Source organism: Mytilus galloprovincialis, chromosome 8 (genome assembly GCF_965363235.1).
Source record: "Mytilus galloprovincialis chromosome 8, xbMytGall1.hap1.1, whole genome shotgun sequence".
Taxonomy (NCBI): Eukaryota; Metazoa; Mollusca; class Bivalvia; order Mytilida; family Mytilidae; genus Mytilus; species Mytilus galloprovincialis.
In genome coordinates this window covers 81544597-81598122 of record NC_134845.1, presented here as the reverse complement: position 1 = coordinate 81598122, position 53526 = coordinate 81544597, and the positions used below count along the sequence as shown (strand labels likewise).

The 53526-nt window shown below is 34.3% G+C and overlaps 1 protein-coding gene across 1 annotated transcript; it reads right to left on the bottom strand.

The window, feature by feature from the left end:
- Positions 1-4409: 4409 nt before the first annotated feature.
- Positions 4410-47956, bottom strand: LOC143042663 (uncharacterized). The gene is made up of 5 exons (XM_076215084.1): positions 47125-47956; positions 45053-45269; positions 35694-35798; positions 16839-16931; positions 4410-4810 (listed from the first exon to the last, which is right to left on the bottom strand). Exons 1-5 carry the CDS (start codon positions 47928-47930, stop codon positions 4529-4531), a joined length of 1503 nt encoding a protein of 500 aa, XP_076071199.1. The 5' UTR covers positions 47931-47956; the 3' UTR covers positions 4410-4528.
- Between the last annotated feature and the right edge of the window lie 5570 nt (positions 47957-53526).

Here is a 53526-nt window from a genome sequence, read left to right as displayed (position 1 = left end):
TCTTAACGATTTGAAAACAATTTGCTTCTGATTTGTAAATGATTTCAAAACAATTTCTTGGCAATTTGTTTATGATTTGCTTATGATTTGTAAGCAATTTGTTCATGATTTGTTATTGTGATTTGTTAGCTCATTTGCATGTGAAATTTTATCACTTTCAAATCACAAAGAAATCATAAGATTTGTTTATCATTTGTTACCCTGATTTGCTTATGATTTGTAAGCAATTTGTTCGTGATTTGTTATTGTGATTTGTTAGCTCATTTGCATGTGAAATTTTATCACTTTCAAATCACAAATAAATCATACGATTTGTTTATCATTTGTTACCATGATTTGTTCCTCAATTTTTTTTGTTTGGGATATACATTTAAGACATATCCGCTTATTAAAGAAAAAACTTGTTTTAAGATGTTAACCAAGTATTTTTTACGTAATTAAAATTTATTTGTCAGAAGAAATCAATATTTGGATTACTTTGGTTAGATATTTCAAAATATTGAACTCCATTATCCTCTATTGCACATTTTTGTGGCAAATTTTTCTATAAATCTATTTTGACCATTTTTCTATATTATTTATGAAAACAGTCTTATATCGCAAATTATTAAAGGTATTTGAAAAACCAAGACCAAAAAGTGTACATTCATTTTTCTTTTCTTTTTGCAAAAGCAGACTTTATATATATATGCAATCAACGACCAATCTTTATAGAAAACATCCAAGTTTTGTTCTTTTACGTTTTTAATTAGTCCATGGTATACAGAAAGGGAAGTTTGTATACTAGTAAACTGTACATTTTGTTGAAGATGTAGATTATGTTTACCTAGAAGACATTGAAATAGTTGCTATTGAAATATTTTTGTAAATTTTAAGTTTATAATGATGTTTAATTGCTTTTCATGTTTATGGCTTGTTGTCAGATATGTAGAATCTTCTAGTTTTTACCATGTGGTGCCAATTAATACAAATGTTCCCGATAACCCATAATTTTCTTTTCATAATTTTATGTATATCATTTAAAAAAGCTTTTTGGATAATTTAAAATCTTTATTTGAAAGAAAAAAGTTCTTGATAATAAACGTACAAAAAATCTAGAGAGAATCATTTCCCACTAAGTTTTTAATGGCTTATATCTCAAAAACAAGGACATTGACTTTGCATCTTTTTTTTCTGCTTTAGTTTGTATATGTGTACTATCAATTTATAAGTCTTTAGAAAATTGTTATTTGTAAACAGAGTATCGAACATCCATCAAGGTTGTGTTTTTATACTACATGTGATGTGTCTATGGGCTGTTTGAAACAATGTTTGGAAACAATAAATCTGTATAACCTAAGAAGTGTTGTAATAATATTTGTTAATCTTCATAAAAACCAGTAATTTATTATTTTTGGTAGCACAGACATACAATATAAAAAAAATGGGGTATGCTTGCCAATAAGACAACTGTCCACAAGAGAACAAATGACACAGAAATTAAAATCTATAGGTCACCGTACGGATTTCAACAATCAGCAAAGCCCATACCGTATAGTCAGCTTTAACAGCCCCCGAAATGACAAATGCAAAACAATTCAAACGAGAAAACTTACTGCCAAATTCATGTACAACAAGAGTGTGTCTCAAGAACACGGATGCCTCATCCGCACTTTCATTTTCTATGTTTAGTGGACCGTAAATATGTGATAAAATCTCTAATTTGGCATCAAAATTAGAAAGATCATATCATAGGGAATATTTTTACTAAGTTTCAAGTTGATTGAACTTTAACTTTATCAAAAACAACCTCGACCAAAAACTTTAACCTGAAGCTGTACAGATGGACAAACGGTCGAACGGACAGACGGACGGACGGGCAAATGAAACGAAGAACTAACAAACGAACGTACGAACGGACGCACATACAATAAAACATAATGCCTATTATAAATGAAGCATAAATTTGAACGAAACACAAATATGTAACACATCCACAAACGTTCTGCTATCATGGGTACCGAATAGTATGACGGTTATGAAGGGATTTTTCTTGAGCTTAAATGGACTTTTACCCGGCTTCATCCACTCTGTGTAGTATTTCTATTTGTATCCATCTGATGAATTATATTTATCGACTGATTTTTTTAGTTCGTTCTATTGTTGTACTGTTACACCACTTCAGTGGTTGTCGTTTGTTAACGTGTTACTTTGTTTTTCGTTTTTTGTTGTGCCCCATCTATAGGCATAATGTTTTCTGGTATGTAAGTCCGTCCGTCCGTTCGTCTATCTGTCTGTCCCGCTTCAGGTTTAGGTTTTTGGTCAAGGTAGGTCTTGATGAAATTGAAGTCCAATCAACTTGAAAATTTGTAAAAATATTCCCTATGCTATTTTCCTTTTAATTACAATGCCAATTAAAATAGAGTTTTGATCCCAATTGAAAAAAGAAAAAAAAAAAGTGGTGTGATTGCCAATGAAAACTATCCAAAAGAGGACATATGACACAGAAATTTACAACTGTATGTCACCGTAAGGCCTTCAACAATGAGCAAAATCCATACTGCTTAGTCAGCTATTCAAGGTCCGAAATGAAAAATGTAAAACAATTCAAACGAGAAAACTAACGGCCTTCTTCATTTACAAACTATATTGGGTCCATAGTACACGAATGCCCCACGCGCATTATCAATTTCTATGTTCAGTGGACCGTGAAATTGGGACCAAAACTCGAATTTGGCATTTTAATATTTAAAAAGAAAATATACATCATTGGGACTCTATTGGATAAATATCCAAATGGCAAACATACCACAAACGTATTTCACAAAACCAAAAAAATATCCAACCAAACTTTAACCAAATCTCAAGGGGGGAAATAAAGTCCAGCCTATCATGGTGATATAACCATAATAAAAAATTGAACAGACTATAGCACAAGACAGTACACCTGAAATGCCATGATTGATTTTTATGTTCAACTTGGAAGTCTTTCAGATAAAGGTGTTACTATAAATATCACACCACCGAAACATTATCAATGATTCACGAAAATATTGTCAAGGTCAAATGAACCCTACCAGACCAACATTAGTTTTCTCAATTGAATTCTTTCATATCTTTCATATCCTTTTTTTATAGTCAACTCTGTCTACCAGGAATATGGTATGAGTTTTTTTCTTATTGGGTTGCCTATAATTTTAATAACATACATATCCAATTCATATGAACTTTAGTGGACAGTTGTCTCATTGGATTATATCACATCTCCTTATTTTTATAATTGTACCCCTTATAAAAATTCTATACACCAAAACAGTTGACCTTTTGCTTATAGAAACAGACCTTACCACACAAACTTTACATTGACAAATGAACAATAAAAGTGAGGCCAAGGTCTGAAGATAACTGAAAGACAGATACGTACAACTTAAATTCGTTTCCTATACCAAATACAGTTTGCGTATTGCTCATAGTATCTAATAACTAGACTTTCATTTCCGTCCTTTTATAGACGACAATGCGGTATGGGTTTTGCTCATGGTTAAGGCCGTATGATGACCTATAGTTATTAATTTCTGTGTCATTTAGTTTCTTGTGGAGAAATATCTCATTGGCAATCATACCACATCTTCTATTTTATATTTACCAAATGCATGAAAATGAGGCCAAGGTCCCATGAAACTCGCAAGACAGATTTGTACAATTTACAATCATGTCAATATCGGAAATGTACTGAAGCCAGTTAGTGTCAGGGTGGAGTTTTATTTTAAAGTCGTTATAACAACTTAGCAAAGTTGTTATAACAACTTATCATATTTATCTTGTTATAACAACTTAGCTTAATTGTTTTAACAACTTAGCTAATTACTCCTTAAAATGACTGATTTAACATGTAAGTTTTGTAAATAATCAAAGACAATGAACAATGACTGAAGGTAAATGGCTAAACAATCTCAATGGAAATGAGATGTGCCAATGCTGATACAACTGCATATGAAATACTATTGACTTATCATCAGTAGTTCCCTTTTAAAAACCTAAACACAAACTAATGCATGTAAACTAAGCAAAATCTCAAACCAAGAAACCATGAATGAGGGGACAGGGTCAAATAATCTCCATGGTAATGAGATGTGCAAATGCTAATACAACTGCAATCCAAATGTCATTGACCTACCACTATTGGTACCTAATACATGAAAACTAAGCAAAAGTTTCAATAGATCATGACTGAGAGAGTTGGGCCAAATAATCTCCATGGTGATTATATGTGCCAATACTTCTACAACTTCATACCAAAATCTTTGACTTACCACTAGTGGTTCACCATTACTAGACCTAATCACAAACCAATACATTGTTGACGCCTCCGTCGCTGGAAACAGCATACCTATGTCTCGCTTTTTGACTTCATCAAGTGAGACAAAAAATATACAGAAGTTTTATTTTCCTTTGAAATTATAATTAAAAAAAAATACATATATAATCACAGCAATTGTATCTACTACTGAATTCATATGACAAATTCAGCCATTATATTATTGGTTATTTATTCTGGAACTGCATATCCTGGTGCAGCCAAAGCTCCGTCTTTAAAATATAAAACTGCTGGCCAGACGATAAGCCTGAATTTTGTTCCTTTCTTTCCTGAGAAGCGGAACATTTCCTTATTAAATTTTTCACCACGTTTTCCCCAGACAATTTCCATTGGTGGTTGTTGAATACACATATACCAAATTAGGTTAACGCAGTTATCAACATATTCTTTGATTTCTTTGCCTATAATTATGTCTCTCAGTACCTTTCCTTGCAACTCTTGTGTGAGAATATGCTAAAATAAACAAGATTAAAACATAGGTGTTAGATTCTTAAAAATATTAAATATTCACGTATATACTAAAAACAACCAACAAATTAGGATATTAAGATGGCCGCCCAGGTAGTCAACTGATTTTTGGGCTCTGCAGTTTTTTGGCAATTTTATGTGATTTTTGACAGACCACAGCATGATTTTCATATGAGGATGCTCAGTATGATTATCTCTACACAGTGATGTAACTTTTGTTTAGAAAATTTGGATTTTCAACCTTTGAAGTTTGAAGAAAGATTTTTTTCAAAAGTGTAGTTAGAACATTTCAGTAAAACTGTTCATAATTTCAGTCCTCTATTTACTTGTCTGGAGAATTTTTGGGATTAGATTTGTGAGTACTATTTTAATTTAACAATGCCAGGTGGAAACTTTAACAACAGTGATAAAAAAGGTGATAAAAAGAATGCACAAACTGTACAAATATTGCTTACAGCTAAAAAAGGTAGTGATAAAGGAAATCCAGCTAAAAGAACTCACACAGATGTTTCAATGGATAGTAGTGTAGATATGACAATTGAATTATCAAATCTCCACCATGATTTAGATAGTATAAAGGAAAGCCTGGAGGGTGTTGTTAAACGAACAGACCTTGACAAAGCACTGAACAACATTGTAAGAAAAGATGATTTGGAAACAATAGTGACCTCAATTGTCACTAAATTGGTTGATAGCATGAAAAAAGAAATAAAAGGTAACTTAAAAGATAAGACAAATAAGCAGACAAAAGCTGTTGAAGAACTGTCAAAAGAGAATGAAGGCTTAAGAGAGTTGATCGCTAGCCAAAGAAAAATGATCCATGAACTTCAGATAAATGTTAAAGATAAAGGTATTGTTTCCAAACAAGCATTACAAATGTCTAACTATAATCAGCAGTATAGTAGAAAGTTCAACATAAAAGTGATGAATTTTCCAGAAAACAATGATGAAAATTTAAGAGAGATCTTTAAAAGTAAAATTGTTAAAGACACTTTGAAGGTAAACATTCGACCTGATGAAATCCAAGCTATTCATAGGATACCAGGTAAACAAGGAGAACATAGACCAGTCATTGTAAAACTTCTCAACTCTGAAGTGAAATACCGCATTATGAGAGAAAAGAAAAACATGCCTAAACAATGCACTTTTAGACTGGTTGATGATGTTACAAAATCCAACATGGAACTGATTACTAGACTCCCTGATAGTGAACACATTGATAGTGCTTGGTACTTTAATTGTGCTGTATATGGGAAAACTGAAGCAGGTAGACGTTTGAAATTTGATATTTTTGATGACATTGCTAAGCGATTGAAATAGCTGTTAACTAGTTGAGAAACATATTTTTGCATGACAGATCTTTTCCACTGAAATTTAATTGTCTTAATTTATAATATCTTACTTACACACAAAATATACTAGTATTTATGAGAACTATCCACCAAAATTTTCATTATTTTAATAATTAATATTATCATTATTCATGATCTAATATCATTGGTTTTTTTAAGGGGGTTTGGGGGGGATTTTAAATTCCCCCCCCCCCCCCGACTTAAAATTTTCATTTTAATGTTTTTTCAATGTGAAACTATTACATGAATTACGAGTAGAAATTACCTATCTTTTGACAAACAGTCAATTTCTTGTTTCAACAGATTTACTTAGTCAAGCTTTTTGTTTATCTCTTGTACATTGTGTATAAAAGTTTTTCTGTTTTTTGTTTTGTTTTTTTGGGTTTTTTTTAAATCAATTAAAACAGAAGGTAATTTTTTTAGTGTAAATAACATGCATTTCAAATTTGTAGTATTTAATGCCATAAAAGCTGCAACACATCAAAGTGAACATCTATATATGGATGTGGGTTATCTTAACAGTAAGAATGTGAAAGAGAATGATTGTGTAAATGATTGTGCAAATGTAGTTTATTTAAGTTTATTTCATTGTATTACATTGTTTTGCTTGCTCTTGTGTATAGACAAAAATATTGTATCTCAAGTCAATATAACATAATGGATAACCATATACAAATTTTGTCAATGAATGTTAGGGGTCTTTTCTCTAGTGGTAAGAAAAGATCTGATGTCTTTAACTGGGCGAAATCAAAAAAATGTTCGATTGTGTGTTTTCAAGAGACACACAGTACAAGAGATATTGAAACTTTATGGGGGGATGAATGGGGTCATCAGTGTTACTTCAGTCATGGTGATAGTAGAAGTGCTGGAGTTTGTGTCATGTTCAGGGGTGGTTATGATTACGAAGTTCATGAGTCTCTTATAGACCAACATGGACGATACATCATATTAGACTTGACTCTATACGATCAAAGGTTAACTTTGGTATGTTTATATGGGTATAACACAGATAAACCAGATTTTTTCTGTGATATCCTACAGAAAACTATGATATTTTCGAATACAAGTTTCATCTTCTTAGGTGACTGGAATGTAGAGCATGATAAGAATGATGATACTTATAATGTAATACATGACAGAAACCCTAACTCCAGGAGAAAGATTGATGAAATTAAGGACACACTTTTACTGTTAGACCCTTGGAGGACTTGTTATCCTAGTGATGGAAAATTTACATGGCGTCAGAAATCTCCCATTAAACAGAGCCGTCTTGATTATTATCTTGTATCTGAGGACATTTATACATTGATGGAATCAACAAAAATTATTCCTGGATACAGGACAGATCACTCTGCCATTATATTTACTTTTACAGCATCCTTAGCTAAGCGGGGCAAAGGATACTGGAAATTTAATTCTCAGCTTTTAAGAGAATCTGCATATGGAGATTTAGTTATAAACTGCATCAGAGACACTGTTTCTGAGTATTTCTCTTGGAGTGATTTCGAAGATTTTCTTCATGTTCAGTTATCTTGCAGTGATCAGCTATTTTTAGAGGTTCTAAAAGTGAAGATTTGTAGTCTTACTATCACCTATTGTATTAAAAAATCAAGGGAAGAAGATGTTTTCAAGGGACTGGAGTTAGAAATCCAGTCTTTAGAAAACAGTGTAAATCTAAACCCTTGCGAAATTAATGTGACGTCACTTAATCAGAAAAAGTGTGAATTAGAGAAGCGACGACAGACATTAGTTGAGGGCCTCATTCTCCGTTCTCGTGTAAACTGGCATGAGAATGGAGAAAGATGCACTAACTATTTTTGTAAGTTAGAAAAGAAAGCCTTCTTAAATAAAACCATGACTGAACTCATTGATGACCAAGAAAATCAAATTTCTGACCAATCTAAAATATTGTTTGAACAGGAGCAGTTTTATAGGACACTTTATACGTCTAAGTCATTCAGTAGTGATGCCAATCAATTTTTTAATCATGACATAAAACTCAGTGCAGAACAAAAATTTCTTTGTGAGGGAAACTTATCTTTTAGGGAATGTGGGGAAGCTTTAAAACAGATGCAAAATGGCAAGTCTCCTGGATCTGATGGATTTACAGTGGATTTTTTCAAATTGTTTTGGAAAGATATTGGTCCATTTGTCTTTAGATCTCTGCAATTTTGATATGAGTTGGGCCATTTTTCAGATTTTCAATACCAAAGTATTATTACTTGCATTCCTAAGGAAGGGAAAGATAGGAGGTACATGGGTAACTGGCGACCGATCAGTTTGATGAACACAGATATGAAAATTGCATCTGCAATTCTTGCTGGTAGAGCTAAAAAGGTACTGTTCGCCATTATTAGTGACACACAAAAGGGCTTTATGAAAGGGAGATTCATAGGGGAGAACACTAGACTTCTATATGATTTAATGCACTATTTAGAAAAAAATGATATAGAAGGATTGCTATTACTAGTAGATTTTGAAAAAGCCTTTGATTCTATAGAATGGGATTTTTTAAAGCAGGCTTTGATTAGTTTTAATTTTGGTCCTTCATTTTGTAAATGGTTTGATGTGCTTTATGCAGATGCTAAGAGCTGTGTCATTAATAACGGTAATATGTCCCAATTTTTCAACCTTGAGAGAGACTGTCGCCAGGGGGACCCGTGGTCTCCCTATTTGTTTATTATTGGGGTGGAATTACTTGCCATACAGCTAAAAGGGAATCCAAAAATAAAAGGGGTGAATATAAATGGGAATCTGCCACTCATTAGTCAGTATGCAGATGATACGTTTCTTACACTGGATGGAAGCGAAGATTCATTAAAAGAGACCCTTTCTTGTTTTGAAAAATTTCACAAAGTCTCAGGATTAAAGATAAATACAACTAAAACAAAAGTTGTTTGGATTGGAAGTAAGAGATATTCTGACTTGGTTTTGTGTCCTGAAAAAAATCTAAGCTGGTCCTGTTCAAACTTTAAGGTTTTAGGATTAAATTTCTCTTTAGATCTAGAGTGTATGCCCAGTTTGAATTTCAGAGCAAAAAATCATTGATATTTCAAAATTGTTGAAAAGTTGGCAGCATAGGAAGCTAACACTACTTGGCAAGGTTACTGTTATTAAGACTCTTGCACTTCCGAAATTGATTCATTTGCTTACGTCATTACCCAATATATGTCAATCCATGTTGAATGAAATCAACAGATTATTCTTTAATTTTATATGGGATGGAAAAAAAGAAAATATCAAACGTGATACTCTGATTGCTGATAAAAAGGAGGGAGGTTTGAAAATGGTTCATTTACAATCTTTCAACTTTTATCTTAAAGTCGGTTGGGTGAGGCGATGTTTTGCAAATTTAAATGGGGACTGGCAAAATATTCTTAAGTTGATATTGAAAAAATTTGGAGGTGCAAGATCTTTTTCTTTACAAAACTTCAAACTTTTGGAGATTGGAAATCAACTCAGCAATCCTTTTTGGAAAGATGTCTTTCAAGCTTTACACTCATCTAAACCACATGTTAAAACTGATGTCAGGGAGTGCCTCTCGCTTGATATCTTGAATTTTGCGAAAACAGAAGATTTCCCATTATATAACAGATGGGGAGTTGCTGGTGTGCAAAACCTGTGTCACATTTTTGACAATCAAAGGAGAGCTTTTTTCACATTTGATCAGATTAAACAAAAAGTACAGACAAATAATTATATGCACTATTACAGTTTGATATCAAATATCCCTATGGAGGTAAAACAGTGTATTAGGGAAAACACTGAAATTGACTTAGAAAATTTTACTCCACAGGATATTTTTTTGGAGAAAATTACTAGCAGTAAAATGATCAAATTCATATATAATAATCTTATTGTAAAATGTGCACATCCTCCAGTTGTAAAATTTTCAAAATGGGAGGATGAGCTGCATTCTAACATTGAAGACTGGAAGACATACTTTTGTATACTTCAGAAAGGTTGTAGAGATACATATTTGTATAATTTCCAATATAAGTTTTTACATAGGACTATTCCTACAAATACATTTTTATATAAGATTAAAATCAAAGATACAAAGTTATGTTCTTTTTGTAGATGTGAAGATGAAACTATTGGACATTTATTCTATGATTATCAAGTGACATCAAATTTTTTATATTTGTTTTGTGCTTGTCTGAAAAATTTCTATGTTAACATTGAATTTAACAAAAAAAACTTTTTTCTTGGTTTTGTAGAAGAAAGCTTATTTTTAAATTTTTTTGTAATTTTTGCCAAAAAATACATCTATAAATGCAAGCTAGAAGAAAAGCTTCCAAATGCAATTGAATTAAAAAATAGACTGAAAAACTTTTATAACTTAGAGTTATATACAGCAAGAAAATACAACAATGTTTTTGAACTTGAAAAACTTTGGGCCCCTATGCTTATTATTTATCCTGAATGGTAATCTTAAACAACAAAATTTATATCAATATACATGTATATCTTTTTCACCTATTTATGGAACAGAGCAAACAACTTGTAATGTATGCATAGCACATGTACACCTTTTTTTTCTATTATATAATCTGTAGATATGTCTATATGGAGAGATTGTGAAAAAGAGAGAAAGAGTCTCAGAGAGAGAGAGAGAGAGAGAATAAAAAAGAGATTTTCAAAAAAAAATTATATTTTCGATTGTGTAAATCTTGATAAAACAATAGTCTTATATTGTTAAATATTTGAAACCCTGTACAACCTTAGTCAGTAGGTGCTGTAAGGGTGATGTTAAATCCTGACTATTGAAAAAATAAATAAAAAATAAAAAAAAATTACCCTGAAAAAAAAAATAAAAATAAAAATAAAAAAAATAGCTGATTTTCTTCACCATCCATCTAAGCATTTTAATTTTCCAAAAGGTGAAGTTAAGTGGATTCTTTAGACTTTTTCCATATTCCCAAAAGTTAATGTATCTATATCATCCAATAAATTAAATAAAAAATGTAAATATATATTATGTTTTAAATTAAAAAACATACTAAGATACGCATACATGTATTCATGACTCAAAAATCTGTCGATTCCTGTATTTGGCATTGCAAAAGGTCGTGGTGGTTTTTTTTTTACTGTTTATGACATCTTTACACTCATCCATTGGATGTTGTTTGTGTACTGATTTATAATTTAGTCTTAGATGCATGATTTTTGTAATAGTAGTTATTGGCTTTGAACTAGTTGTCAGTAAATAAATTTAATTTATATTTGTCATTAGTACGACAAATGGTCCAGAACCTTTCCATGCCCACTATAATGAACAGTTCTACTCGACTCATCCTGCTATACAATTTATTTATTTTTATCTTTTTGAAGAAATCTTTTACATATATAATTATAAGCCATCTGTAAATGATATATATAATTGTTGTTATTTTTTCATAGTTTTTGAGAACTTTAACTTGTCAATGATAAATCTATGAAAAGTCAAGAGAGAACATTTTCCCGCCAAATTTCAATAGCTAATATCTCGAAAACAAGCACCTATATTTTGTTTTTGCTTTTTTGGTTCCTTTATTAAACCCCTATCAATATACCAGTGTTATGAAAAGCTTGTTATTTTGAAATTGAGTACGGCAAACTTCCTTAAAACATATATCAATGTGCTATGAAACGATTTTTAAACGTTTATCATAAGCAAAATACGATTTTAACTCTTTAAGGTCAAACATGTCGGCCCAAAGCCCAGATAAAAGGAATGATTGTCATATAAACTAAGTATGAAATTGTTCAAATTATTATGGCATATTGTTATTCTAAATTATTTCCCAAAATTGATCGCCCTGAAGATCATAAAAAACATTTTCTTAAAATTAAGTATGTCAATAAAGGCTTTGATTTTGTAAATATTGCCGGTATATTTAACGACCATTCTGTTAAAGAACAAATTCCTGGATATTTTGACAATACTGAGCTACCTCTTATTTGTTATATTTACAAGAAATCTACCCGGAAAGGAGTAAGTTCGGTAAGTGCCATATTTGGCCCCAATTATAAAGTTCATGGTTACAAGACAATAATTGTTTTAAGTTGCCTTAAAGACATATGAGAAAGTTAAACAGAGCTGTTTTTGTCGAAGTTTAATTCTAACACGTTGATTTTTACATCCCAAAAAGGTCAAGATAAGGGATTTTGGTGAAATTTGACAAAATCAGCTGGATTTCAACCAAATAAAGGACCAGGAAACATAGAGCGCAGGCGTCGACAAGCTTGATATTCAAATAAGACATGTTAAAAGACTTCACAAATATTATTTTAAAAGATCTTTGTTGTCGAAATATGCGCTCTATATTTCCTGTCAAATAATCTGTGGAAATTTACCCATTTTCATTGATTTTTTCGTGAAAAATCAATATGAGTACAACTTGTGACGTCATAATGAAACGCAGAAACATAAAATTTTCAACAGAATGGCTTATATCCTATCTAGTCAATGTATTAGCTATAATTTATCGTGATATTGGTCAATAAATCCGAATTTGAAATTTATGCTAATAAAGGGGGCCATTGTAGGACCTTATCGAACATACTCCTTTGTGTTTAATTATAGTCAATTGTGTAAAGATGTTAATATCAGTGAAAATACACCTACTTCATGTTATTGCAGTAATTCCGAATATATTTATGGACCCATTTTCCATGTTATAACAGGAGATCTTAACATCGTTCAAGACCGAGAGTTAAAATCATTCCTCAGTAATGGACCTAAATATCGTCCCCCGTCAATTATAAATTGGAATGAGTGTCGTAATATCATCCACGAGTCACTCCATACTTACTGTATGAAATGGATAAAACGGGAAAAAGCTGACAAAAAATCTTTGGGACTCTTTTCTTAATTCAGTAATGAAGATAGTTGATATACGTATTCAACATTTTAAAGAACATTTTACTATTAACAATAACCACAATAAACCTATTTCTCGTATCAAACATAAACTAAAAGAACTAGCCAAGGAATTTGTTTTTGTCCCGGCCGATAAAGCTGCTAATAATATTATTATTGTTTGACGTAAATTTTACATTGAGGTTCTGAAAAAGGAAATCACCAATTCACCAACATTCCAACTGACTCCATTTTCAGAAAACGAAATCTGTAACAAACATAAACTTTTAGCCACCGCTTTACAAGCAGAGCCAAATACAATGAAAGTCCCAACTATGTATTGGCTTCCGAAGCTACACAAAACCCCTTACAAATATAGATTTATTTCGTCTTCAAGCCATTGTTCAACTACTAAATTGTCTATTCTTCTTACCAGCACACTTGGTACAATTAAAAACCTGATAATAAATTGTTCAAATAAGGCCTTCGAAAATAGTGGAATAAATTACTTTTGGAGTGTCAAGAACTCGTTGGAAGTACTTGATAAATTGCATGCTTATATTGGTGATTTTGAATCTGTTCAAAGTTTTGATTTTTCTACCTTGTATACCACATTGCCTCACATTCTCATTAAGAAAAAATTCACACACCTAATTAAATGGGCATTCAAAAAATCAGAATGTGAATATATATGTTCAAACACTTTTAGGTCATTTTTTAGTAGCAATAAACAAAAAAACTATGTTAATTGGACATGCTTTGATACTATATATGCCCTTGAATTTTTACTAGATAACATTTTTGTTCGCTTTGGGGATTCCGTATATCGTCAGATTATCGGAATTCCAATGGGGACTAACTGTGCACCACTTATTGCGGACCTATTTTGTATTGTTGTGAGTTACAATTTATGACAAAAATAAGCAAAGACCCATCGAAACAACATCTGATAAACAAATTTAATAATACTTTTAGATATTTGGATGATATTTTGGCTCTCAATAATGACAACTTCAGTATGTATATTAATGAAATTTATCCTGTTGAACTTACTTTAAATAAAGCTAATACTAACAATGACCACTGCCCTTTTCTCGATCTTGATATCTATATCACTAACGGAAAGCTGAATACAAAAATTTATGATAAAAGGGATGATTTTTCCTTTCCTAGCGTTAATTATCAGTTTTTAGATGGTGACGTTCCCTTGTCACCATCTTACGGTGTTTATATATCTCAACTTGTACGATTCGCTCGTGTATGTAACAATGTTTTAGATTTTAACGAGAGAAATTTATGTATTACTGAAAAATTATTACACCAGGGTTTTCGATATCACAAACTAGTCAAAACATTTACTAAATTTTATCATCGGTATAAAGACATCATTCGTAAATATAGCTCAACATGCAGACTTCTAATACGTTCAGGTATTTCACATCCAATTTTTTATGGAAATATTCTTTATAAAGCGCAAAGGTGTCAGTATTCACCTCAGAAACTTACAAAACCTTTGAATAGACTTATTAAGAAGGGATATAATTACGATACTGTTGTCAAGTCATTAAAGATTGCATATTTTGGCGTTAATATTGAGTCACCGATAAGGTCTTTGCATCGGAACTAAACACATTTATTCTAAAAACAGTTGTTGGCATGACACGGGTTATGTTCTTCTCATATATGTTATGATGGTATGATACTAAACCCCTAACGGGAAGGATTGTGCCTGATGTTCATATGATGAAATCACAATCTTTCAGTCAGTTTAATTGAAGTCTGGAGCTGGCATGTCAGTTAACTGCTAGTAGTCTGTTGTTATTTATGTATTATTGTCATTTTGTTTATTTTCTTTGGTTACATCTTCTGACATCAGACTCGGACTTCTCTTGAACTGAATTTTAATGTGCGTATTGTTATGCGTTTACTTTTCTACATTGGTTAGAGGTATAAGGGGGGGGTTGAGATCTCACAAACATGTTTAACCCCGCCGCATTTTTGCGCCTGTCCCAAGTCAGGAGCCTCTGGCCTTTGTTAGTCTTGTATTATTTTAATTTTAGTTTCTTTTGTACAATTTGGATATTAGTATGGCGTTCATTATCACTGGACTAGTATATATTTGTTAAGGGGCCAGCTGAAGGACGCCTCCGGGTGCGGGAATTTCCCGCTACATTGAAGACCTGTTGGTGACCTTCTGCTGTTGTTTTTTATTTGGTCGGGTTGTTGTCTCTTTGACACATTCCCCATTTCCATTCTCAATTTTATATAAACTATATATTACAAAAGCGCAAATGTCCTATGTAAAAAGGGCAAATATCCTTTTTTTTTTTAAAGCGCATATGTCCTATGACATGTATGATTTGAAGCGCAAGTGTTCAAAATAAAAAGCGCAAACGTCCCACGCCGCTGTACTTAGTGTTTTGTTGTTGTGGGGGATGTATAGGTACCCTGCCACGTCCTTTCTTTATTTTTACCCCCTTTTCTGGCTCTAATTTGTATCCATTTGATGGGTTATGACTTTCCAAATGATTTGTACAGTTATTCATATATTGTATTGTTAAGCCATTGTCCCGTATGAGGAGGATGGTTTGGCACCCACTAACAAGTTTAACCCAACAACATTATGTATGTGCCTGTCCCAAGTCGGGAGCCTGAAATTCAGTGGCTGTCGTTTAATGCTGTTAATCATATCGGGTATTTTTGTCATTTTTTTGGTACATAAATCTGGCCTTTAAAAGCGGACTATGCTGTGTGGGGTTTGCTTATTGTTAAAACCACTCAGACACTGACCTATAGTTGTTAATTATTATGTGCAATTGTGTGTCTTGTGGAGAGTGTCTCTCCACAGGGCGCAGCTTTATACAACCGCATAGGTCGTACCCTGAACAGTTGGGGCAAGTATGGACACAACATTCAAGCTTGGAACAGCTCTACATTTTAATTGTGATTAAATATTTGACACAGCATAGGTTTCTGACACAGAATAAATGTGGTTTAATGAACTTATTTTTTTTTTACCTATTATGGTCCAGTATCCATTATAAATTATGGACCAACTTGAAAAACTGGGCTCATACTCAAAAATCTAAATACATGTTTGGATTCAACATATCAATGAACACCAAGAATTCAATTTTTGTTAAAATCAAACTACTAATAAGTTTTATTTTGGACCCTTTGGTCCATAAGGTAGACCAATTCGAAAAAGGGCCCCAGAATTAAAGGATGAATAAAAATATGAATACACATTTAGATTCTGCATATCAAAGAACCTCCATAAGCAATTTATACAAAGTAATAGAAAAGTATTGTTTTGGCCCCTTTTAGGCCCCTAATTCCTAAACAGTTTTGGCCTTAACCCCCAATATCAATCTCAACCTCCCTTTTTTTACATGGAACCTTGTGGTACAATTTCAGAAAGATCCATACACTTACACTTAAGTTATTGTCTCAAACCTAGAAAAATACTTATGTTGACCCCTTTTGGGCCCCTTGTTCCTAAACTGTTGGGACCAAAACCCCAAAAATCAATTCCAACCGTTCTTTGGTGGCTATAAACCTTATGATAAAAATTTATTGATTTCTATTGACTTATTAGTATACTAAAGTTGTCATCCGGAAACCATCCGTCTTCGGACGACGCCGACGACGACGTGATACCAATATACGACTAAAAACATTTAAATTGTTGCGGTCGTATAAAAAATACAAGGCAAAAACAAGGCATTTACATAATATCACAGTTAAACTAGTTTATTATTTCATACTAAATAAAGGGTCCCAAATTCTAAACTTCCTTATGACTATATAGAATTACCTGTTTCAGGATAGGTATGGTTCCCGGGGCAACAGCTTTTCTGTAATCTTTGGCCATTTTTTCTGTTTTTGCTACAATATCATCATCACCTTTCTGCAATGTATAAAATCAGTGGTTGAATATTACATTACGTGCAACTATAATTCGGATGTTGTATTTCTTTCGTGCGTTTCATTTCAACCACAAAATTAATAAAAGAATAACTACAATATCCCAATCGTTGTATATAGTTATTCAAGGTACAAGGGCAATAACTCAACAACAATAAAAACATTTAAACAATTTATAGTTTTCATAGAGAAATGAAGGCTTCATTATATATTCTATAGCTCTTTTAAAAATTGTTTATCTGCATTGATTTTTAAAATGTTCCAAAACATTGCTAATATAAAGCTATGATATATAAGTTTCATAAAAAAAAACTTTAAAGAATAAATTATTGTTCAAAGACACACGAGAGTGCTAACAATGCAATTTTCTATCTTATTAATGTTTCAAAAGGGCATAACTCTTTTTTTAATTGACCGCTACTGCATATCGAACTCATCCAACGTTAAGACATTGTTAAAAATAAACATCACATAAGTTTCGTAAATATCTGGCAAGAACTGTGCATGTGAGAGCACTAACAAGACTAGACTGAGAGACAGAAAGACGTACTGACGAACTGACAAACGCCCAGTATTTCTATGTCCCCTCAATGCATTCCTGGGGGACTATATATGTAAAAGAAATAAATCTCATGATATCAAATAACTGAACTACTAAAATGACAAAATTGTTCTATTAGGATCAGGATGTGGTTTACTGAATAGAGAATCATAGGCTAAATATACAGAAAAATGGACCCAAAAAGTAAAGAATAGAGTTAAGTTTGGGCAAAATAATAAATACAGATAAATAATGCCAAAAAATACAACGTAAAAGGAAAAGAGAATAATAAGGGCGTTAAAATATAAAGAATAGAGAATAAAAGGGGCACTAACATATTAAAATGAGAGAATAATAAGGGCACTAAAATATAAAGAATAGAAAAGTATTTGCAAAAAATTAAGAATAATGGTCAAAAAATGTAAAGATACGAGAAAAATTTACAAAAGTATAACAGAAAAATTGCCTAAAAATTAAAGAATACAGAAATAAAGGACCCAATTAAAACCCTCTTCTTTGAGTGTTAAGGTTTGAGTGATGATATATGGTAACTCCAGTTTGGATTCCTGAAAATGAATGTCAAGCTTGCAGAGGTCAATCTGTAGCTAGAAAATATAAATTTATCAAATGCATTGTTGATTGCTCTCAATTAAACCTTCTACAAAATTGAGAATGGGAATGAGGAGAGTGTCAAAGAGACAACAATCCAACCGAATGGCAGAAAACAGCAGAAGGTTATCAATGGGTCTTCAACACAGCGAGAAAATCTCGCCACCGAAGCTGAGCTTCAGCTGGCATCTTAACAAAAATTGTACTAATTTATTGAAAATGGATATCGCACTAAACTCCAAAATATATAAATGAACTAAAATTATGGATGTACACCTCTGAGGAGCCAAAATTTCTAGAATTAAACTTTTTTTCTTAACCTGATTTTTGTGTTTATATGAAGTTAATTTGGTTTTTGATTTGATGTGCCAGTCACAAATATTTCACAAGGTGATTAACTCAAACGAGTTGATAGAAGGACTGCAGTGTATATTCTAGCTCTATGAACTTTTTTGGTTTTGTGGGATTGGCCCTTGCAAAAGCACACATGGACCCCTCCGAAAGAGTGGTTGTAGGAGTATTTTAACAAACAAAAGGCCTTTACGAAAACCTGACATGTATGAAACGCCTCATGTCGTTTAAGTTTGATACGAATCCCGTATAGAACCACAATTCCGCAGTATTTGCAAGTTTGGGAAAATATACAGTGATCACAGCACACGATTATTAGATGATTGAACAATGATTCGACCTTTAGTTCTATTCTAAAATAATTTATCATCTACATACAACGAATGTTACACTTTTTGAGCTCCTAATGACACAGATTTGATTGTATTCTTTATATCGTACCGATCAAAAACATCAATCACCATTCCAGCATCGAAAAAAAAGCATGTCAACAGAATTTTAGGATGCTTTGTAAAAGATTATCAAATGGGCTACAGTTCTTGACATCCTTGCTCTTAATAATTCCCATACAATCGCGTATCAAATCAGTGTGCGATTTGTCATAACTTGGGAGATTGAAAGAAAAGCAAATGTCCTCTTGAATGAGGTGAATTACATCAGATTTACAGCACTTCCGCATGGTACCATCATCATGGAACAGAGCTGAAGGGATGGGATCAATATGATTTGCCGATATCCTGAGTACAGTCATTTCGTCTTTAACATTAACAAGAGCTAAATCACGACAAAATATTATTTCTGGGCTATATGTGCCTTAACAAAGTCACCTGATTTCCACTTTAGTTTTGAGGTCTTGATCGTATCATCGAAGGTCTTGGATTCTGTCTATTTCAAAATTTGCTAAACTTGTCAGATATCTACGTACTTCAGTGTAAGATGCACAATTGTTTTTGTTTAAAGCAAGTATGCATTCTGAAATTGCCAGGATCTTTCGCAGGTTGTCGGCAGGAAGTTCAAAACCATTACTACAATCTTTCCATAAGCATAAAAATACGAGGAGTTCCATATCATGTTCATTGAACTATAATGCAAAGTTAAAAATCCTCAAAAAAAGTAATCTATTAAAAATACTGAGTTGGAGGGGCTTCAAAACTTTACAAAAGGAAGTTTGATAAAAAAATTATTCGGAAAATCATGAAATTCTCGATATAATAATGCTGTAACCACTTTGTTTAAATAATGCAGAGTGTGCTTTCGCTTTACTAAGTGAAAATGGACAAAATTTTAGAAATTTTTAAGGAACTCTATTTTTACAATATGTATAAACACTTAACTTTTGTTTAAAAAGCAAAATCATATGCCAAAAAGACCAAAAAAAGTAACAAATATCAAATTGTGTCTCATGTTAAAATTGAAAAAAAAACCAATTGTCTTTCTAAAAAACTGCACCGTAGAAAATGGCGTCTATTTAACGAGTTTAAGTTAACGAATAACACACGGCTATATTCATATGCAAACTATTGGATAATCATTATATTTTCCAATCATGAATGTCGTCGTATGCTCCCGTGGTCACGTTTTTCAAAATAATGTGGTAAAACTTCCTAGGGTACCCAAAGATACCTCATCATACAGGCCATCTTCAACACGAAAAATAAAATTTTTGCTATCTGTGTTATTTGTTCAAATGATACTGATCATTTAGCTTTAAAATTTAATTTATCATATAACTAAAAGCTGAAAAGATTTATATAATTTAAGTATAAGTATTTCATGATTTTAGTAAGACTATTTTTTAAGCTGAAATTTACCACATTTTACACGAAAGAAAATTTATTGCGTGGTACTTTCACGGGATTTTTACTCTGATTAAACCAATAAGACATGGTTCATACGTGTGCCAAATATCTTTCGTGTAATTTTAATCGGTGCGAAGAAAATACCAATTCAAAACACAGTTATTGATAATTCTGCCTTGATTCAAACACGCCCTTTCTCGTGCTGTTAATCTTTTTGCAGCTTACACTATCATGTCATTAACTAGGACAATTGTCACTAACTTCATTTCTCTTTTTTCTTGTTGTCTGGTCGATTTGTATTTTTTGAATAGTCCAACTTGTTTGAAGATTGTTGTTTTGTTTTAGGAAATATTTTTTTGTTGGTTATTAGAACTTAAATTAGTTTTTGAATTGATAGTTTTGTTATAATTGTTATATATATACAAAACAAATCCTTCGGTCACGTTTCAATCACTGAATATGGCAAACATTCACAGTCCTGTTAAACTATATCCATCAAGTCCTAAACGAAGTAGGAATGAATTACATGGGATAAGTGTGTTATATGTCCTAGCTTGTTATATATGAGCAAGTCCATGCGAAAAGGTACAAAAACGAAAAATTTACGAAATTCTAAAAAGTGTGCATAATTATTGGTAGTAGACTTGTGATTTATAAAACACATTTACTTTCCCTCATATCATCAAGCTGTGAGCTACACGCACCTGCGAGTGTTGAGACCCCCCCCCCCCTTTAGTTTTATCAAGATTTTTAGTGAATTATTTCATATATTTCAATCATTTTCAAAGTACAGTTTAAATGGCTTGATTTGCCAATTGATAATGTTAACCCCGGTAGCAGTGGGGATAAGGCTCTCGCTTACGATGCGGATATCAATACAATCAAACCGGGCAACGGTTCGAATCCCGTGCAACTAAGGTTGAATTATATAGTATTAAATAACTTAACTGAAATATTAAATAACTTAACTTAAATATTAAATAACTCAACTTAAATATTAAATCTTAAATATTAAATAACTTAACTTGACTTAACTTAACTTTCAATTTCTAAAACACAAGATGTTATAGTTTTTGTATTTTCCCTCATGCTTTAATGTTGTCTTACTTTCTTTAAACCTGTAGAACTGACGGAAATTATTGACTTTTGTCTCTGTAGTGTCATAAATTTTTAAGTTTCTGGTCGGTATAGCATTAGTCCGGGGAACAAATGATTTTACACTTGCTCAAATACCATAAATTCAGATATTTCTACGTCTTTTTCTGTTTTAGTTGACAAATTCGGGATAGAATTGACAATCTTATGAATGTTTACATTAATGTAATTTTTTTTCGGATAAAATCGTTTTTCAAAAATACTATAACAAACTTTGATAACGTGTCCTGTAAAGTTTACCAAAAGGACTTTTTGTACCTTTTCGCATGGACTGGCTCATTTAAGTTTTTCTACTGAATTGCTTATTAATAAGCGAGGAATTAGCACAATAAAGCGTTATCCAGGCTATGGGAGTACGGAAAGATCATGTATATTTTAGTATATTGCATGATACTTCAGACCTAGACCATCTTCGTACTGATGATTACTAAGTATTGTACCACTATGTTTTCTATAAATCTTACACTAGCAGACACACCTGCAGTTATTTTAAAGCTAAATCAAATTCTTGTTCGTCTGTAAAAGTGTTTCAGGTCATATATAGAAGGTCGTCAAATTCCTGACTTGAAAAAGTTTCTTTGATTCAGTGAGAACCAGCAGGCCTTAATCAGATTTCTTGGGGAATCGATTGTTCAGCATCATGGTAGACCAACAGTTACTATTGTACACGAATAAGTCATTTATCTAGCTAGCACTTCCAAGTACCCTAAATATGCTCAGAAGGAGTATTGAAGTTTTAAGAATTATTTTGGACGCTCGATGAAGTAGATACTCGCATGATTTTAGATGCTATTCATGTAGACAAAGGGTTCGATGTGAAAGGAATAAAGTCACAAAATGTTCTGATCTTATATGTTCATTACTTCTCCTCCATGCAGCATACGCATGAGATTTGGTTTCAAACAGGCATTATAACTTGCACACAAGATGTGCGCCGCTATTTACCTGTCCACGAAATATGTAAAAGTAACTGGTTTGCCATCTGTAACATTCTACCAGCCGCTCATGCTGTAAAATGGTGCGATACAACGTCATCCCTGTTCAGGATCGGTAAGCGCACTGTTTTTAGTCTTTAAGGGCAACCCACATGATTTCACCGATTTGTCAAACCTTTCTTAAATGTGACATCGATGAATCTAAAGATGCAGCTCGAGATCTTGTTGTTAGATTGAAAGATCTCAATTGTTGCAGTTAGAAACATTGATGACGACGAAGACGACGATGTATAAGATTTCATTTTCTGTTTGTACCTTTAATATTAATCAACGTTAGCAATCGAATGAAAATTAAGCAGTCCATATTTTCTAAACAATAAATAAAACATCTACTCAATTTTGAAATCGTGGTAATATAAAAAAGAAGATGTGGTATGCTTGCCAATGAGACAACTATCCACAAAAGACCAAAATGACACAGACATTAACAACTATAGGTCACGTACGGCCTTCAACAATGAGCAAAGCCCATACCGCATAGTCAGCTATAAAAGGCCCCGATAAGACAATGTAAAACAATTCAAACGAAAAAACTAACGGCCTTATTTAAGTAAAAAAATTAACGAAAAACAAACATGTAACACATAAACAAAAGACAACCACTGAATTTACAGGCTCCTGACTTGGGACAGGTACATACATAAATAATGTGGCGGGGTTAAACATGTTAGCGGGATCCCAACCCTTCCCATAACCTGGGACAGTGGTATAACAGTACAACATAAGAACGAACTATAAAAATCAGTTGAAAAAGGCTTAACTCATCAGATGGAAATATATTAATAATCTATCTATTGGTGAAAACCCGGTCATTTGGTCTGTGACTTTGACGTGGTTTGTTGGCTTAAACTACAGGAGACCATAGAACATAGTAGGCAATACTAGCTTCGATCATAATTTTCAATTTGCATTTGTTCTTTTTTTTCGTGTTTTTGCCATACTATTGTAGCTTTTCTTCAATATATAAGTTTTTAATGTCCCTTTGGTTTCTCACGCCTTTTGTTTGCAATTGTTTGTAAAATACCTCGGTGCTGTACATAACCCTCTCCCTTATTATATTTTGGGAATACTTGTAATCATTATAGCCAATTGTTGCTCATTTAGTCATCTGTATTAGTAGGTTGGGGTGTTTTACCCGTTTCTAATAGACGTTTTGTTTTCATAACTTTTATCCCCCTTTTTCTCCGTTTGCAGTATTTTTTACTTCTGTAAAGCAACAATATACACAGAGCTTTATATTCAAACAAGTTCGACGTTAACGTTACACAAATTTCAAAACAAATCATTTATATATACTCTTTCACATCCAATAACAGAAATTTGATATTTACCTACAAATTGACGAACACCTTACTATCAAAAGACGTGAAAAACACATGTTGTTTTCGACAAATTATTTTATTTAAGATCTAAAACATCTTTAAATCTTACTTGAAATGAATTGAATACAAAAATTTCAAATTTAGAAATTGAAATACATGTTTTTTGTAGGTCAAGGTCATTGTTATTTAACAGCTGCTTGAAAATTTCAATTGTGCACCCTATAAGCAAAAAAGTCAATCCAGAGTCTTTTTTGGCGATACAAATATAACGCCACAGCTGTCTTATGTGGAACTCTGATATTACGTTATGTTCTTCTATTATTAATTACTTGATGAAAGTTAGTTTTTACATTATATGGTTTTGACATACGTAATGATGTTTTGATATAACTCAATATGAAGTAGTCACTACTTAATGATATTCCGATATGAAATGATATGGTTTCGTATTGACTTGATACAGTTTTGTCATTGCTTAATATGGTTTTGGCATTACTCGATGTGGTTTCACCATTATGTAAATTCAGTGGCGGATCCAGAGGGGGCGTAGAGGGCGTACACCCCCCCCCCCTTTGCTCGGACTTTTTTTTTTTTTTTTTGGTAAAATGATTAAACAGACTAGACTTCATGAACTTTGCCATTTCCCGTGTTTTTAATTTTAATGCGACAATTCTTTACTTATTAAGATATTTTTCGCTGGTATTTACTCGTCATGTCAAAGTCATGTGATTCGCTATGGTGGAGTTGACGAGTGCGTCGAAAATTCAAATTACAGCAACACATTGCTTAGGCTGAGACTGACAATCAAGACACCTTCAAATTGACACAGGATTAGGCATGTTTAACCCCAAACACCCCAGCCTATTCTAAAATAACCTACAGTTAAATTCCAACAGAATCATTAAGCATTAAATGAACATGATGAATAAAAAGCGGGCGTATTTTTTTGTGGGGCCGGAGGTTTGCATGTCTGACCTGAATGCCTGTTTCGCCGAACTGATATATTGATTTGTTTTCTCAAGACCAGACTGCAACCTGCCTGCTGAGTGTGGACTTTATGTCTCCATTTGTCGACCGTCGTTCATAAATTCGTTGTCATTTGAGACTCATTCGTAGCCTTTTGTTGATTGGGAACCCCTCACTTCCCTTCATTTTGTTTGGTGAAATATATCAACCAAACAGTTGAATAAAATTGCGTGTTCGTTTGTTTTAACTCGTGTCGGTCGTATTGTAAATTTCATCGAATAGTCCGGCGTATATCTTGTTTACAACAAGAAATCTAACGAGGTTATGCTCACTTAACATACAACAAACGAGAATTTTCCAGGTCTATGTTTTACTGACAAGTCTCACATCAAATATATCAGTACATGCATAGCTTTGAATCCATACTATCATTTTATGATACACAGTTAATAGGGAGAATAAAGCATCAAAAATGTCCTACCCTTACACTTTACAGCAACTATAAAATATACATGCCCCACGTCAGAAACCGTTTAAAAAAGTGCATTTTATACTTAATTTATGTTTTTAGGCTAAAAAAAGGTCCCAAAATTTTTCCACCTTTCTACGCTCGGCAATATTTTTAAAACTTCGCCAACTTTCCAAAATCCTGGATCCGCCCCTGTTAATGTGGTTGTATCATTAGGCAATGTGGTTTTAACATTACTTGATGTGTATGTGACTTAGGTAAAACCACGTGACCATTTTGAAAAAAAAGTTCTATTTTTAGACCGATTTCCATAGGTCGTTTGTGTAATGCGCTTTGGATGAGTACCGCTATCCATTAAGTTAAAGTTCAAATTAAAGTTTAAGTTGTTGTTCAGAGTTATTTGGTATGAAAAAGAGGAACGACAGACAAATAAGAAAAAAACTACTAAAAAATGAGAACATTATCCACCATAGTTTAAATGCAGTGGATGCAAGCAATCATGGGCAACCGAACAGCCTTCAGCACACAGTATTGTCGGCCACAAAAGACCACCATGTGAAAATGTGAAGCAATTCAAACGAGAAAACTAACGATCTAATTTATAGCTAACTATTCTACGAAAATCAAATAGGACACACATGAAACAACGACAATCATTGAACTGCAGGCTCCTGACAAGGGGCAGGCATATAAAGAAAGTGCACGTGGCGGAGTTTAACATGTATGTAAGCGCTAAACCCTAACCAACACTCATCACACTCATCCTCTTCGTGCCTGTCAGCACATAAGGCCTCAACCAGCACTCGCCACATTTGCCTGTCTTTTGCCTTCTTCTCGATCTCCTTCCAGGTTTTCCCAAGGTCTTTCATCTCTGATTCTATCATTCTGCGCCAGGTCTCTTTTGGCCTCCCTCTTTTTCGTCTACCATCAGGTGTCCATCTTAAAGCAATCTTGGTGATATCCTCATTTCCTTTCCTCAATACGTGGCCAATCCAACGCCATCTCTTCCTTTTAATATCTGTCTCAATACAACACTGATTGGTTTTGTGGTACAGGTCTTTGTTGGAAATAGTATTGGGCCAGAATATCTTACAGATCTTCCTCAAGCAGGTGTTATGGAATGAGGAAAGCTTTTTCATGTCTGATTGGATAATTCTTCAGCATTCTGCCCCATATAGAAGGACTGACTTCACATTGCTGGTGTATATTCTGATCTTTGTTTTCAGACTGATTGACCTTCTTTCCATATAGACTGTAGTTGGCAGAATGCATATCTGGCTTTGCTTATTCTGGCTCTTTCATCTTTTGCTGTTCCATTGGTGTTACTTAGCATGCTTCCAAGATATGTAAAGTCCTCAACCTCTTCTATGATGTTATGTCCCAAGTACACTGGTTGAATTGTGTTACTGCTGATGTTCATGAGCTTGGTCTTCTTCTCATTAATAGTCAGGCCTATACTTTGTGCTGTTTCATTCAGTCTGGTGGTTTTGTTCTGCAGGTTGTTTCTGTTGCTGGAAAGTAGACAGATATCATCTGCAAAATCTAAATCCTCAAGAAAAGAATTCATGGTCCATCTGATGCCTGTGATTTCATTACCCAATGTTGTTCTCATACACCAATCTATTGCTGTAATGAATAAGATAGGAGAAATAACACACCCTTGTCGTACTCCAGATGTTACTTGGAACCATTCTGACTGTTGACCGTTATGTAATACACAGCATTCATAGTTGTTGTAGAAAGCTTGTATTAAGGTGATTATTTTAAAATGTACACCATATGCCCTATTGATGGCCCATAAGCAACTTCTTTTAATACTGCCAAAGGCTCTACGAAAGTCAATGAAATTTAGGACTAGTTTGTTTTGCCACTCTATACTTTGCTCTAGTATATTTCTGAGTGTAAAAATATGGTCGATACACCCTCTACCTGATCTAAACCCTGCCTGCTCTTACCTCAGAATTTCATCTATAGCATCATCTATTCTGTTTAAAAGTACTCTCAGTAGTATCTTGCTTGGTACTGACAGCAAAGTTATACCACGCCAGTTGTTGCAGTCACTTTGGTCTCCTTTCTTGAATAGTTTGATTATAAGACCCTTTGCCCAATCATTTGGAATAGTGTCATGCCTCCAGATATGTTTTAACAGTTCATGAAACATGGTTGTGCTTGTTTCTATGTCTGCTTTAAGCATTTCACCTGTTATTGCATCTAAGCCAGGTGACTTTCCGTTCTTGAGTCTAAGTATTACCTTCCTGATCTCATCCCTTGATACTTCCCCAATATCGATGTCTAGTTCCATTCCAAACTGATCTATAACTGGAACATCTGCTTGGTGTTCTGCATTCAATGTTTCTTTAAAGTGTTCAGTCCACCTCTCCAGTTGTTGACTTTCTGAGGCTAGTATTTTACCATCCTTGGACTTACATGGAACACTGGAACTCGTGTGCTCACCACTTAGTTCTTTAGTGATTTTATATACAGTGCTAAGTTCTCCTTTAGAAGCTGCTGTCTCTGCTTCCTTAGCAAGTGTCTCTAGGTATATTCCCTTATCTGCTTTTGCTTTACGTTTTACGTTCTTTGTCTTTGACTGAATATTCTTTCCTTAGGGTAGTTTGGATTCGTTCTGATTTTGTGCTGTTCAATTTTGTCTTTATGTCTTTTCTCTGCTGAATGCTAGTCCATGTGTCATCACTTATCCATTTCTTCCTTTCACTTTGTCGGAGCCCTAGAGTGGTTCTTGATGTTTCTTTAAACACAGTTTCAATCCTACTCCATCCCTGTTCTAAGCTTTCTACAGTACTTGGCTTGTTGTCTTGTAGGTTTTCTAACACTTGAAACCTGTTTCTTAGCTCGATCTTAAATTTCTTGAGAATTTCAGGTTGTTTTAATTTGACTGTATCGAATATTTCCCTCTTGTTGGTTCTATTCTTTACTGCTTTTCTTAGCTTCAGTCTAATTTTACCACAAATCAAGTGATGGTCACTACCACAGTCTGCTCCTCTCATAGCTCTCAAGTCACAAAGTGAGTTTTTCCATCTTCCGTTTATCATCAAATGATCTATCTGGTTTTTGTCAAGACCATTTGGGGAGTTCCATGTGATTTTATGGATGTTTTTGTGTGGAAAAAGTGTACCTCCAATAACAAGGTCGTTATCTCCACAAAAATCTACAAGTAGTTCTCCATTTTCGTTTATAGTGCCAAGTCCATGTTTGCCCATAACTATCTAAGTTATCATTTCCTACTTTAGCATTCATATCACCTAAGACTATAAGGATGTCATGTCGTGGTGTTTTGCAGGTTATACTTTGGAGTTTCTCATAAAAAGTTCTTTTTGTTTCATCATCTGCATCATTTGTTGGTGCATAACATTGTATCATTGTCATTTTGGCATATTTGGAATGGAATCTTGCAACAATAATTCTCTCATCTACTGGTGACCATTCAATGAGTGCACCTTTAGCCTTTTTGTTCATGATAATAGCAACCCCTTGGTGATGTTTATTATCCTTTCTACCTGAGTATATAATCGTTTCACCTGTAGATGTTGTAACAGATCCACAGTCAGTCCACCTGCATTCGCTTACTCCAAGAATATCAATATTGTACGATTGCATCTCTTTAACTACCTGGGCAGTCTTTCCACATTCATACATGGTTCGTACGTTCCATGCTCCTATCTTTAGATGTTCTTTCGGCCCCAGAAGGTTGCTTTTCCTGTTGTTAGCTTCTAGAAAGCTTTTACTTACAACGTTCATGCTGTTGCCTTGACAACGTGCATCCACTGGTATACCGTTGCAATTGTTTATGTTTACTGGTCTGGTTTCCGTAACTAGTTTGTTTATGAGACGAGATGGTTAGTCTTGTGCTCAACCCTCTAACCTGGAGGGCCAGTGGATTTGTAGTTGGGGTTCCATTCCCCTAGATCGAATGCCGGCCTAGGCTTACGAGCAAAGATCTACCCGGATTGGTATCAGAGTTGTCTCTTCTAGATGGATTGCCTTTCTGGGCTATCAACCCCCATCTGACTGGCTATTTACCCATAGCTGGGACAAGGTTAATGAGTGCTAGGGCATATCCACACGCCGATGGGCCTACACACTGCATCTACAGGGCCCTTGTTGCTCCCCGATCTCCATCAGTAAAGCCTGGCATCGAATGAGACCAGTATCCGTGCGTTACCACGAGGAGGCACCAATGAAGTCTTGGTAGTGTAGAGGCTATGTACTGACAGGAGAGACTGACGCACTCGGCTCTCTTTTCACATACAATGCAAGTCAGCGGCATAAATGCACTATACGCATATCACTACCCTGTGGTTTTCACCACCAACACACACCCTAATCCAACCTAGTGTATAATATCACAGCATAAGAAGAAAATGTAAAGACAGAAGACAGTTTTGATTAACTCAACTCAATAGATCAGTATGACTTGGTCACATAAATCCATCAGCATGATCTCGGGTACTTCGGGAGGGTACGCGGATTCTGCTCAACTTGTGGCACCCGTCGTGTTATTCGTGAAAGTACAAACCAAGTAATTTGGTTTTATTTGGTAGTTTACAATCTAAGAAAAAAATACGGTATTGTGGTTACGACAACTGGAACCTATCCTTCGTCACCTGTAAAACAGATATTTCAAAAAAAAAAAAAAAATCAGTTAGTGCGTGTTATATCAGTATCTGCAATTTATAAATATTCAATGAACATACACGATATAAAAAAACCCGGAGAATTCTTATTCTATAGAACTTATGCTTTGTAACCACCTTTCTGATACCTTAAACTGTCGTACCATTTTTTTTTGGAAGCAGTAGAGGATGGAAACTTTATATTTTTTCTGGGTATAAGTCTGCATCATGGGGGTTGCAGAGCTCAAAGTCCATGATACCAGGGTGTCATCTTGGTATAATTAAGGGGGCTCAAAGATGGGTGGAGTCAATTTTTTTTTTACATTTCTGTATGTAGAGATGTAGAGTAGATGGAATTATGATTACTTTTATGAATATTAAATGTTGCCTAGCTTATGTAGACTTGACTTTTGAGTTTTGAAATTCCAAAATGGCCATCGTTGCCATGGAAATTGCTAAAATATTAAAAATTTCAAAAAGTTTCAAAACTTAAAAGAAATGTTGCCTAGCAAATGTAGACATGACTTTTGAGTTAAAAATTTTCAAAAAAATCGCCGCCGTTACCATGGAAACTGCAATAATTTGACAAAAATTCAAAATCATTTAAATATAATGACAGTTTTCACAACTGTTAACTAGCACTGTGGATACCGCAGTTTTGCTCATACCGCTTTTGTCATACCGACTAACTATTAACAACAACTTGCATTTTAATTTGAACTTTAACTTAATGGATAGCGGTACTCATACAAAGCGCATTACACAAACGACATATGGAAATCGGTCTAAAAATAGAACTTTTTTTTTCAAAATGGTCACGTGGTTTTACCACGTAGTAGAAATGGGATAACCACATCAAAGAATGACACGACCACATCAAATACTGAATTAACACATCATGTAGTCTAAAATCGTCAAATTTTGTAACATCATTACGTAATGTTAAAGCCATATAAAGAATTGGCAAATCTTCATTACGAAATAACAAAACCACAACATGTAATGAAACAACTACATTACGTTATGTCCCATACACATCAAGTAATGTTAAAACCACATGGCATAATGACATAACCGCATTAAATAATGGTGAAACCACATCGAGTAATGACAGAACCATATTAAGTAATGACAAAACTATATCAAGTCAATACGAAACCATATAATGTAATATCGAAATATCATTATGTAATTACTATTCCATATTGAGTTATACCAAAACATCATTACGTTATGTCAAAACCACATTATGTAAAAACTATCATCATGTAATAATAGAACAACATAACGTTATATCAGAGTTCCACATAAGACAGCTGTGGCGTTCCATATCTAAATGTAGATACAAAAGACATTTTGCTATAAATAGTTGTTTTTATTTTGTCCCAAACGCATAAATGTAGGAAAAACAAGCTATCTAAATGTGACTGCAATTTTCTGCTTTTGCTTTGACTTTTGACCCGATTAAAAAAAACTTGACCACGGCAGACAACGACGACAATGATATTTCGATGATGCATATTCTCTTCTTTCCAATGATATAAAATACGCCGTTTGTTATTCCGTTAAGGCAAATCGATCAAACTCGGTGATTGGGCCTCCTACTATTAGACCACTCGCGGCCACCAAAGTTTGAGAATTGAAACCAATTTTGGGACAGAGGGATGTCCATATAGACAACGGGGAAAACTTAATGCCCCATCTGCTACTCCCCGCATACAAATTGTTATAAAGTTCACCTCACTTTATTACCGTATCATCTGTTACAGTAATTATAATTGACAGATCAGCAACTCTCACATGTCTGCACATTCTCAAATAAACATGTAATTAAATAGATCAATTGAAGTTCTTATACACATGTTGTCATTCTGTAGTCTGACCTTCAAACGATGTACTTGTTAATAAATTAGTTATAGAAACTGGATTGTATATTATTACATAGCAAATATATTACACATTTTGGCGACGAGGAAAAAACTGGATATTAAAATAAATGTGAATTTCTACAAGTGACAATGCCGACTTACGGGAAATTAGACTTTTTTGATGAATCCGATGATTGGACACAATATATAGAACGTATGGAACATTATTTTAATGCTAATGAGATAGACGAAGAAGACCAGAAAAGGGATATTTTCTTAAGTGTATGTGGGAAGAATACCTACAAATTAATAAGGGATTTATTAGCACCAGCCAAACCAGGAGCGAAATCACTGGCCGATTTAACAAAACTAGTGAAGGACCACCGAGATCCAGTACCATCAGAAATCATTCAGAGATCTAAATTTAACAGTAGAACAAGACACAGCGATGAGTCGGTGAGGACATTTATTGCAGCACTAAGAAGTCTGACAGAACACTGTAATTATGGTGACACGTTAAACGCGATGTTACGTGACAGGTTAGTCGTCGGGATAAAGAGTGACCGCATACAGAGGAGGCTGTTAGCAGAGCCGAATTTAACATTTGAAAAGGCATTGGAAATTGCTACCGCTATGGAGACTGCAGAGAAGAATGCACAGGACATCCAAGCGAGTGGGACAAATGGAACATTTCAGAAACAAATCAACAAAGTTTCAAAATCATATACAAGAAACAACTCTGGAAATTCGAAACAAGGAGATTGTTACCGGTGTGGAGGAAATCACTTAGCCGCTGAATGCAGGTATAAGGATGCAAAATGCCACAGTTGTAAAAAGAAAGGACATATCGCAAAGAAATGCCGTAACAAATCTGCCAATGGGAATTTAAGTGAAAATCACAGAGAGTTTAAATCACGTTTTAAACCACGTGCTCATTTCATGGAGCAGGATGAAAGTAGTGAAAGTGAAAATGAAGTTTACTCAGTTTTTCATTTTGGAAATAAATCTAATGAGGCATACAAAGTGCAAATCAATGTAAATGAATGTGAAATAGCCATGGAAATAGATACCGGAGCGTCAGTTTCTATCATGAGCGAGGATACTTACAAGGAATACAAGTCGAAATTCAGAATCGAACCGACAAGTGCTAAACTCCGAACATATATGGGAGAGCAGATTCCTGTAATAGGACGTGCAATCGTCAATGTCAACTACAAGAAGGAAAGCGCAAAATTACCATTACTGATAGTGAAGCGTAAAGGTCCGAATTTACTTGGCCGAGACTGGTTGAACAAACTCCAACTGGAGTGGAAGGATATTTTCTCCGTCGTTGGAAGTGATAATCAATCAAGTGATTTGAATGTGATCTTGGAAGAAAATAAGGAGGTTTTCAAAGATGAACTTGGAACTGTAAAAGGCATGAAAGCCAAAATTTATGTTGATGAGAGTGCCGTACCGAAATATTTCAAGGCTCGCCCTTTGCCGTATGCGTTGAAGGATAAAGTGGAGATGGAACTTGAACGTCTTGAGAAGGAGGGTCAGATTCAGCAAGTGGAATTTTCCGACTGGGCCGCTCCGATAGTACCTGTAGTTAAGGAGAACGGATCTATTAGAATTTGTGGTGACTACAAGGTAACCGTTAATGCCGTTTCAAAGTTGGATAATTATCCTATTCCTAAAACAGAGGATTTATACGCAACGCTTGGAGGAGGACAAGAATATACAAAATTAGATTTAAACCAAGCATATCAACAGATTGAACTTGACGAGGACAGTAAGAGGTATGTGACTATAAACACGCATAAGGGTTTATTCAGATACAATAGACTTCCGTATGGTGTAGCGTCCAGCCCAGGTATTTTTCAGAGAACACTTGAAAATGTTGTTCAAGGTATAGCCAATGTTTTGGTTCGAGTAGATGATATATTGATAACGGGTAAAACAAGGGAGGAACATCTTAATACTCTTTCTGAGGTATTGTCTAGATTTAAGAGAATCGGAATTCGGTTAAAGAAACAGAAGTGTGTGTTCAAGGCCGAAGAAGTTGTTTATTTGGGATTTAAAATAAACAAACACGGAATATACCCAGTGGAAAGTAAAGTTGAGGCGATCGATAAAGCACCAAGTCCGACAAACGTGACAGAACTGAAAGCTTATCTTGGAATGCTGAACTATTACAATAGATTCTTAGCGAATTTGTCTCACTTGTTAAAGCCGCTACATGTACTTCTACAGAAAGACACAAAATGGAGTTGGGAAAAAGAACAGGAAAAAGCGTTCATAGAGTCAAAACAGCTGTTGAAATCCGCATCAGTACTTGTACATTTCGATCCGAAAAAGAAATTAATCTTAGCATGTGATGCATCTCCATATGGATTAGGAGCCGTACTTTCGCATAAAATGGACGACGGCAGCGACAAACCAATAGCTTATACATCTCGAACACTTACATCAGCAGAGAAGAATTATTCCGTTCTTGAGAAGGAGAGTCTAGCCATAATATTTGGTATCAAGAAATTTCATCAATATTTGTATGGACACCCCGTTACAATCATAACCGATCACAAGCCGCTCATGGGTTTATTTCGAGAAGATAAACCTATACCTACAATGGCCGCATCTCGAATTCAAAGGTGGGCACTGACTTTAGCTGCATATGAGTACACGACTATATACAAAGAAGGAATGAAGAAAATCAAAGAAGGAACTATCCAGGAAAAGTTGAACCGTTTTCTTTTCAACTACCGTATTACGCCACAAACAACGACAGGACTGGCACCGTCAGAATTGCTAATGAAAAGGAAACTCAAGTCACGTCTAGATTTAGTTTTTCCAAATATCGAGAAGCGAGTTCAGGAGAGACAACGAAAACAGAAACATTATCACGATAAGAAATCTGTGAACAGACAAATTAATGTAGGACAGGGAGTATTTGCCCGAAATTTCGCAATTGGTTCAAAGATTAAATGGATTCCAGGAGAAGTTATAAAACAATCAGGACCACTTTCATTTCATATTAAATTGCAAGATGGACGTGTCATTCGTAGACATATTGACCACATCAGAGTACGAAACTTCGATTGCACAAACAACGAAAATGAAGAAAAATGTGACAATGACAGTGATTTGTTTGAGCCAGAAATAACTATACCGATAAGTACTCCTGAAACCGAACAACCGCAAATCGAGAAACCGTCAAACATGACTGAACAAATGGAACCACGCTATCCGAAGAGAATAAGAAAAGAACCATCGCATTTAAAGGATTTTGTGTTGAAATAAATGGTTGATTTATAAAGAGGCATAATAATCCTCACAACCGTTTGAAGTGCATTAAGTACTTCGCAGTGCATGTGTGTACATATCAATTAGTGTAAGAAATAACAACAAGACCAGTGCGAACATTTTTATTTTTATTTTCATAGTAGGACATTATAGTTTCAGTGCAGACAAACTTTAACGAATGAATCTTTGTGATCTGACATTTTTATTTGTTTTCAAACTGAAATGGACTTATCAATCAGTAGCCGTGAAAAGACATTAATTTTCTGTAATTGAGTTAATTGGTTAATTTGTTTTTAATTTGTTTTTATCTAAGGCCGGAGAAGTGTTATAAAGTTCACCTCACTTTATTACCGTATCATCTGTTACAGTAATTATAATTGACAGATCAGCAACTCTCACATGTCTGCACATTCTCAAATAAACATGTAATTAAATAGATCAATTGAAGTTCTTATACACATGTTGTCATTCTGTAGTCTGACCATCAAACGATGTACTTGTTAATAAATTAGTTATAGAAACTGGATTGTATATTATTACATAGCAAATATATTACACAAATGACCTGAAAAATTAAAGAATAAAGAAATGAAAGACCTCACCCAAACCTCTTCTTAGAGTGTTTTTGATGTTTGGTTATTTCATTTTGGACTCCTGAAAATGCATGTTAAACCTGAGGTGATTGTGTAGCTAGAAAATAAAATTTTATCAATTGCATTGTTCTATAAAAAAAACTTCTATAACTACTTACTGACTCTTTCTTTGTATACATTGGATCAAATATGGGTGGAATCATTCCCATCATCAGTTTATTAACCTGGCTATCGGCTGTCTTCTTACAGAATTCATAAATCACCTGCAAAATAAAAACATTTATTACATTGGTTGCAATGAACTACCGTAATTTCCCAATGAAATAAAAACCGATACTTTCACATGTGAAATAAACCTATCTACTCCTCTGACGTCAAACAAGAGCATACAACAGTATAGGCGTTGTCAAGACATTGTTAACTACGTTGCATTTTCTTTGTCAATGTAATAAAGAGAATAACTAGACAAAGAATTCAAAGATCGAAAAATATTCAACTCATGACCACTACAAGTAAACATGAATTACTATCATAATGTTATTCGGTCACTCATTGAATATATTTCATTATAATTTTAATTCTTCGATTAGTTATAATTCTATAATAACTGACATGACTCTTTGTTTAAATCTAATAGATGTTTCTTTGGAGACTAAGAGTCTATCTCTTACTTGAAGGGTCTTGCACTTAATTGTCTTGTGTATTTTAATGCTTTGTTGTTGGACAACCAATCATTTTGATGCTGGGATATTGATTTTTATAAAATTCTAGCAATCATAGAAAAATTCAAGAACAGTTCCGAATAGTTATGTGATTTTTTACAAGTAAGTTAAACTGTTTATCAATTTTGAAAGAAATATATAGTGCACAATCCTACTGTTAAAAATGCAATTCATGTTTTTGACCATACAATAAACATGATAAAGCCTATACTTTTATATGGCTGTGAAATTTGGGGATATTCTAATCCCTTTACTGCACGTTTAAAAAAAGAAAACATATCGGTGGGTACAATTTACTCAAGGATACTTTGTGAAAAACTTCATATTAAATTCTGCAAACATATTTTAGGTGTTAATAGAAAAAGTACAAACTTTGCAGTTTTGTCTGAATTATGCCGTTTTCCACAGCACTATGATATAGTCAAACATGTGCACTATGCCTGTGTCTGTTGTGACGTTTTTGATTTTAACGAACGCAATCTATCTATTACTGGTAAATTATTAAACCAGGGATATCGTTACCATAAATTACTTAAAACCTTTACTACATTTTTCCATAGATATAAAGATTTGGTTTTGAAGTTTGAAACGGGATAGCGCATCCTCATTTTTACGGGAATGTTGTTAACCGTGCCCGGAAATTTAGAAATGATCCTTGTAAACTTTCAATAAACTTATTCTAAAAGGCTACCAATTCAAAACTGTAATAAGGTTATTGGATATTGTTTTTATTGTTATAAATATTGATTTTGTTATCAGTACATTAAAAGCAAACTAAATATTACTAGTATGTTATATACATAATATACACATTCATAGATACACAATCTGTCGATACCTGTAACCTGGCATTGCAAAATGTCATGTTTTTCTCTGACTGTTTATGACGTCTTTACACTAAATCCATTGGATGTTGGATGTGTACGGATTGATAGTTTAGTTTTAGCTGTCAGATAACTGCGAGTACTCTCAGATCTGTTTCTAGTGGGGTTTTTTTGTCGGGATGTACAAGTACCCAGCCACGTTCACTTGTATTTTTGTCCATCTGATGAGTTAAGTCTTTTTCAACTGACTTTTATAGTTCGTTGTTATATTGTACTGTTATACCACTGTCCCAGGTTAGGGGAGGGTTGGGGTCCCGCTAACATGTTTAACCCCGCCACATTATTTATGTATGTGCCTGTCCCAAGTCAGGAGCCTGTAATTCAGTGGTTGTCGTTTGTTTTTGTGTTACATATTTGTTTTTCGTTCATTTTTGTATATAAATAAGGTTGTTAGTTTTCTCGTTTTAATTGTTTTACATTGTCATATCGGGGCTTTTTATAGCTGACTATGCGGTATGGGCTTTGCTCATTATTAAAGGCCGTACGGTGACCTATAGTTGTTAATGTCTATAATTTTGGTCTCTTGTGGACAGTTGTCTCATTGGCAATCAAACCGCATCTTCTTTTTTATATTGAGGATATTGGCATCGTTTAGAAAATATTGGTTCATCATTTCCCTTGTTAAAAGCTGCATATAATTGTTCTAAAAGGCTATTTGAAAAAAAAGTCCCTCTTGGAATGGATCAATTAATATTTTAAGGGAAAAAATGTCAGGCATAAAAAAGCATATTCCTGAAAAATATTCAACATTTAATTACACTGTGGTCAGCTTGTTAAGGGATACTATACTGCATTGTGGAAAAAACAGCTATATGTACATAACTAGAGGCTCTCCAGAGCCTGTGTCGCTCACCTTGGTCTATGTTCATATTAACAATGGACACAGATAAATTCATGACAAAATGGTGTTTTGGTGATGGTAATGTGTTTGTAGATCTTTCTTTACTGAACATTCTTGTTGCTACAATTATCTCTATCTATCATGAACTTGGCCCAGTAATTACAGTGGAAAATATTTCCTAAAAATTTATGAAAATTGTTAACAATTGACTTTAAAGGGCAATAACTCCTTAAGGGTCAATTGACAATCTTGGTTATGTTGACTTATTTGTAATACTTACTTTGTATAACATTATTTCTGTTTACAGTTTATCTCTATCTATAATAATATTCAAGATAATAGCCCCAAAACGGTATAATTTCCTTAAAATTGCCAATTCCAGGGCAGCAACCCAACAACGGGTTGTCCGATTCGTCTGAACATTTCAGGGCAGATAGATCAAACAATTTTCCCCCATGTCGGATTTGCTCTAAATGCTTTGGTTTCAGAGTTATAAGCCAAAAACTACATTTTACCTCTATGTTCTAGGTTGGCCGGGTCACGCCACACATTTTTTAAACTAGATACCCCAATGATGATTGTGGCCAAGTAGTTTCAGAGAAGATTTTTGTAAAAGCTAACGCCCTTTGGACCAGGTGAGCTAAAAATGGTAAACTACGAACATTCAATTGCAACTTCAGTTTTGAAAATTATTTGTCAATAATGCAACATTTTGAGCAAAGGAAATGTATTACTAGATTCAGAATATTTCTCACAAATTGAAAATTGAATCCGGTAGCTACCAGGGTACTCTTCGACAAAACCGAATTTGTCTCAGGTGCACCTCAGGTGAGGTTGAGGATGAAGCTCATTTTTTTTTTTTATTAAAATGAGACATTCAATTATTAAAAAGAGAGGAATTGATGCAAAATATATTAAAATCATGTCCAAACTTTCAAAATTTAAACATTAATAACAAATTTATTTGAATAATGAATAATGAGGATCCCAATGTACTATTTGCATTTCATAAATTCATAGTCAAGATAATAAGAATTGAAGGACAACATAATCTGCAATAACTAATTTCAAACAAACTCTTTGTGGATTTGGATACTCTGTTAAGCCTGCACAGATCATAAGAAGAATTTCAAATTATCTGGCACCGTAACTTGATGATCCTTGCTGGCTAGACACAGAATCTATAATCTTAAAAATATATTAAATAATTTATGAGTTTGACTCATCTGCATTAAGTACAAGTAGGGACTTCCCTTTAAGCACCGACTCTTGGTGCTTTCTGCAGATAAGTCATATTAAATATCCTTTATTAAATATACTTGTTATATGCAGTATACCTCATAGTCAAATGTGCGAGTGCTTATTTTCTGTAGTATATATTTTATTTTATTATTTTTATATAAACACATTTAAGTGTTATTTGGCCTGTCTCGCTGAGCTCTACGGTTACCCCAGGGGTTGATACAAGCTATGCTTAGTGTTAGAGTTCCCTTACCTTCCTATTAGGTATCAGTCCCAGCCAACCTCGTCAGGTCCCAGATATCAGGCGCATTGCATTGCTTGTTCATCCATAAGAGAGGGATGCACTCAAAGTAGAGGCTGGAAGTACCTAACTGTTACCCTTGCGTCATGTGTCCCTTCGGATCCCTCGGTGATGTACCAGTACCCTTGTGACAGGTTGGGGAAACCCCCTAGGACTACGAGGCAATTACACTACACCCCCCTCCATCTTAAAAAGGAGGAACTACAGTTGCGACAAAAAACGACTGTATGATCTTACTCAAACTCCCCAGGGAATGACTGGCAGCGTCTTAATTAACTAAACCCTGACACAGGGTATCTAAAATATCCACCCCCCCTAAATCCAGGATAAAGGGAAAATTAACCAAACTTAATAATTCCCATAGAGAGAAAAAAAAATTACCCATGATAACATAAACATATGAAAATCCAGCTCTGAACAGCTATCTTATCTATGGAGTTCCAAACTCCCAACAATTTACACAAATGAGTTGCCACAGGGTAACAACCTAAACAGGTTCTTCAGGACAAAATAAACGAGCTCCATGTCGACCATAGCCATATGCTATTATAACTTATATAGTCCTGGATACGGGTCTCCCTACAAGACGACATAAACTGCGTGCTCAACACGTTTAAAATCCTTGACTCTGTGTATTGTTCACATGCATGTACATGTATCAACTGTTCAGACCTGAACTGACGAAAATCTTACTTTAAAATGTAAAACTATCTCAATGTCAAAATGACAAGTTCATTAATACCGCCCTGAATTTCCAAATGATACTAACTAACATGTATATCCTTATACATAATTAACAACTAACTAAATACTATAGGAATGGAATCCAAGAACTGGGAAGGATGTACATGACCATCAATAATTTGACTCTTGTCAAAAATCACAACTATATAGTGCCTCTATATAAGGATACATTTTTTACTATTTTACTTCTGTAATACTTAGTTTAACTACAATTTACATAACATATAAAGGGTCATAACACCACTGTAATATATGTTGTAACTATTTAACATATTTGTACACTTTACATGTGAGAGTGAGAAGCAAAAAAAATAATAAAAAAATAAAAGTCACCTAAAATACAACTATGGTTCACACTCAACACAATACTAAAAGGCGTTAAATCCCAATCTGGGAAAACTGTTCTGTTATGACAATTTTACTATCGAAGGCACCTCACCTCAATGTGAGGACGGTGACCTAACAGGTCAAAGCATACACTGTCATCTGAGACTGATCCTTCACAGATCAGTGACACATTCCCACTTTCAGGGAAACGTTCTTTTACTACCTTGTACAGTTCCGTTATAGAACTCACTCTTGCCATACACTGCAAACCTTCATACTGTATAACTACAAGTATTCGAACTTGAGGGCTCTGGATCGGCTTGAGCTGCGAAGAAGAATGCTCTATCTGGAATTCGGCTAGTTCCGAATTATGGTGTGCATTTGTGTCATTGTTCTCAATACTGGACTGCAATTTTCTCTTTTTGCTCTTATTTTCTACAAGGCTATAACTAGTAGAGCTCACGTTCAAATTTTCACTCTCATAGTAAATTTCTTCTTTTTCGTCCATTACTATGGTACGTTCTTCCTGTTCAGACACAAAATTGTCCTCCTCCCCTTCTTTTTGAAGGATTGCTGACTTAACTTGAGTTTTATTTACAAACACTGGCCAAAAAACTGGCATTCATATGAGTAAGTTCCTCGGGTTCTGGAGGATTTCTAGGATTGTAGTTAAATCCTTCGGCTACCATATCTTGTTGTGCAGGCGTTAAAAAGTGAAGAATTGAAGTTAGGACTCTCCAGTTGAGTAAACAGGCAGGGCTGTTTACTGGTCTCAAACTATATCTGAAATAGTCTGTCCATCCCATCTCCTTACACACTGTACGATGGACTTGCATCTGTATCCCTGTTACATGTGTAGAACGGGGCACAAAAGACTTCTCCTTGAAGAAATTCGCCAATTCTTTGGCACTTACTGTTTCCTGCCCGGTTAACCATTTTGCTATGAGCATTACCACATAAGCTCTATGTTGGTTAAATTTACTCTCTTCCATGAGTCTTTTTGGAATGATATTTCTAAAAGATTTGAGAAAGATGTTCTTCAAAACAATGTCGTTTTACGTCCCTTCTATCTGCCACTACTGGGCAGTTCTTTACAGGTCATTTACGGTCTGTTCTACTTTGAATACATGTCCTCTACTTTTTTTCCACTTTTTGGACAAGTATAAAACCCAAGGGTTTCTCTTGTTTCTTCCTTGTTAATACAGCACTGATCCGTATTGTCTCTACATTGACCAGGCTCTTCCTGTGTTCCTCTTTCCTCGGATTCATGGGTAGACGTCGAGGCCATCATGCCTAGGTTAGACTCTACTTGAGGCATGACTGTGTCAAATCTTTGTGTTGACCCTTCTGTACTGGGTTTCTCATCAGATGATGAACCTGAAGTGTTAGGTCCATGAACAATGTTGACATTTGGTATATGAGATGTATTTTCACCTCCTAGTATTAGTGGCATTTCCCTATTCTGTACAGTTATAGTTAATTCTTTAATATTCATGACAACTTTATTATACATGATAAAGTCACATACCAGTATCATATCACATGAAACTGGAGCTACATACAGTTGTTGATTGAACTGCATATGTCCAATTTTAAACTTGATAGGACTAGTAAGCCTGCATGGTATTGTCATGTTGGTACCAGCACAATACATGGTGGTCTCCCTGATAACATAGGGATTAGGCTCTAAAGTGTCAAAAATGTTGTCCTTTATGATAGCTACTTCTGAACCAGAGTCAACTAGAGCAAGTACTTTCTTTCCTGCAATATCTACTTCAACTCTAAAGAGTTTGACTGCTCCTAGTGATCTCACTGTACCGATACCTGATAATACTCCTTCAGATTCATAAACATCATTTTTGCTATTCTCATTAAAAGATACTTGTCTAGATGTTGGCTCTTTCTGTACTGACTGTCGTATTCCGGTATCTTGTACATAAAGGTCTGGACAATCTTTAATATAATGACCTTGCTGGTGACAATTAAAGCATTCGTTATTATAATAACCACGTCTGGTATATCTCCTGTCACCTGAATTATTCCCTCGCCAACGACCTCGACCATTGTTACGAGAATAATTAGAATACCTGTTGTTCTGGTTAGGTGACCTAGAACTAGGACTGGTTCTTTGATTGGCTGATTGTTCCTGAACCAAACTGGTTACTGTTGACATCATTGTCTCTATATATTCCTTTATGCGAGAGAGACGATTATCCATACTGGACTTGGTGCTACCTACACCAAGAACTACTGGTTTGTTAACCGACTTCTCTAAAAAAAGAGAATCTTGTGCCTTTTTTCCAGTTTTCTGAATGGCACTGACTGCCTTTCTAGTGTGCTGACACCATCTAATCACATCCAAGGCTGCATCCATTGACTTTGGTTTAGAGATACAAGCTCCTGTTCCAGCATCTGTATCATTACAACCCTGACAAAACCGCATGATTGCCTGTTCAGTCATTAGTTGTTCACTGTACCTGCTATAGGCTCTAGTGGCGAGAGTCAACACTCTTTCCGACCACTCCTCCTATGTCTCCTTTTCTCCTTGAGCACTTGTCTGGAACTGAACCTGTGAGGTTTCTGGCAGTTCTTGATGACCAAATCTCTTATTCATATTGGATATGATATCAGAAAAACTTGCTGTTTTGTTGTTTTCCAGGAGTAAGGTGTAATACTCACTGGCTGCATCATCTAGACACCAGCAGAGCTGTTCCCTTTTTTGTTCATCTGTCCACTCAGCAATTTCAGCATAAATAGAAAACTCAGTATGAAAGGCTTTCCAGTTGCCCTTCCCACTATAGCGGAGCGTTTTTGGAATCGAGGAGAGAAATTGTCTGTTCTCTATTTTCTCCTTTTTTCTACTTTCCTGACTGATTGGAGAATTTTGCCCATCTGTGTCAGATTCTGACTGGGAGTCACTAGACCCTCTAGACCTTCTAGGACTAGAACGACTACGGTGTAATGGGAAACTCCTTACACTTCTTATAGGCGAGAAATCATGCTGTTGATTCTCACGAAGTTTGTTGTACTCAGGTTCTAACCTTCGCTTTGTTCTGGTCTTGCGGTAGGGTGAAACATAAGACGTGTCAGAATCACCTGTATATGTATGTCTAGGATCACTTCTTCGTTGCCTCCCATAGTAATCACTATTATATTCCTTCTGACTTACTGAAGGTTGGTTGTAATGCGGCTGAGGTCGCTGCGCTCTACGGTTACCCCAGGGGTTGATACAAGCTATGCTTAGTGTTAGAGTGCCCTTACCTTCCTATAAGGATTCAGTCCCAGCTAACCTCGTCAGGTCCCAGATATCAGGCGCATTGCATTGCTTGTTCATCCGTAAGAGAGGGATGCACTCGAAGTAGAGGCTGGAAGTACCCAACTGTTACCCTTGCGTCATTTGTCCCTTCGGATCCCTCGGTAATGTACCAGTACCCTTGTGACAGGTTGGGGAAACCCCCTAGGACTACGGGGCAATTACACTACAACATGTTACATATCAATTGTCTGTGTATGGCACATGTTACTGTTTTTAATAATATTGTTTGTATGCTATATGCCCTCCAGGGGATCTAATGGTAAATAAAAATATTCTATTCTATTCTATTCTATATACAATACACAATGTATGTATGTTGTCGGAAAATATAAAATTTGTTTGTATAAGCTTTAGAAAAAGGACGAAAAAGCGATGCTCATCCGAGCTTTTCTCCTGTTTCGTAGCGAGTACAAGTAAATTTTATATTTTCCGACAATGTGCATATATTGTGTTTATCCTGAAATTACACTTGATTACTCTCTACACTTGAAATTATTATTATAATCAAAATCATTGTCTCTAATTTCTCAAAAAAAATCGACGGTTGTTCAAACGCGGACCGCGAAGCGGACCCCATACTGGTTAGGAAACAGAAATATTCGTATTACTGCTTGCTCAACGTGGAAGTGGGGCAACAGGAGACTTTATTTGTACATCATATTCGTACATGACAAATTAAGCAAAAATGAATTTGTATATATATACCTGTTACATGTGTTATGTGTAAAATAGTTGGCTAATTACAGGATAAATCCATATTTATTATTTTCTTTTTTCAAATCCTAGGAAAAATTGTGCAAAAAGAAATAAAGTTTTACCCACAGATTTTTTCCATTTCCTAACACCTGAAACTAATTCTGAATACCTCATAACTATATATCAGTTGTTGTTGCAATTGATGCAAAAAGGAGGTCATAGTATTTTGTGATTTTTCAGGGGTATACACAAAAATCTGTGTACAACCCACTCACAGATAGAAAGACAGGTGAACAGTACAATTCCAAATATTATATATCTGCGAAAACTATTTTTCAGGGGTACACAAAAGCATCTGTATTTTTCAGGTTAATGATCTTGTAAATTTGTTTTTAAATGACTATCAGTTTAATATGTAAAGCTATAAACAACACCTGTGCATACCTTTACAATAGTTTGTAAGATTTCAATTGCTTTTTCATCCATTTCTTCTTTCTCGTCCTCTTTCAGAGTTATTTTTGGTTTCAGTACTTCATAAGCATTTGACCATACATCCTCAAACACCTCAGAGAATCTCTGACCAAGCCTTATTGGTTTATTTTGAGCATCTCTTTCAGTAAATGTCCCATCTGCTCTTTGCCGGCTAGCTACATCATTAAACCTTCAACAAATTTAACCTGTTTAATTTATCAAAGATGACAGCAGGAAAAAGTAAAATCACAAAAATACGAAACTACACCGAATCCGCACGAAACGATTCTTCGAGTTGATAATCAAAGCCTAAGAAAGTGATTGCACATTGTACGTGATTGACATGATTGAAGATTTAAAACTTTAAAAAATTGTAAAAAAAATAATCAAATATTCACAGTTCAAGTGGGCTTATGAACGTAATCTATAAATCACTGGTACATAATTAGGTCAGGGATTTTGTTACCACACTTCAATTAAAAAAATGCACAGTACTTTTACATATACAAATAGTTGATTTAAAAGTTGATGGTATTACAAACAGGATATTGCTTCTTACTTTAAACAATCATGTTGTTTACTGAGTTTGTGAATTTAGAAATAATCCTTTAACTAACTAACTTATCATGTGGACGAAACCACAGAGAAATTCAAACTTATAGCCGTAAACAAACTGAGAACGTCATGGCAAAAATACATTTGCGCAGTAGTGATAGATAGAATAGTATAAATAAAGATAATTAAATATTTCAATCAACAACAAAAAAAAATAAAAAATAAAAACCAATTCTTCAGAGAACAATTGAAGGTCTTTCCACCTCGATAATAAAAATGAAATTTAAAAAACTATGTTAGAAAATTTACTGTAACAGTTTCTTTTGAATAACGATAACAAGCAAAATTTAAAATTTACAACATGACCTTGACTGCAATTTCCTTCAAAATGACCATGGACTTCATATCAAAAGACTGTAGACCTCTCCGACTTATAACCGTGCGTATGAATTGATCAAAAATATCGCCTATCTAAAGTTTTCAAAGGGAAATAACTTCCATAAGATGTCTTCCGATCACTCCAGTCAAAATTAACCAAATCATTCTTAAGAGTAGACGAACAATTTGGTGAAAACAGTTTGTTAAAATCTTTTACGGTTTTAGAGATATAGCGATAACAAGAAAAAGGGGACGCGGGGGATAACTCCTCTAAGAATAAGTGTTCGGTCACACAGGGTGAGTTTTGAAACCCCCATTACTGTACAACATCATTGGCCAAAAGTCCATTCGATATGTTGTAAGACAAAAAAAGCATCTCAGACGGCTGAAGAAAAAAAAATCAATTAATAATCAGAAGAAAAACAAAGGGTCTTTCCACGAAAAGTGGAAAGACCTGATTATCTGTATCATATACCCAAGCTACTGTGGTTTATTTTTATGGTAGAAAGTTATTCCCATTCCGTGATAACAATAATGAGGAATTTACGTTGTACGTCCATAGACTCCATACTACAACGACCCACAACACGTTAGATAGGTATAGTTAGGTTTTTTTTTCATCTTGTGTATATTTTTACTTGAGTATCGTTTGATAATATATATTTTCTACTTCTTAATCAATTTATACATTTCGTGACCCGTTGGTATTTTTTATTTAATCAACATCTGATTAGTTTGGTCGTTCTTCGTTGCTCAAAAGTTTTGTAAATGTCGTCAAAGTTTGTTTCTTTTCTATGAAATTCCAATTGTTATGTCATGAAAAAAGGCAACATGTTGAAAACACATCATTTAGCAAGTCGTTCGAAAAGATTGTCTGCATATCATCTAAAAAGCATTTGCGAAACACATTCCACCACCAAATATCGCGCAATACGATAGAGCTCTATCAACTCACGACAGCTAAATTCTAAACATTTAAAACGCTCGACAAGCCTCGCGTTAGTTTAAATTTGGAAATTTAACTGTGTCGGAAGGATAAATATTGTATCACACTCGATGTAGCAGTAGTATCTAAATGTATACAATATAAATGTTTAGTTCTAGACAAATACCTGATCTTAAACTGCGAACAAAGAGACTGTATCATATCTTCCGTGAACTTTTGTTCATCAAATGATGGGGGCTGGCTTAGTTTCCTTATATTTGGGGTTGCCATGGAACCATTTTCTATATCGCTTTTTAAAATCTGGTATGCAGATAAAAATGTCATGCCATGTTTTTCTCTTAGTACATTATCCAGAATAGTACAAGCTTCAGCTTGTTTCTTATAGTTTTGTCGCATGGTGTCCAAATCCCGATTCGTTCGTTCTGTTTCAATTGAATGATAATCCTCGTATTCTGTTATTTTGATCTTGCCTTTAGTGTCGATAATCTGTTGGGCCTCTTTTATTATAGAAGTAACTTTTGCTTTGATGCGTTTTGTCTGTTCTTGACGTTTTTGAAGTTCTTGTAAATGTATTTCTTCAATTTCCTTGATAATAGTACAGGAAGATTGCATGGTCTCTTTCAATTTGAAAACTTGAAGTCCTGCTGTTTTTCGAGCTTCCTTCACGGCATTTTCAACATCACAAAATTTATGGTTATTATGAAGAGATGTGACACACTTGCTGCAAATTAAACATTCACAGTCAGAACAATACAACGAAAATTCTTGTTTGTGTGTTTTGCATTCCGACACAAATGTATATGCTGCTCGATCTACCTGATTTAAATCGGTAACGGAATGGTTTCTGGAAGCAGGAATGTTACTATGAATTGTTTTACATGGCTTACATATGGCTGTTTTACATTCGTAACAGAAGTATACTCCAGTATTCAAATCACAAAGATTGCATTTCGATGATGAAGCCTGTGCCATTATTATTTCTGTATCAAGGAAGTTGTTTGCATTTATTCAAATCAAAACGGAAATAGCTCGTCATAGTTTAATTATAGACACATATTTATTAGTATCATATCTTTTCTCATTTTGCGTCAATTTAAAAAAAATATAAATGGCAGTTATTTCAACGAAAACGAATAAATAAACAAACAAGCAAAGAATTTAATAGAAATATACACTTTTGTTATTTAAGTGATATTATTAGTTACATATAGTGTGTTTGTGACCTAATATGATATATACAGGGTAAGTAAATTCCATATGGGGTGAGAGCGACCTAATATGATATATACAGGGTCAGTAAATTCCATATGGGGTGAGAGCGACCTAATATGATATATACAGGGTCAGTAAATTCCATATGGGGTGAGAGCGAATATATGATATATACAGGGTCAGTAAATTCCATATGGGATGAGAGCGAAACCCTGTATATATCATATTAGGTCACTAGCACACTATGTAACGAATTTATCTTACCGACTATCTTTATTTGTTGAATTTAGACTAAAGTTGTCTTATTTGCTATCATGACACATCTTCTTATTTCTGTATTAAAGTGGTCAAGTGTTCAAGTTTAAGAACCTTCTTCAATTGGTCTGCACTAATTAAACTACTAATGAAAACGATAAATATTTATTATCAACAACCTTGATATCAACAATATTAAACAGAACTTTAATAGTTTTAAATAATCAAACAGTGCCAAAGTCGTAAATCCACAACTAACCGTGTATTGAAATAAGCCCCGCCTCCTTATATATACTAACCATTGCTAACCTAATATTGAATATACACGGTCTCCACGAGGTCGCTTTTAACAATGTTTAACCAATCATATTCGTAGAAATGTTTAGGGGGTAAGATAAAGTTTGATACATTGTATCTTTTTTTAATATATGTCTGAACAAGAGAAATTTAGTTTCATTATGAAAAGTAATGATACTGATATTTGTATTGTATGTGTAGCTGGAATAAGCGTTATCATGTCTGATTCGAACATTCATTTTAGGCAAACATAATGTAGTTAAAAACTGTTGTAGTATTAAAACTTATTCATTATATTATTGTAATAGCTTGTACTAAATATATAGTATGAATAACATGAGGAATAACACCTCCATGCAATGTAGATATAAAATGTGTGTCTCTTATCATTGAGAAAATATGTCTCTGTATATTTCTTTTTGTTTATTTTTGTCTATTTTTGTCTATTTTTGTATTTGTATTTTGTAAATGTCAACTGGTATCATTCCTGTATTGGAATTTACACCAATACAATTATTTTATTTCTTAACTATCTATATGTCGACAATATCGAATCACACCTTTTCTCATTTGCTTCGATATCAATATTAATGACACATGACCCAAATAATCTAAATTAATGGCAGTAATTTCAACAAAACAAAACAAAAAACAACAAACCAAGCATATAAAAGAAAAAGAATACGTTCACGTATTTCACATCATTTTTTTCATGTTTTTATGGAAATATTCTTTATAAAGCACAAAAATGTCAGTATTCACTTATAAGGTCTTTGCATCGGAACTAAACACATTTATTAAAAGAAAAACAGTTGTTGGCATGACACGGGTTATGTTCTTCTCATATATTTTATGAAAGTTTAATACTAAACCCCTAACGGGAGGTTATTCATTATGATGAAGACATAATCTTTCAATCAGTTTAATTGAGGTCTGGAGCTGGCATGCCAGTTAACTGCTAGTAGTCTGTTGTTATTTATGTATTATTGTCATTTTCTTTATTTTCTTTGGTTACATCTTCTGACATCAGACTCGGACTTCTCTTGAACTGAATTTTAATGTGCGTATTGGTATGCGTTTACTTTTCTACATTGGCTAGAAGTTTAGGAGGAGGGTTGAGATCTCATAAACATGTTTAACCCCGCCGCATTTTAGCGCCTGTCCCAAGTCAGGAGCCTCTGGCCTTTGTTAGTCTTGTATTATTTCTAATTTTAGTTTCTTGTGCATAATTTGGAGTTTACTATGGAGTTCATTTATCACTGAACTAGTATATATTGGTTTAGGGGCCAGCTGAAGGACGCCTCCGGGTGCGGGAATGTCTCGCTACATTGAAGACCTGTTGGTGACCTTCTGTTGTTGACTTTTCTATGGTCGGGTTGTTGTCTTTTTGACACATTCCCCATTTCCATTCTCAATTTTTTAGAAACACATTTATTTGTTCATTAGATAATTTGCTCTGAGAATTTGCTTGATTTGTTAAAGTGTAAATGAGATTTATTTTATATAGGATTTTCTATCCAAGGCATATCCTAAGGGTTCGTGGTCTAGTGGTTACGACTAATGGCTGTAGATGATTAAAATGATATGTGCAATAAAATTTTATCAAGAGAAAAAGACCGATGGCTACAGTACTGAAGGTCCCGAGTTAGATTCTCACTCAACGTCGATTTTCAGTACATCAGTAGGGTGATTTTCACACTCCCATACACATCTCTGGTATCCAGACCGGAGTTAAAACTATATTGGATACTTCGGGGGCCTCGGTAGATCAAAGTTGTTCCCAGCTTGACTTGGAGATCAATCTTCTGAAATCTCTTTGGGTTGTCTGCTCCCGCCGAAAAGCCCGGTGGTTTTCTCCGTGTACTTCGGCTTCATCCACCATAATAACAGACTTCTTCCCGGTGTCATACACGCTCCCTTGGGCGGTGTTGGGTGGGGATTGTTCTGGTGGTGTGATAATATTGTAAAGGACACATCTCCATTAATCCATAGGGAGTGTAAATGGATCCGCTGTACCTTTGCAGTCAGTCAAGGGGTGTGTCTCAACTGGAGGAATCTCGAAGTACATACATAAGGCAAAACATTCGGAATAGTTTTGGGTCTTGAGTATCAGGGGCGATCAATATAAAATGGGGGATGTGCAACCATATGTCATTATTTCACATACCGACCGTGCAAGGGCTGTATAGCCAGTCAAGGTCGTTAAAAACGTTCATCATCATCATTGATAGTCAAAGAAGGGGGAACAGGACCACACTCCTCCAATTGATCCGTCACTGTGTATACCGAGTCTGCTGTAAAGTCTGATGTACACAGTGTATATTCTAGTAATATGTGATGCGTTCATTGGTCAATAAATGAATGCTGAAAAATCAAAATGGGTGAAAAAATCATCAAAAATACCAGGCTTAAAACTTTGTAAGTCAGAAACAATATTCATCTGCAAACAACTCTTCAGTCTAAACAGAAACATATATATATATAAAATTATGCGCCTCCCGACTGAAATTTGCAACGCATAGATTGTCCTCAGCTTAATAAAGAATATTTCGAAGATTTAAGTTGCGACCCCATACCCCCCTCCCCCTCCTTCTAAACTTTAAATCCTGGATCCGCCCCTGATGTTTATATATATGTCTCTAATCAAAATAGAAGCCTATGATAGAAATTTATAAATTTACGATAAATATTTAAAATGATCTATTATTTTTAGTGAATGTATGTGTTCATGCTCAGCTCCTATTTATGTAGTTTAAATCTAACATAGTGACCTTTTGTTTTAATGTATGAACTACTAGAATTATTAGCTATTATTAGTATTGTATTTACTAAGATCGTATGAATAGGAACAAGAGGTCATAAAAAAAAAAATTAAGTGAAAACAGGCAATAGTTAGGAAATTTATAAACTTAGATTATCTAAATAAGTACCCATGAAAGGATAAACTAAAAGCTATAAAGACGTTGAAAGAGCCTGTGTAGTTCGCCTTGGTCTGTGTGCTTATTCAACAAAAGACACCGTCTCCAACATTATAGAGGAGAACAAAATTCATGACTAAAGTCTCTGTTCTATTGTTTTGTATCGCTCATTTCGTCTATTTAATTTTTCAATATCTTCTTTAGTGTTTAGTTAAAACATAAAAGAGGTTAAACAAATCTTCATTTAGGGACATACACTCCTTTAAAAGAGTGACAGTCTTCTAACTTATTGGCGAAAGGAGTAGGTCCGGCAATGGCCGATTAAGGCCTCAAATTTCAAGTTCATCTGACGGGAGATTTTGGACATTTTTTAAACACTTAGGCGTCTATTCCAGTTGATTCGTTTATGTTTATGTGATACTAGTAGGTTTTTACTGATTTAGTCATTTAAAAGGCTCCGATTCAAGACTAAATATGAAAAATCTATTAAATATGCCAAAGCATGTCACTTTTCAGATGGTTTTTGTCAAAAATAAATGTGGCCGCATCCGTGTTCATCCTCAACTTTACATTTGTTATGTATTATCATCAAATACAACTTACATTTCAATTTTAAGAATGAAATGCTGCCACTTTCATCAAAGACGGAAACCGTCAAAAATTTACCTAAAATGCTAGAATTGTAAAGATTTCAGTAATTTAGCATGATGCTAGTACCCGACATGTATGTGCATTGTATTGTAAAAAAACAGCCCATGTTTATGTAGCACTGAGAAGCATTCTACTTTCCAATAAATAACTAACAGTAAAAATGCTTATATTTTGGGGCCAAAAAGGGGTCTTCATACTGAACATACTCCTTTGTACTTGTTATTAGATCATCTTAGCCTTTTGAGACCTAAAGTATCTATGGATCTATTATTATTTTAATCATATAAGGCAAACGAAAATGCTGAAAATCGTCATTTAAAAGCAATAATTCCAATAAAGAGTCGTTGTAGGCCGATTTCCCCAATATCGCCTTAATTGAAGATCTTTTCTTGTTGATCGTTTTTCGCTTATTTAAGTTTCAATCTATCTTTAATTACTGTTAAGACATCGGGCGTAAACCCAAAAACATGGTAAAATAAGAATGTGTCCATTGTACACGGATGCCCCACTCGCACTATCATTTTCTATGTTCAGTGGACCGTGAAACTGGGATCAAAACTCTAATTTGGAATAAGGATTAGAACGATCATATCATACGGGACATGTGTACTAAGTATAAAGTAGATTGGACTTCAACTTCATTAAAAACTACCTTGACCAAAATGTTTAACCTGAAGCGAGACAGACGGATGGAGGCACGAGTGAACGGACGAACGCCAAACCAGAAAACATAATGTCCCTCTTCTATAGCAGGTGGGGCATAATAATAAGGAGTTGTATGACGATCTCGACCATGATACTTATTTGTTGAGCTTGACTTGTTGATCGTTTGTGCATTTTAAGGTTTCTCTCCATCTATTATAGCTTTCAAGTTGATAGGCATACATTTGTCATTTAAGGGTAACGACTTCTAATAGAGTTTCACGTATATAGACAATTGGTAGAGCTCAACATTCTGTACCTTTCTGCTTCTGTCATATTTGCCCTTAAAATCTATTTAATCAATGTTGGCCATCTTGGTTGGCAAGCAGGGTAATCAGACAAGATACGCCTGAGGAGCATGATGATAAAGGCCAAGTTTTGTTAAATGTTGCCCAGTAATTTCAGAGAATATTTTTGTAGAAATTAACAGACGATGACAAAAAATACCTCAAATGTAAGAAAAGTTCACTTGGCTATGTGGGCCATGTATGCTAAAAAGTCCATTCTCCAAATATGGTTCTAAGAAAAAAAGA

Excerpts from the sequence above, each read along its gene's own strand:
- LOC143042663 (XM_076215084.1), bottom strand. The coding sequence starts at position 47,930 with ATGGCACAGGCTTCATCATCGAAATGCAATCTTTGTGATTTGAATACT. Across the intron at positions 45,270-47,124 it reads TGTTCGCAGTTTAAGATCAG|GTTTAATGATGTAGCTAGCC; the intron begins GTATTTGTCTAG and ends AATTTGTTGAAG. Across the intron at positions 4,811-16,838 it reads CCATACCTATCCTGAAACAG|CATATTCTCACACAAGAGTT; the intron begins GTAATTCTATAT and ends TGTTTATTTTAG.